The sequence below is a fragment of the Catharus ustulatus genome, chromosome 2, assembly GCF_009819885.2.
Source record: "Catharus ustulatus isolate bCatUst1 chromosome 2, bCatUst1.pri.v2, whole genome shotgun sequence".
Lineage (NCBI taxonomy): Eukaryota > Metazoa > Chordata > Aves > Passeriformes > Turdidae > Catharus > Catharus ustulatus.
In genome coordinates this window covers 78,768,851-78,840,939 of record NC_046222.1, presented here as the reverse complement: position 1 = coordinate 78,840,939, position 72,089 = coordinate 78,768,851, and the positions used below count along the sequence as shown (strand labels likewise).

At 37.0% G+C, this 72,089-nt stretch overlaps 1 protein-coding gene across 3 annotated transcripts; it reads right to left on the bottom strand.

Annotated features, from left to right (window-relative positions):
• Positions 1 to 48,179: 48,179 nt before the first annotated feature.
• Positions 48,180 to 55,884, bottom strand: SLITRK5 (SLIT and NTRK like family member 5). 3 transcript variants are annotated; one of them, XM_033087000.1, is made up of 3 exons: positions 55,797 to 55,884; positions 54,271 to 54,365; positions 48,180 to 53,286 (listed from the first exon to the last, which is right to left on the bottom strand). In XM_033087000.1, the coding sequence occupies exon 3, from the start codon at positions 53,276 to 53,278 to the stop codon at positions 50,411 to 50,413; it is 2,868 nt and encodes a 955-aa protein (XP_032942891.1). In that variant the 5' UTR covers positions 53,279 to 53,286; positions 54,271 to 54,365; positions 55,797 to 55,884; the 3' UTR covers positions 48,180 to 50,410. The 3 variants fall into 3 exon arrangements, with proteins under 3 accessions (XP_032942891.1, XP_032942901.1, XP_032942896.1); XM_033087010.1 differs by lacking the exon at positions 54,271 to 54,365 and having other exon boundaries at positions 55,797 to 55,874; XM_033087005.1 differs by lacking the exon at positions 55,797 to 55,884 and having other exon boundaries at positions 54,271 to 55,211.
• Between the last annotated feature and the right edge of the window lie 16,205 nt (positions 55,885 to 72,089).

Here is a 72,089-nt window from a genome sequence, read left to right as displayed (position 1 = left end):
CTAATTTTACATGCCTGTGTCAGAAGCCTAAACTCTGTTCAGTTGCTTGAAAACACTTTCTGGAGGAGTCCTTATGTAGGCTGTTTCTCATGATTATATATGCTCTAAATTCAGGACTTATATGCAGAATCCTTTTTTGCTATATACAAGAGATAAATGGCACAGACAGGAATAGATCAAAGTTTCAGGCTGACTCTTTCTAGTTCTCTACTTGCTGGGCCCTATTGTAATTTGAGGTTTGTTTCATCTAGCTCAAGACCATTCTTTTTTCCTTGCATTTCTGTAAGAACAACAGGACCCTAGTTGTACAAAACCAGTTCTATAAATGTTGGCACCTATTTACTGAAAAGGAAACACATAATAAATTTTCTTGTATTCCATGTCCTTCTTCTCCCCCATCCTGGCCATGCTCAGCAGTGAACATGGTCTTGCAAGGACAGGGATAGAGACAGGAACAGGAGCAGCGGCAGAGCAGATCTCTCCCAGCCTTTGGAGATTGGAGCAGGTTCCTCCCCACTTCCCAATCCACTCTCAAAGGACTGTCCACCTCCTGACAGGAGCTGTTGCTTGCTTGGGGGCAATGAAAAACTCTAGGGCTGGAAGGACACAATAGCTCTCTGTTGGGGCCACAAGGCCAAGGAAAGACCCACCCACCATGGGTACCCTGCTCCAACCAGCAGCCTTGGGAGTCAGAGTGACACAGGCGAAATGCAAAACCAAGGACAGGGGATGGGTACTAGGAAATTTTCTTTTAAAAGAAGTCAGTTTTATTAATAATGAGGTTCTTCTGCCCTAAATAGGCAATTCTGACTTGCAGAAATTCTCTACTCTGTAAACACATTGCAGTGCATTTAGTAAAAAAAAAGGATTTTGACTGCCACACTTGCTCCTGCTGTGGATGGGATTCCAGTATCCACCATCTGAGCCATGAACTCTGGTCAAGGCAGCTAAATCTATGTGCCTATCTGCAGGCTGGGAGACTAAGCTCCCATTATGAGCAAAGCAGTTAAGGGAAATTAAATTTCCTAAACAAGGAGAAACCAAGGCTTTTGAGACATCGATATGCACTTGGCAGATACAAGATAGGACTACCCGTGTCATTCTAAAATGACAATTAAGTTCATATGCGATGTCACAGGGATGTTAAATGGCATAAGATGCCCTCCTTAAGAAGTTATACTGTGATCTATAGAATCAGTGGAGTTTGGAGAGCGATCTGCTCACATTAAATGATACATCTATATGGTTGATTCCCATTCCCTGTGTACACCAACACAGATTATGCTAACTATACATGTAGATTTCCTAAAATTTTGCTAGGGTTGAAGTAGATTTTTAAATGAAAATGTGGGGATTTTTTATTTATACTGCATGACAGCTGTCAATGGAGAAAAATTTTGTCTAACATTTGCAAGTAAGTGTGGTAAACTTTAAAAGAAAAAAAAACGGAAAATAATTGATGTTGGAAAAAATGGATATTAAAACCCAACACATAACAGCATATGAGGAAACCTAAACCAGATGCAAAAAACCCTGATTTGAGTAGTATATACAAAATTATCTGGGACCTAACTACATATTATAAAACCGAGTGAAAGATCTGTATATACATACCACAAATCTGTCTGGCCAAAGACCGCAAGATTGACAATATAGCTAATAAATGTCTTGCATCTTTATAGATTGAAATTCTTAAAAGACGTTTCTCTTCATTCAAGCTATTTTCCTTAAACAGGATTAGAAATCTGCAACACCTTTCTGAAAATTACCCAATGGTTAGGAGACCTTATGTGTCCTTTCCTTCATGGAATTCTGGTGTTAAGGACAGATTTGCATTGCAGCATCTTGTAGCTGTGGTAGTTAAATCAACAGACTTCCACTGAATTGTGTATTTCCATGAAGCTATAAGAATATGAATGAATTCGAGCCTTTTACCAGTGAATCTGATTTGACTGAAATCAGTTGAAACATTACTAAAGATATTTTGCACAGAGAACAGAAAAAATATTAGACCTTATATTAGTTTCATGTCATCATTTTTCTTCTGTTTGCTGTCAAATATGTGCACACACCTTTTGGGAAGGAAGTTTAAGTAAAAATTGTTTTAAAAAAAGTCAATGTTGTCTTCTATGTGGTCAAGGACTTGGAGACAGAACAAGGCTAAAAAAATTACTTCTTAATAATTTTGGCTTTTTTTTTTGTTTCAAGATTCTTTTCTGCTTAGACCTAAAACTAGAGAGACAAAATTACCCTTGACCTTATCCTTAAAAAACTATTAATAATTACTAATTTCAAAACCAAATTCGCCATAAATATGGCACAAATATTGTACATTGAATTGAAGAGCGTGCTTTAAAGACATTCAGAAATGTGAGATGTCTAATAATAATTTAAAATAAAGAAATAGACCATTTTCTCCACAGGTGTTAATACCTTATTTCTTCCAGAATTTATCTTCTCTAGAACTGGCAGGATTTAATCATTGTGAAAGTAGCTATGTCTGCACCCAACTGCACTGCAAAAGTCTTGCATGCTCACATTGGTAATAGCATCAGTGCAATTCTTATGACATCATGCCAGTTACCAGAAATATGGGGATAAAATTAATTCTATATAAAAAGAATAAAAAGAGAGGCTGTGTTTGGACCATTTGAGGGTTTGTTCATCACGTTCTTTCACACTAATTACAATTACGCTTTTTAGTTCAAAAATATTTTCTATGGAAGTGCTGATTATTGTTATCTCTAAAGATAAATGGATAAGCAGAAATAGAACTACTATAGATAGAGATGAAAATAGCTTTTTTATTGCCTTACATTAAATGATAAGTATATTGATGAAGCTGTATATTAGCAAATTTTGAAAAATGAAATATTCTGCTGAGTTTTGGCACTATAAAGGTAGCTGTATTTAGAAATCAGAAATAGAGTCAGTTGTCTGAATTCAGCCTAATTTATCTAGCTCTTTTAAATCAGCTGTGTTTATTCACACCAGAGGAACATCTAAAACTGTACTGACCATCATGGCCACTCAACAGTCTTGGACTACAAGGGAGTTTTGCAGGGTTGAGACAAAACAATGAAAGAGAGAATGAAACAGGGTGGCTACTCTACCTTCCATTTTCTGTTTGAGTGCAGTATCAGTGAGGCATTGAGGACACTATCTGGTTGTCATGCAAAAGAGATGTGTTAAATTTAAAATCAGGAAATACTCCCTTGCCTACAAGTATCTACACGCCTCAGCACATCCAGCCTGTCTTCCACCTGCCTCCTGGGATGTGATGGGTTTCCTGAGTGTCCTGTAAACAATCTCTTAGTGCCATGAAAATGCTCCAGATATCATAAGGGTCAGAAATAGCAGTAGGTGATTTAGTCAATTTGTGATGGCAAGAAAGATTAAACAACATTAAATTTTTAAGTTTATACTTTTGTTTCTGTCTGGTCCAAAGACCACAATGAAATTCATTTGCCTGAGCAGCAGGACCTAGAGTTTTCCTGGCTACCCCACCTGTCTTCCAACAGTGTCTCCAAAATAACACAAGCTTGCTGTCATTCTGAACCATATCTGCCAGACTGTCCAGATGTTTGGATATCCTAAGACATAGCAGATGGCACTAAATGTCTGCGTGTAGGCAAACAAATTGAATCTCTGTTCTGTTAAATCAGTGGATGGGGCCTCGGTGTCATCTGAGACATTTTCCATTACCTTCATGCGACTGGCAAATCACTCACAGGACTTGGAAGAGACCCACATCCTTTTCAGATCAACATCTGAATATCAGCCAGGAATATCCTAGGGGTTCCTGGAAGGCGTCAAATACCTGTGAATTAGTCATCGAGTGTAGGGAGCTGTTCAGCTGCATGAGATGCACACATTTTATTATCTGCAGGTTCTGTAGACTTCACTGACTGGGTTGAGTAGAAACTCAGTATAGTTGTCCATACACAGTATATTGGCAAGGGTTAGGTAGGGATGGCTTCAGAGATGGTTTGTATAAAGCCAGAGGCTGTCTAAACCCAGTTAATTGCAGCTTACTGCAGCAGAGCAACACACCTGAGCCCATCAGCCAAGCCAATGTTGCCTTGAGGAAGATTTATCATCGGAAAAGGCAAAACACTGTAAGGCACTGAGGAATGAAATTTGGAAAAAAGTAACCAGAAGGAACCCAGTGAACACCAAAGTCAGAGAGGAAGGAGGTGCTCCAGACTCCAGAGCAGAGGTTTCTCTTTATATCATGGAGATGCCCACACCAGAGCAGAAATCCACACTGCAGCTTGTGGAGGAGCAGGTAGACATTTTCTGAAGGAACTGCCACCTTTTGAGAGCTCATGCTAGAGCAGATTGTCCTGACATGAACAGCAGCCTGTGGAGATGAGCAAATATTTCACTGCATCCAGTGGAGACTACCACATTAGAGTAGATATCTAGACTGTGGCCCATGGAGGACACATGCTGAAGAAAATTTATTCTGAAGGAATGTAAGACATGTAGGTGACCCACAATGAAATCAGAAAAATGTGGGGAAGAGGAAGGGGCCACAGAGTGGAACATTCAGGTGCTGACTGTAATCACCTGTTTCCCACCTTGCCAGTCCCACTTGTGGCAAGGATGCAGGGAGTAAAGAACTGAAGTTGAGCCTGGGAAAAACAAATGACTTGTGGAGGGAAGTGTCCTAGTTTGTCTCTGTTTCTCAACTTCCAAATGTGTTTTAACTTGCAACACATTAAATTAGTTTCCCCCAAATTGAGTCTATTTTGCCTGCAACAATAATTTGTAAGTGATCTCCTTGTCTGTGTCTCAAAGTCATTTTTTTCCTCTCGTTTTCTCCTCTTGTCATGTTGAGGACAGGGAATGAGGGAGAGCAGATGGGTGGGTGTGGTGCTTTAATCCCAGCTGGCAGCTAAATACCATTCAACTTCTCACTCACACCCCTACAATCTCCTCCTGCTCCTCCACCTCCCCGGGTAGAGAGAAGAATTGGTGAACCTCTTGGGTTCAGATAAGATCATCATCATCATAATCTCATATTCTTTTTGTAATTCATTGTAATAAACACTACACATACAATGCTATATAATAACATTAATAGGAAGAATAGTTAATATATATAATATAAATATATTGTATCATGGTATATAATGTATAACCATTAATATTTATATCTCGAATGTTTACACTTATAAGTATTATATTTAAATTTTATTAAACTGATTATTAATAACAAATAATATTATCATAAATTAATTGATGATGATGATGATAAGGAGAGAAAGTAACAAAACCCTAGAGAAATGAGTAATGTACAGTCCGGTTCTCACCACCTCCTAACCAGTGTCCAGCCTGTCCCTGAGCAGTGATGAACTCTGCTGGCCAACTCCCTCCAGTTTATATATTGGGCATGATGTTCTGTAGTATGGTACACCCCTTTGGCCAGTTCGGGTCAGCTGTCCTGGCTGTGCTCCCTCCTGTGCATTTGTGCACCTCAGTACAGGCAGAGCATCAGACACGGAAATGTCTTTGACTGAGGGTAACCACTCCTTAGCAACAGAATCAGGGTGTCATCAACATCGTTCTCATACTAAATCCAAAAAGCACAGTGCTGTACCAGTGACTAAGAAGAGAATTAATTATGTCCAAGATGAAAACAGGAAAGTAGGGGGTCTGATGAGACCAACCTTCCAGCCTTGAAAGTTTTTTACCCAACTATCTTGGGTATTAGAATATCTCAGATTCAAAGAGATATTACATTTTGAAGATGTCAAATAATATCTCTAGAAATTAAATACCTGTTTTGCTACACATCATGAAGTGATTAGAATCTCCAAATAAGTCTTGCTGTATAAAATGCTGCTAAAAAAATCTGGTTAGATCAAAAGATAAAATGCAAATGTGAATACTATGATTACACGATCAGAGGAAATTAATTTTTAACTGTGCAAGAAAACAAAAAGGGTAAGTTCTTGTTCTCACTCCACTTACTTAGAAGAGAAAGAAAGTACTGGTAATATTAAAGCTCTTTTTTTCCTGGGATATAGTGCAGAGATAACTGTGCTGTAATATACTGGAGCTCTTGTCTGCCACAAAAAGGAAGTGTTCTTTCAGGACATTGTCTCTGCTTCTGACCTACATAGCAGGTTCAAAAGCAAAATATCTGTCTGCTTATAAAGTCTCAGGAGGACTTTGATTAACTTCCCTCTTATAGTTAAATTTTGGCACATCATTACATAAAACCAGAATACTAATTGGCTGTTTTCTCAGATTGTCTCCCACCTCTCACCAGTACCAGCTGTATAAAAATCCCAGATTAGACAATTACTAAGAAATGTACTCAATTTTCTTTGTAACCCCACAAACTAGAAAGTGATTTATGCTTTTTTATATATCTAGCTATCAATTTCAGTTACACATGTGAAAAGCAGTTGTGATTTCTGCTTCACAAGCTTAATTTTTTAAAGTTACTTGGAGATGTGGATAGTTGAAAAGTATAATTTATATCTGACATTGTCTGAAAAAATAGATATACATTTGTGAAGAGTGGATAGGCATCCTGGAAAATAAATAATCTAGTCAGAGTTTGTCTGACTAGGATGTTGAATTGTTCTTCACCAGATGAATATCAGCCTACAGGGAGCTTCCTGTAGCAAAATTATCAGATACGTCATTTTCCTATTAATAAGAAATACTAAGCAATGAAATGGTATATAGAATTGATTAAGGTATTATTCGAATTCTGTATGATCATATTTTAAGAAAGATGTAGAAAATTAAGCAAGGTTGAAAAGGCTTAAAAATAGGAGCATTATCTACTTATTAAAACGAAGATTGAAAAAATATATAATATGCACTATATATAGAATAGATAGAGGACCTATTTATAGTGGATAGCATAGACCTTTGTACAAGAAGGTTCCTGTTGAAGGTGGAATAAAACAGAAATAAACAGAACTTTTACTAGAAATAAAACATAAGCCTTTAATAGTGAAAGCAATTATTGCATGGGAATTTTCCCACAATTTACAGTCTTTAAAATAATAATGGATATATTTTTAATATGCCTTAGTTTAACAACAAATTACTAGCTGGATTTAGAAAGGTATCAATTAGTATAACCTCTTGCTTGAAAATCCTCCACTTTCCCCCCTCCTGAATATGTTCAATACCTATTGAAATCAACGACAGTGTGTTTAGACTCACCTCACTTGTCTCCAGTACAAGTATTCTTTTTACATTCTACAATGTAATTAGAAAGCATTTGTGCAAGAACAATCCTATGGAAAGATTTTAAAAATATTTTTTTTTAAGAACCAGCAATACTCAGAAATTACTTCTTGTTTATCCTATTTGTTCCTTATCCTCTGGTTTTCCTCTAATAAGATTTCAAATAGTTGTATGTTATCTGAGAATTCTTTCTGGTTCATTCCACTGCTTTTAGGGTTTTTTCTTGTTCTGAAAAAAATTTCATTTCTTACTTCAGAAGTCAGATTGAACTTCTTTCTCAACACACTGTTTGCTGGCTTAACTATGCTGACTTTGAAGTGCAGCCTTTGGATGCGAAGCAGTGAAGTAGAGATGGATGTGGCACACTACAGCATAAATCTGTAGCTGAAAATCTGCTTCAGGTCCAGACCTGCTTGTAGAAACAGGAAAAGCAGTTACTGTGAGAGTAATCGAGAGTCTTATGCTCAGTAGTGACACTAGAAGCCTTAAGCCTAACATTTTTACCCACAGTTAGAAGGCAATATCATCTGTACATCATGCACTAGATTTACTTTTTATGTTCTTCAGTAAATTTTGGAATTCATGAAAAAATAATACCTTGCTAAAAGATATGAAGCAGTTAGTATTTTAAAGACTAGATCTCTGAGAATATAAAGAAGTCTTTTACGTCTCACATTTTAAAACTTTTTATTGCCACCACCAAAGCAAGGAACAGATTTACTTAAAATCTGAGATTATAACAGATACCAGACCTTGGATGCAGTAGTCCCACATATAATGCTACAACTCCTATAAATTAATCTTGCTGTGGGAGATAATTGCAGTATAGGCACTCAAAACAATTATCTGGATTTATTGAAACCATCAGGCACATTTTTAGATCAGTGACCATTCTGCCTCTTCTATTACTTTTCTAAAATGATACAATTTAAATATATCTGAAGTGGTAGACCAAGAACCAGTTCCAAGCTCCCTCATGATGGGATATATCCCAAATTCATGCTAGAGCAAGAGCAATGCACACTAGCTTCTAGTTATGTTAACACACAACATGGTACTCACTGAAGGGAAATCCTGACAGCACAAAAAAGGACTTCTGTAACATAAACCAGGAATGCATTGCAAAAAATTTTGTTCCATTTGGATACAGCTTTCAGCAGCAATATCATGCAATCTCTCGACAGTGGTGACATAGTATCAACAAACTTTTTAGTACTGAATTTAATAGAACAAAATTTGAATTCAGAAGCTGTGAATAAATCTCTCAGTAAAAAAAAAAAAAGCTTCAAGGTCAAGCAGTCCTGGCCTCCATACTGCATAAGATTTATGTTGGAATGGTCAAGTTGGAGAGGTCCAATTAAGCCGAGTGGACGGTCAAGCTCCAGAGCTTCTTATTCATGCAGTAGTATGGATGTAGCAATAGTACCTGTTGTTCAGTTTGAGCTGTCCTGGAAATTCAAAATGCAGATAAGGTGGAACTATGTTCAAAAAGAGATTTTCTATCAGCAAAGAAGGATGGCAGCATAGTGCAGTAAAAACTGGATCAGTGTTACTTCTGCTCCTGAGTGTATATCCTGAGTCAAAGTAATTAAATTCTCTGGGTATTAGTATGCCATTTATTCATAATGAGGGTTACAAGTTACTTTGCAGAGATTTCCAGGAATTTTATTTTTAGATTAACACAAGGACACCGCTGTATGAATGAGAAATGCTGATAACTGCCACTACAACATATGTCATACCTTTTCATTATTCTGTCAGAATAAGTAAATATATTCTTTGTCTTTTTACAACTTAACAGCATCAGAAACTCTATCTTAAATAAATTTTACCTTGAAATTAAACTAAACAGAAACATGAGCCTGATGCATGATCGTTCATGAAGTAGTAAGCTTTTGGGATGGCTTTAACTTGTCTTCTGTGAATATCTGCCATAACATGTCCAGGTTAATTGTCTACTTCAGTTACATTAAACTACAGAGTAGTTGTACTCCTAATCACTGCAGACAATTTTTTTTAGAGACCTCTGCTTGCTATGTCAAGCCAAATTCTCCTATCTGGAAAGAATATCCAAAATTATTGAAAGTTTGTAATAAATTAATAGGAAAAAAATGAATAAACATGTTTTTTAATGTTTAATAGAATTAATCCAACTTTCACTAAAACATACAGGGCAAAGGATGGAGTCCAACTATTTTATTGATGTATTGAACTAAGGCACTGAAATTACTTTGAAATTTTTCTCTTGGCTGCAGAGAGGGGAAGAAGTTTAGTGCAGTGTGGGTGTGACCAGGTTGTCATTCTACACCCCTCAGATCACCACTGGGGGTGTGGTTTTGTGCTCTTAGTAAATTGTCATCTCAACCCATAGTCACTGCTTTTGGTCCCTCCCTTACCATAAGGGGTGGAGGAAGAGGTATGGCTTATTTGTAGTTTAATTTCCTCCTGCTCTTAAAACCAGTACAACTTTAGTTTCCCTTTTCCCCCCACTGGAGAAGTTTCAGATATGATAAAGGGGTAAAGGGCAGTTGTCTTTGAAAATGTTCTGGGGAAGATTCATTATAGCAAAATCTAAGCAAATAGCTGTAGTCCTAGGGTTTTTTTAAGGCACTTATTTCCAATGAAAAAGACAGTGCTGCATTGGGCTACCAACGAAAATGGCAGGGGCTCGCTGCTATCCTATCGCTTACTCAGCAACCTATGACATCAGAAAAGGCTTAAGAAGACTGTTTCATCACAAAAACATGCAAATACCAGGCATTCATAGCTAATCAGCTGCTTTGTCACTAGTTACATCACAAGCTGCTACTGAAGACACACAAAAAAAAAAAAAAAAAAAAAAGAAAATTATATTTATGTTGATATTAAAAAATCAAATAAAAATAGTCAAGTTCTTAGAAAAGTAGAAAAAAATATATGAAAACACAGTGATTTTGAAATCAACCTCATATCTGCCAAGAAAATGAAATTTTGTGGTTTTGCTAGCAACTAAAATCTAGAGTGAGCATAGAGTAAACATGTTTTGAAAAAATAGACATGTTTTTCAGAGAAATAAGAAGCTGAAAACAAAAAATATCAGAACAGTAACTGTACTAGAGAAAACTTTCAAAAATGCATTAAGAAAATTTCCTTTAAATCTTTTTTGTAAAGGGAATCAGAGAGGAGTATCTCCAAAGCACATTCACTCTGGATAGTAGTTTGAAAGGAGCAGAAGCCCTGGAACGGAGTCCAGGTAAACAGAAAACAAAGTTCCTCATTACCAATTACTGGAACCATTTTGGGAAAGTGACTTCAAGTCAAGAATATTTCTGCAAAGAATCCAGAGACTTGACATTTCTTCACTTTTTAAACTATTTTTTTATGGAAAGAGTTGTTTCCACCCTGCTACATTGTTATAATATTAAGTCTGGCTCCCACTATTATCTATATATGTCACTTATGCTGCTGTACTCTAAATAAAAAAACCATTTTGCTGAAGAGGGGAAAAGATTTAGAGAACTGTTGCAGTAAATACAAGTAAACAAGAATGTATTTTATTTTGAGAAGAAGGATAAATTGGGAAAAGTTCAACTCAATGAAACAAATAGGTAGGAAAACTCAAATAGCTGGGACATCGGGCTGCCTGTACCCAGAACTAAAGGTTCTGCTACATCAAAAGAAAGGCTTCCTCAAGCTGCTTCTCCTGAATTTCTGTGGGAGTTTGGAGAACCAGACAGGATGTGAATACATAAAAATGATGCATTTTTTCCTCAGATCTGGTACCTATACATCATGGAGTTAAAAGCAATTTTTTATGTTATGCATCAGCTCATGTTATGTTAGTTTCGTACTCAAGTGCTACATGAAAAAAGATTTGTCAGTCTCTATCCCTGAGTGATCACCTTTCTCTGCTAACCAGTCATCACTTTTTTGAGAACAGTCTTTGTTCACTAAAAGATGTCTGATATCATTTAAATCAGTGAAAGAGACTGTTTGCAGACATTAAATTTATGTTAACATTTCTATTTCCTGAAACATAAATCCAGCACAATGTATTATAGTCAGAAATCTCAACTATCTACAGGAAGAAGCCCTGTCTTCATCCACTCTATATTAATTTTTTATTTGGCTAAAGGTCTTTTGAATGTCAGCTTCTAAATATGGCACTGCTGCTTTAAATCAGCGCATGTCTTTCGCTAATTAAATGTATTGCCAGTGTTATGGTGGAAATGCAGCTTCCAAATCCTGCTAGGCCCATTTTGTGTCACTGATGTTTACAGGTGTGATCATGCAAAGTTAAACCCTTCATTTCTAGTTCTTTGCATATAAAATGAAACACATTATAAACCAACACTCAATAAAGATTGTCTCTGCTTCTTTTAAGAAGGCTATAATGCTTTTAAATAATGCTTTAGTCTAGTGCTCTTCATTCACACACAGACTTTTAAGTTCACATATGTAGCTTGCTCACACTGCTCCTGTTATTAAAACAGGCTCAGACTTGGCAAAACTGGCTTTAATCTGACTCCTTTACAATCTGATTTTTGTATTGTTTTGTTAACTATGCTTAGCCCGAATATTTTTCTATCGCTTATTTTTAGAATTTCACATTTCTGTTTCCCCAGCATAGCATGAAGTTTCTTTCCTACTTCCTGTGTGGAATTAAGGAATTGTACTTTTGTCTTCTGGATGTCATTCAGAATCATATAAATGTATTACAATCAGTTTGTGGAAGCCAATTTGCAACACATAAATGAGAATAAGGTGATTTGAAATAGCCAGCGTGATTTACTATCATGCACAACGTGCCAGATTGCCTTCTGTGATGAAGTAACTAGATATTTGCATTAGGGAAGAGCAGCAGAATATTTCTACCTTAAAATTCTGAAGGCTCCCACAGCATCCTTGCATCCAGTTTTTATCATGCAGGTGAGTAAAAAACTGCCTGTATCATCAAGTTCAAAGGATAGAGGTTACCAGGGCTGGTTACAAATGGAGTTCCTTGGTAATCTGTAGTGACACCTATCCCCTTTAGTTCCTGCTTATGAAGAGCTGGAGGAGAAGACAGGAAGCACCATCATCAGATTTGTGATTGATGACAGTCTGGAAGTGTAGTGATACAGGGCTGGCATCCAGAGGGAAACAGACAAAGAAAAGGGCCCTGGGAACAATGTGAAAATCAACAAGAATAAAGGCACATGGACAACATTTCTGCAATTTTCAGACTGAGAACTTGGTGTGTGGGACTCATCTCTGCATTAAAGTACTTGGGGGCTCCTGAGGACAAGAGTCTCAAAGGAGGTCAGCAGTGTGTCCTGAAGCAATGAAAACTAGCAGCGTTGAATGTTGTATTAATAAGAGCACAGCCAGATGATCAGTCACCGTTTGCTTACATCTATCCAGTTCTAGGGTTTACAGCACATGAAAGACACTGATAAACTGGGCAGTTCCAGAGGAGGCTACTAGGATGGTTAGGACTGGAGCACTTTGTGAAGAGAGTTTGAAATGGGTTTGTTCTGTTGGGGGAAGAGATGGCTTTGGGGGTAGCCAAAATCTACCTTGCGCGCATGGATGTATTTTGCACTAATGGGCCTTCATCATGATGAGCCATAATGGGGAATAGGATAAGCCTGCTGGAGCTGTTTGTGTTTGTGTGTCAGCCTGTGGGCAGTGACGATAGCAAAATGGTTTCAGTCTGCATGTGAGCTGCACTATGCTTATAAGATTATGGCAGTCCAGTCAAAGACATTCTTATTGCCCATTCTTGGAGTAAAACATTAGAAGAGACATTTCAGAAAAGTCACATCTGTAAAACAACTTTCAGAGAAAGCTCACCTGGGCATAGATTAAAGCTGTATCAGGTCAAACTGTCCTTTTACTACCCTTTTCTAAAAAACTTTTTATAATATGTTTGCAAGCACCAATGCCAGACAAATGCCATCGAGGCCTCTCCATCCCTCTGTTCTGCAGCTGTACAGTGAGATTCCAGGTGGGGTCTCACCAGAACTCAGTAAAGGGGCAGAATCACGTCTCTTGCCTTGCTGGCCACACTGGTTTTTTATGCAGCCCAGGACACAATTGGTTTGCTGGCTCATGTCCAGTCTCTCATCCACTATCCCCAAGTACTTTTTGGTAGGGCTGTTTTTGATCTGTTTATTCCCTGTCCTGTTTTGATCTTGGCGATTGCCCTGACCTAGGTGCAGCACCTTGCACTTAGTCCTGTTAAACCCCGTAAGATTCCCAGTTACCCACTTCCTGAACTTGTCCAGGTCCCTCTGGGTGGCATCCTATCCATCAGGTGTTCTTATGTGTTGATAGGAAATTCAGAATATCCAGAATAAAAAAAATCTAGTTCAAAGGACTTATGTGATGTTTATTGCGTTTATCCAGCACTCAGTGACTGAGTAAACATATCGTGAGTAATTCTGGTGATATAACTGATTGAATTAAAACTTAAAATAATGGAAATATTTTGGAGGCGATTGGCAAGGACCCAAATAAAATTTAGAACACAATTCTGCTAAATTTTAATTCAAGCTGATTCTGGTGTTTGGTTAGTTAAGGACATAGTCTCTTTGATAACTTGCTGTGAATATATAAATATATATATATATATTCAGTAATTTCACGATTATAGGCCACACTGAGTATAAGCCGCATCTCCGGGTGCCAGCAACTTTTTGTTCTTTGTCCATACATGGGCCACACCTGATTATAAGCCGCATGTTACAATACAGAGTGTGATAAAAGGTATCTATTCTATCACCATCTGTTGAGGGTGGGGGCAGTGATCCTTATCTCAACGGCAGATATTCTGCTAATGGGCCATCCATTGAAACCAGGCGGGGCATTGTTCTTTATCTTTTCACAACCCATCCTTCCTCCAGTGAGTCATTTTCTGCTAATGGCCCATTGAGTCCCACTGTGGGACTGATAAAATTTCTTCATCCCATTGGAAGTTGCTCCAGCCAGGGGAAAGAGCCCAGCATTTCTTACCAAGATAAAAACAGAGGTTTTGGGACACTAAGGGAGTCCCTTTCTCCACTGGACTCCAGAGGAAAACAGGATTTCTCCACATCACCACTGGACCTCCAGAGGGAAACTGCACCTTCTACAGGAGCACTGCTTCAACTGAATCACATCGGTCACTGCAAGAGGATTGCAACCACCATTTAATGGGACTGCTACCAACACCCTGCCTGACAGGGTGTTAGGTTGTACTCTGTCAGGGTTTGGAGTTTGTTTCTTTGTCGTACTGTATTCCTATTTTAATTTCCCTAGAAAAGAACTGTTATTCTTAATTCCCATATCTTTTCCTGAAAGCCCCTTGATTTCAAAATTATAATACTTTGGAGGGAGGGGGTTTACATTCTCCATTTCAAAGAGAAGTTCCTGCCTTTCTCAGCAGACACCTGTCCTCCAAACTAAAGCAGCAACTTTTTGTTCTTTGTCCATATATAAGCCGCACCTGATTATAAGCTGCACTCCAGGTTCGGACCAAAATTTTAGTCAAAATGGTGCAGCTTATAATCGTGAAATTACTATATATATATGTATATTCTTCTATCCTTATTTTTTTTAGACCTTTCTAGCAAAACAATACTTGATAACACCAAGATATGTACATTTAAAATGTTAAAACTAAGGTGAAATATAGGTATACCTAATCCTGAATTCTTTTAAAAGATTACAGTAATTTGATGATTACAAGCTGCACTGACTATAAGCCGCATCTCCGGCTGTTGGCAAACATTTCATTCTTTGTCCATACACAAGCTGCACCCAATTGTAAGCCACTCTGTCGTTTGCAGTGAGGACCCGCATGCAACAAAGTTGCCAAATAGTAACAGAATTGCGGGATGGTGGGGTTTACTGGCTCAGCTCGGGCCGTGAGGGCTCGGGGCTGCCGACAGGGCTGGGTGGCCCAGCTCAGCACTGCTGCTTGGTGGGGCCGCTCAGGGCCTGCTGCCACTGGGCTCGCTCGCCCCAACCCGGCACTGTGCCGCAGTGGCAGGGGGGCACGGAGCCTGCCAGCACCCGTGGCGGTGGTGGGAGGCAGGGATGGAGCCTGCTGGCACCCCCAGCAGTGGTGGCAGGAGGGGATGGAGCCCACTGGCACCCGCAGCAGCGGTGGTAGGAGGGGAAGGATCCCCCCCACTCCTGCGGTGGCAGCAGGCAGGGACGAGAGCCTCCCTCCTCCCCCCGAGCCACAGGGCCAGCAGGAGGGAGCCCCCAGCCTCTTCCCCCGGGCTGCACTGCCTGAAGGAGGGAGTTCCCTGGCCTCCCCCCGGCCGGTGCTGCCGGCATGGAGCCCGGCTCCAACCACCATGCAACAGAGTAACCAATTTGTAACAATCACGCAGTCCCGGGTTTTACTGTCAGGTGCTCAACTCGGCACCTCGGTTTGCACTTCCGAGGTTGGAAATGTCAGAAAGTTATTCACATATTGGCCGCTCCTGAGTGTAAGCCGCATTTCCGGGGTGGGAGTAAAATTTTAGTCAAAACGGTGCGGCTTGTAATCGTGAAATTACTGTATATGAAATTAAAAATGCTATAATCAGCAGGTTTGCAGAACAAGAATTATGATTTTAAGATGCCCGAACTACTTTTCTTTTTCACTTCTGATTTCACTTAATAATTTCTGTACTCTCTTTATATAACACTAATAATAATCACTTATACATGCAGATATTACATCAATACATGCATTATAATCAGATCCTCATAAGTATTTTTCTGTTTAAATTCAACAGAGTAGTTATAGAAGTCAAAGCATGAATAGAGGTACAATTTCAGTTCTGTCTTTCTGATGAAGCAAAAATGTTCTCTAACATATATTTTTAGAATGTTTTTAATAGTTAGCATTACAGTAAATTTATTTTTTTACAAAGGTATAAATCTTCAAATCTCATTGAAAGACTAATCACTCTTCAATTTGTCATTCTCACCCAGGCTTTTAATCTGAATTCTTGTGAAACTGATTTAATCTTTGATTATGCCTTGTGTAGAGTGGCCCTACAGCTCACACAGGAGTCAAACACAGCTCCTGTGGTGAAGCTGTGTCATGTTCCTGCCAGAGGGATGGTAATGACTTGTGCCCTTGCAGTCTACAGAAAGAAAGCACTTAAACAAAGTGCCAAATGAATTGCACCTTTTCTTTGCTCTTAGCTGAGCAAAAAATAATTTAAATGACTATGCAGATTGTTCATGTTTAAACTCCCAGACTCACCAGTGTACAAGAAAAACACATAAACACACATGCACATGCACACACACCCTATCATCACCCCACCACCTCCAAAAAATCCCGAATAAATAAAGGGGCAGTTGACTCTCATGTCTTACATAGCTCTGAAGTTCACTTACACAACCATTCCATGATGGAGGAATAGCAGCTCTAGGGGTTTGGTTTTCTGTTTGTTTTTTGGAATGTTCTCAGGAGACATTAATCTCTCGATGATTTAAGGAATGTAGCATTTGCCTTCTGACTCCTTATCACATAAAAATGTAGCATGCAAAACATTTATGATGTTTTCTGCTATGATGTCATCCCTTCATTTAAGTCTCTTTTACTTTCTGTCTTTGAAATTGTTTTCACAGGCGAAATTAAGTTGCCTAAATTCAGATGTTTAGTGCTATTTAAGATGTTTTTGAACATATTGTTTGTTTTGCAGTGGATAGTTCATAGGTCCAGAAAACCTGTGATTTATCTACCAGCTTGAGTAGCGAGTCTCAGCTACCCAAGATCATCTTAAAGACACATGCTTATGAAATTTAATCTAATTACTGCAGAAGTTTTAACCAGGATGAATCAGGTAAAAATCTTCTTTTAATTTCGTTTGTGGAAAGAAGAGGCTGTTTTGGAGTGTGGTTAGTCTCATCCTACTGTAGGTAACAGAAATTAAATCAGTTGAGCCCTTTAAAAATCACTTTCCTTCTATTGGTCATAAAAGAGTTTGAATAGCCATCATATTGACATTGTGCTTTTCTTAAATTTGTAGAGGAGATTCTCACATCAAATGTTTTTTTGAATGTGGCTTTTAAGGTTTGCTTACTTCCATCATCTTCCAAAAGTACTTCCAGTATTAATTCATGAGCAGCAATATGCAACCATGTTTGAAAATCTAGGTGAAAATTTAGCTTTAAATTGTAAAATACCTGTTTAGAGGAATAGCACTGTAGTTGATCTGATTCCTGATTTTCTGTGCAGTAGCACATTCTGCAGTTTCTGGAAGCCAAATATATATGTCTTTCTGTGGTTTGTCAGCACTCTACTACAGTAACCTAACAGACTGGTGTAATTAGACCATCTGACAAATACAAAGCAGATGCATGAATTAGAAAATTTGTATTTCATTAAGTGTATCTAAGTTAGACTCCTCAAAAAGGTAATTAAAATTGCATGGCAGGAATCCACTGAAAATTTGTTTCAAAATGCTATTAAGATTTCTATACTTAAGAGGAAACAAGACACTAAAAATATGTGCCTGGGATTTTTTTTTTTGCCTTTTGTGCCAATCCTCAGTTTTATCCCATCCAAGAAATCATTTACTGAACTCTCCTAAACATGGTGCATCACACTCAGCACCAAAACTACAAATACGTAGAGCCTGCTCCAGACACACAGTTTGCTTTTCCCAAACATCAGCAATATACTCAGAAGATTCTTTTACCATATTAATCTGACAACAAAGCTGCAGACTGTTTAGGACAATGAATAAGACATTAAAGTTACTGTTCAGAGTATTCTGCTAAAATTTCATGCATGTCTATAGATTTCAATCTTGAGAATCATCTTCTCCCTTTTTAGCTTAAAATTCCAAATAATTAACCTTTTAGAATACTTTATCTTTAAATACAATTTATTTAATAGTTTATGTGAAGAAATGGCAGAGGTCCAAATATTAATCCTTCTAGCACACTGCCAAAAACCTCTCATGGCTCAGAAAGAAGAAATGAGATTTAGCCTTTCAATCTATTTGGATTCTCTCATAGGTATGCTTAAATATGTGTAAAGGAAAATCATCCTGTTTTCTGATGTAATTAATTCTGCTGAAAAGAAATACGATTTTGTAAGATTGATTGCTATTCTTATAAATACAAAGACTGTTTACCTTTAAAGCTTTAATATTATTTCCTTACTGTTCAAATAAAATTAAGTATATCTTTCAAGTTAAATAAAATTACTCAGCATTATTATTTGAATTTTTACAACAAACTGATAAATAGTTTCAGTGTCTTTGATGACATCCCAAGTGTATCCATGGATGATGTTTTAAGTGTCTTATCCGTCTCTTTTTTCAAGTGAGTCAATCAATGTGTTAAGTTAAAAATTCTACATTTTAAAAATTTTTTTTTAAGAATTTACCTAGAAATGTTGTCTGATTTTGATCAATGTAAGCTCTTTGCTGAAAGCCTCTATCGTGAAAATAATGTACAAGCAACATTTTACTGGTAATGTGGACATTACAGTACTTAAAAGAGTTTTGTACTTTGCAGAACTATCAAATTACAGATGTTCGTATAGCCATACAGCAGAGAACTTAATTAGCCAATTTTCTTCCATGGAAAATACTTCCCCTTTTTCCAATCAACACAGAAAAAGCAGTAGTTTAGACCTTTGCAAAAATATCTTTTAATGCATCTCTTTTTAAAACACAGAAAATACTTATTCCATTATTCCCTTTTCCAGCCTGGAATGACCACTTGGAGGGAGCAAAAAATTAGCTCTGGTTCGTGTAATTGGTGGAAAGCAGTTTAGAGTTGTAGCTGAGGTCATTTAGCTTCCAATCAAACAGTTAGCTACTGGATTGGATAACACACATTTAACTCCACTGCAAATCCTCTTAGTGTGACATTTAATGTTCAGGAAAACACAGGAGTAATTATTCAGAGAGATTAAGTGATTCTGTATGTTAAACAAACAAATAAATTTGCTTCAATATTGGAATAATACAAATTTAAATCATTGAAAGAAAATGATTTTCTCAGAATTTGGATAACTCATGCAGTAAATCAGTTGAAAGCAAACAAACCAAAAAATGGTCTAAATGCACAGTGTATCCTGACCACTGTGAGCTGCTTAGCTGATGAAATATAGCAGTAATTTTAGCTGGTAGCCAGCTTTCTCTGGGTTTTGTAGTGATGTGATGAAGTCATGAAGAATAATGTCTTGAAGTGATGCTTTAAAACCTGATTATGCCATTTTAACTCTTCAATACGTAACTATGTAGCATTTTGGTCAGGGTTCGGTTTTGGAGTTGGTAAATAGAATTTTTTTAAACGGAAATGAAGGGAAAATTTTTCATCTGCATCAAAATAAAAATCTAGCAGTACTGTAAATAGCTTGTTGTTGTTGTTTTAACATATTAAAGGATATGACATTTTTTTCAATGCTAAGCAAAGGAAATCAGGGTGCTGCAGACGTGGCTTCTGTGAGATGACACCAGTAGTTGTTCCCATGTCAGACAGAGACAGAGGCACTTTCAGACGACTCCAAGACGGACCCATCACTGGACAAAGCAGAGCTCATCAGTGGCCTTCATGGCACTTCTGTGATAACATATTTAAGAAAAGGTGAAGCCTGCTGTGCAACAGATGCCAGAAGAGAGGAGTGAGGAAATATAAAAGAAATACTCCTGCAGGCACCCAGGCCAGAGAAAAAAATTGGAGGAGGTGCCCCAAGGGAAGAGCCAAGACTGAGCTGTAATCCTTGGAAATTGCCATGGTGAGACAGATTTTCACCCTGCAGCCCATGGTGACTCTGTGCCAGAAAAGGTGGATGTGCCCTGAAAAAAGCTGCAGCCCATGGAGAGCCCAAGCAAGAGAATAATGTCATTAATTTACAATAAAAAAAATTTCCCTAAGTCAAGTTGGTTTTGCATATAATGATAATTGGTGAATAATCTCCCAGTCATTACCTTCACCCATGAGATTTCCATTGTATTTTCTCATATTCAACTGAGGAGGTGAGTGATAGGGTAGCTTTGTTGGCACCTTGCCTCCAGACAGGCTCAACCCACCCAAGGTTCTTTGTAAAGGCCCCATTTAATATTTGCCTCTCACCACTGACTACCAATAAACAAAAAAATTACTAACTTTTATTTAATGACTTTTTGATGATTGAAATTATGTGAGTTAAAGAACAGCTTTAACGTATTTTCTGAAAATTGCATAAACACTACAATGGTGATTTCTTATTCAGAAACACTTTGGTCTAATAATCTAAAACTTAAAACAACCCACAAACACACAGGAAGTCTTGTTCATAGACAAAAAACCAGTCTGCTGACATTTCAGAGAAGTTACTGCAGACAAAGTACAAACTGCTGGTGTCACAGGCATGTTTAAAGAAGATGGTGGAAATGTGCAAATGTTCCACAGTAATACTGACAAACTGTTGCTAAGGTACGCTTGTTAGCACAGTTTGAGACTTCTGTGCAAGAGAGAAAGGCAGACAATTGTGCTTTATGTAAGCTTTTGCTTAGAAAAAAAAATTTATTTGTATTCCATTTTTTTATTATAATTGTAACCACTATGTATTCTAGATTAATAGTAAATGCTCTATATTGTTCAGGAAAAAAAGACAGTATGAAAAGGAAAGATTTGTAAAACAATATCTTATGGGAAAAGACTGATCAAAATGAGATAAAGAATTAGATCATTATTCTATTGATTTTAGAGTTCAAACGGATGCTTTTAGAACAGTTTGCAAAATGAAAGTTTGCACATGCAAACAATATGTCACTCTCTTTCTTTGCTATTTGGACTCATTACAGTTCATAAGCCTAAAATTAAATTAAACCAAATGTAGTCTACTGCAAACTTAAGATAGCTTAATGTGACTTTACTCTTTTTTTCTGGGAAAGGCCGTAACTCTACATTTTTTCTGTAGAACTTCTTGTGTGATGGAAAATAATGCAGTACTTTGTTGTAGCGTTTTGCTTAATTCTTGACTTCAAAATTGTTTCAACTTTGGTTTTGAACTGTCAATATAACAGATTCCCCAGATTATTTTGTTGATAAAAGTTTAAGGATTGTTTCTGCAGTCAAAAGTGGAGAAAGAGAGATAAACCAATACAAAACTATCATACAATGTAATAGCTACTTCTGGAAGTATGAGATTTTTTTAATGACTTTTGAGGTCATCATATATAATAATGACCCCCCCCAAACAATGTTATGCATTTTTTTTTCCGCATTGTGCTTAAATAACACAGGATGGAAAAATAGCTAACTTTATTTCACAGTGGTCATAAAATAGAAAAGATGTCTCTTTTCTGGTTCTGTGTTACATATTGCATCCTGTGATTCCCAACGGGCTGCCTTGGAGCAAGTAAACAGCAAATAAATAGAGAACAGCTGAGGCAGCAAGAACTTATTTATTACAAAAATGGCTGAGGGCACCTCAAGTTGTGCAGCAGTGTGTTCCCAACATGTTACAAGGCCAGTGTCTGATTCAGCAAGACATATCATAGGCACATTTGTAAGCATGGCTTTGATTGTTTAACCAAGTCAAGGTCATATAAAGGCTAAGACCTTCAGATGGATAAAATCTAATTCAGATACACTGAATTATATAGTCTTCATTGCTTAAAGCAAACTGATAGGCTGAAAAAACAAGATCAAGAGAGAGCAGTGTTTTAGTATAATTATAATTATATATTATTATAGTACATGCCTTGACAAAAACAGAAGGCTCCAGCCATTACTGAATCTCTCACCTGGCAAGAGGGAGCTTTCACTCCACAATGAACATGAAGGTGACCAAGGTACATATCTGTGAGGGTGGCTTCTTCTCTGGGGTGATTGAAGCTTCTAGAGCTTCCTTCTCTCGAGTCACATTGGACCACCCCAAAAATGGATTTATGAGTAATTAATACTAGTCCAAGATGACTCTGAAATAGATTTTTAAAAATGATTAATTACTAAAAGGTGATTAACAGAAAATGGGATTAATATGCCCTCAGATTCCTCAAATTGCCTTTTTTGTAGGGTATCACTTATATTGTACTTTACCCAAACTCCTCTGATGTTTTGCATCCATGTACATACCTCACTTACAGCAGCATGGAAGAAGGCACTAAATAAATCATCAGACAGGCTGAGCAAGAATTTAAAATCAGCTCCTACAGCCCTTGGGAATCCATGGGACAGTGGAAAACATTAATTTTTAACTCTTCCACTGTATATCAACAACAGAAGTTTTTACTGAATTCGTTCCTACCTCTTTTGGGTTCCAGTGATATATAAGATGAAATGTATGCTTTTTCTCAGCAGTTACTGCACTTGGAATTCATTATGTTTACCTTAAAACACCTAACACAACCCATTTTGTCCTTATCATCCTTTTAGCTCCCTCTGTCTGTAACAAAGTTGAAAGAGAGCTGGATCTTCCCATGCTTCCTTATTCCCCACAAACACCCTCTCCCTTGGAATTGTCTCTGAAGTGATTTGTCCTAAGATAAAAACACAAGGTGGAAATTTCAGGAGGAACTGTCTGGATGCTCACATAATTAATGTATTCCAGAGATAGGTGAGCTGTGATGATTTCAATTGACTTTGGTACACATTGGTCTGAAAAAAGGTATAAAATGCTGCTGGCAACTGGGCCAACCAGTCAAATTGGTCTCCAGAGGTGGCAGGCAGCTTCCATCTAAGCAGATTGCCCCCTGCCCTGACAGAGATGCTTGCAGGGTACATCCAGCCCAAAGATGGAGAACATTCACTTTTGGACATTTGAGTAAAAGCACTAAGATTTGGTCCCATACAGATATAAAATCCTAAGGTAGCCAGAAAGGTGCTTTGCTGCTTTGTAACTGTGAATTCTTTAGAGCCAAAGACAACAAACCTGTATTTTTCTAGTGAAACCTGCTTATATTATATACTATATTTACAGTATTTAGATATTTTATTTGAAAAATATCTAATCATAATCATCCATGTAAACAGAGACATATTTCTCGTACCCTGACTGATAGTTTTATCTCCATTACTCTGCTACACTCTTCTGGGTATGAAAAGTACATTTGGTGGAAGTATTTTCTCTCTACACTATCTGTGAAAGAAGACTGTCTTAAGGTAACAACCTTCACTTTTATATGGCTAATGTCAAGCTAAAAAAGCATGCTCCTAGAAATGTATAGGTGCTACACACTTAAATTTTGGTGATTTATTCATTTACAGAGGCATTTACCTCTGTGATCTTGGAACATCAGTAAGAGCTCAGTATGTTAAATTGTATATGAAAGTCCTAATTCCATACCTGGATGTATGACAGTTTTCTCCCCTGTGATAGTATGCAACCTGGCTATATTTATGGCATCATAAAGAAGACAAACTGTAAGGGTTGAAGATTCTGAAAAACCAAATTATCAATTTACAATCCATAACAATCTACTTAGGACATTATTTCAAAGTCTAACATATATCTATATATTAAGAAGAGAAATTGATAAACGTACCTCAAATACATAATTTTTGAAAACTTTAAAATATGCATAAATATTTTATAGACAAAATATTTTATTTTTATATGTAAAAGTTTTTATTTTTATCACCTTTTACAAAAGGTTAGAAATATTTAATAAAAATGAGTGAAGATATTAAGTGCTGTTAGATCATGACCTTGTGTTGGTGTGGCTAAGATAACAAGGTGCTTATAAAATGATCTAAATAAAAGGATATATACACAATTGACAATTTAATAAGCCTTAACATCTGGAGAGAAAATATCTGCATCTTTACTGGAAGGTGGTGTATTGATAAAGTTTATCCTGATCAAAACTGCAGATCTAAATAGAAAACACTCTTACTAAATTTGTCAAGCTGACTCAGAAAGAAGTATTTCATATGAGAATCATCTATTAATCAACTAATTACTTTGTTTTATTTATTTATTTAAGTCTTTCTGCTAAATTACGGTAGTTCTTTCCTAGATTTTTACTTCTGTGGCTGTTAACCAAAGTGTTAATATGTATTCATCATATAAATACATGCAAAAGAAAGTATCAGGTAGATTTTCCAGCCTATCCATCAATGGTCTAATATAATCTTTATTTAAAACTTACAAAAAGCAAGTCTGCAGCAATTAGGCAAAGAAGTACTTCTCAAAGGCCCCTTTTCATTGGGTCAAATTAATTCTACACACAGTACCAGGACTTACCTAACTCCTGAAACAAGACTAAACTGGACAATTGTGTAATTTAGGATGGCATCTGATTAACTAAAGATTACTGAATTATCTCTGTTAGCTTTAAGATATTCTTTCTTTCCCCTTTGGGCTTGTATTTGTTTATGTTAAAACATAAATAATGTTTGTTTTACAGAAACAAAACAAGCAATTTCAATAGTATTAGAATTACATCATCATCTAAATTACATTTAGGTATCACAGCTTCTTAAACCTGTGATTGTTGGTGGTGCTAATACTGTGCACTCATTTAAAGTCCCATATAAATCAATCAATTAAAACAGAAGTTACTGATCCTCTCAGGGTTTTTTATTGTCTTATCTGTCCTCCATCTCATGTTTTATCCTTGAAGGTATCTAGGGCAGGAATTGCTTTATACAGCTGCTAACAAATGGTGGTGTGATCTATGCTTTGAGATGCAAGTGAGATGAAGATGCAGCTCTGCTGTGTTGATAGTTGGGAGACAGTGAGGAAAGAATTTCCTGCATTTTTGCTCATGTTTCTGAATTTATGATAATCTCCAGGTATGATTGACCTATAAAGAGACACATTACCACTCTATATATCTTACGAATTTAAGGCATCAAAGAACCTCTTTTTCCAGAAGCAGCGGATGAAATGGGTCTTTAAATCAAATTTTTTTCTTATATATTTTTTATATTTTTCTTACATATTTTTTTTTATTTTTACTGTTTTGTATTTTTCCCCGAGAAAGGTTGATACAGATTACTCTTTTTCTCCCTAGTCGAACTATTTAAATGACTTCTCAGATGTGTCATATATTATCTTCTAGAGCTATAAATTAAATATTTCTACAGGCCATTCACTCGCATTCAAATTGCCTTTGTCTTACTTGCCTAAAATACATAAGATAGACATATTTACATCTTGATGTTTTTATTTTACTAGTATATTCTCTAGGAGATTTCTGGACAAAATATTTGAATCTACAAACATGATTTAAAAGTAAGTTCAATTTTGAGTTTGCAAGTGTTGTTTACTTTTCAACATATAGCCTGTGGAAAATCCATTCCTAAAGACAAAATAGATTGATGCTGAAACAGAAAACCACATTTTTCTTTCAGTCTCTTTAATTTTTCTGTATCACAAACTCCAATTTCTTGTTTAAAGCATCGATTCTTTACTTTCTGTTTGAGAGGTAAATATTATTATCTAATAAGGAAAATCTCATGGATTTTTTTTTCTAGAAACAGGAAAATATATAAGAAACTATTTTACTATATTAACTGAATAGCATTTGAGTATTATATACTGAAGACCTTCAAAAGCCTTTGCACACCTAATTTTTCTTTCTCACAATTGATATGTCACATATTTTCTGTGAGCATCTAGTTTTTCTTCCATAAGAGCTTCATTTTCTTTGGAAGCTTGGCTTAGTTTTCCCTGCTTTGGCTTACTTCACAGTTTTAGCTAGTTTGGCAATCCAACATGTCACCCGTCTCCTGTAAGGAAAGCCTGTAAGGAAAGCATAATATTGGGGTTTTTCAGACTGGGCAAGTCTTATTGTTACATCTCACCATTAACTATAGCACATAAGCCTAATGTAGATTTTACATAAGCATATTGTGGAGAGCCAGTTGTTTTAGGATGAAAATATACTTCAGGTTCATGTAAATGATACAAATGTGGATAGGTCAATATACCTATGCATAGTGCTCCCTATTTTTGTTTTGGTTTGATAAGGTCTTACCACTGTAAGATAAAAACAATTATTTGTACTCTACCAAATGTATTCATGAACATTCTTATTTTCTACCTAATTCACTTCTATTAAATTCCAGGGTTTAGTTCTTAGTTCTTAGAATCTTACTTTTAGTCAAATGATACTAAAAATAAAATTAAATTAAAAGATGTGTATTCCACCTTTATCTTGGTCATTAGATACTTACCCATTTCTTCCTCTTCCTATGGGAAAATAAAATCATGATTACAGGAATATTATACTAAGTTAATTTAAGAACAATAAAGACTTAAAACAGTGGAAGAAGGAAAATAAAGAGCCTGCTTGTCAGCATGATGACTTAGGATTTGAGTAAACTGAAACAGGATGTTAGGAAATGAAGATCAGTTAGTCATATTATGGCATCATATACTGAGATTGTTAATATGTGCTTGAAACACATAGCAATGACAGAACGTCATGAAACAGAAAAGATGTTTTTGAATTTAAGTTGCATTTAATGAAATTTTGGAAATTAAGGGAAAAACTAAAATAATGGAAAAAAAAAAAAAAACTAAGACAAATTATTTTAAGAGCTATGTGGCCATTAGAGCTGTTTCTTGATATTAGATTCTGGACATTAAGAAGAATTTCATGAAACATTGGAACAGACTTCCTAAGAAATGTGGTCAATGTCTTAAGCTTGCCAGTGTATAAAAGGCATTTGGACAATGTCCCTGATAACATAATTTAAATTGATCAGCCTAGAATTGGTCAGGCAGTTGGATTGGAGAGTCAGTTTTGGTTCCTTTCAACCAAAATAATTCTATTCTATTCTATTCTATTCTGAATTGTGGTTGGGGGGATATTCCTAACAACCACAAGACTTCCTTTCAGAGCATATAAACTGACTATTTTAAAATAATTTCAATGTAAATCAACAACTTTCTGCAGATATCTCACCACTACAGGTATTTGTTTCTGAGTTAGGGACATTGTGACCCTTTTTTGAGAAAATATTTAAAGCTGAACTGAGTTGAGTGAGTTTTTCAGATTGTTGAAGCAAGGTTTTATCAGAAAATAAGTATTTTACGGAACAATGTGAGAAACGTGGGGTTTAGAAATGTTTTAGTAATAGAAGTTACTAGAAGTAAGTGTTAGAAATCTATTAGAACAATAGAAGTGATTCTAATAATAGAAATTCCTGTTGGTTGATCATTTACCTGTGACATGATGAACCAAGAGATACAGTCTAATTCTTGTCTCCTGGAGAACTGGCTCAGTGCTTCACAGCAGCTATTCTTGATTTATACAGATATCAATAAATTATGAATCAAGTAATGACACAAAGTAATGTATGAAATAGTTGGGAAAAAATACTTTGAAACACTCTATTCCTACAAATAAAAGGCAGCATTCCCTAAAGAAATACATGTAGCAAATGTGAAAGTTTGGTCAGCAGAGAAGGATTTTCCCCCTGCTTTAGCAGGCTTATGGCAGCAGGGCTATTGTTTCTGATGATTGATATCACACACATCAGACAGAAGTACCATGATAGTTACGGATCTATTCTCTTGTTCACATGATGATATTAGAAACTGTAGGAAAGAAAAAAGAAAAATATAATGTGTCATTGTCCTCCTTGACCAGATTTTAAAATCTATGAAAGTGCCTAAATGCTGACACATGGTGTTCAGAAACTCTTCTTTTTCTTTTTCTAAGTATTCAATTATTATCCAAATACTGTTTCCAAAACTTACGCAGTGTCATAGCTTCTAACTTCCATGGAAAGCATCAGTCAAGCCCTTTCTAATCTTGTATCAAGGAAGAATATCAAATTTATAATGGAAACTGATGACATTTGATATAGGCATTCAACATAAGTGAAACTTCAATTATTTTAATAGACCTTGAAGAATATTCACATACTTTTCTAGTATCTGTCCTTCGTGTGTGAAAAATCCCTTTTCTTGAAAAGTGTACAGTAATTTCACGATTATAAGTCGCACCATTTTGACTAAAATTTTGGTCCAAACCCAAAGTGCAGCTTATAATCAGGTGTGGTTTATATATGGAACAAAGAACAAAAAGTTGCTGTTTTAGTTTGGAGGACAGGTGTCTGCTGAGAAAGGCAGGAACTTCTCTTTGAAATGGAGAATGTAAACCCACTCCCTCCAAAGTATTATAATTTGGAAATCAAGGGGCTTTCAGGCAAATATATGGGAATTAGGAATAACAGTTCTTTACTAGGGAAATTAAAATAGAAATACAGTACTACAAAGAAACAGACTCCAAACCCTGACACAGTCAGAGTACAACCTGACACCCCATCAGGCAGGGTGTTGGTAGCAGTCCCATTAAATGGTGGTTGCATCCTCTTGAAGTGACAGATGTGGTTCCGTTGGAGCAGTGGTCCTGTAGAAGTTGCAGTTTCCCTCTGGAGGTCCAGTGGTGATGTGGAGAAATCCGGTTTTCCTCTGGAGTCCAGTGGAGAAAGGGGCTCTGTTTTTATCTTGGTAAGAAATGTTGGGCTCTTTCCCCTGGTTGGAGCAACTTTCAATGGGATGCAGTAATTTTATCAGTCCCACAGTGGGACTCAATGGGCCATTAGCAGACAATGACTCGCTGGAGGAAGGATGGGTTGTGAAAAGATAAAGAACAATGCCCTGTCTGGTTTGAATGGATGGGCCATTAGCAGAATATATGCCATTGAGATAAGGATCACTGCCCCCACCCTCAACAGATGGTGATAGAATAGATACCTTTTATTGTATCTGTATTGTACCTGTATTGTAACATTTGGCTTATAATCAGGTGCGGCTTATATATGGACAAAGAACGAAAAGTTGCTGGCACCTGGAAGTGCGGCTTATACCCAGTGCGTCTTATAATCGTGAAATTACTGTAATTTCAAAAAGACCTTTTCTGCCATATCCATACTTCTCAAGAGAAAGGTTCTTTCTTGACATGTTTTGCACTAAAAAGCCCTTTACCTGGTAACTACACTTGTAAGTAAAGAGAAGGCTTAAAATTCCCTGAAACAGTAGTACCAGCAGAGCACCTGACAGAAGTTACATTCATCTCCCACTTTTAGATGGATAATTCCATATTTTAAAAATTTCACGCATTACTGAGGCAAATATTAATTGATTCAACCAGGATCTCTACTGTGCATTCATCCTCAAAGACTTAGATTGGAAATTGATTGAGATTAATTCCCTGGAAGATTACAGAATTCAGCAACTCTCTACTTTCTAGCTCCCATGGAATAAGCTTTACATTTAGACAGTTATACATGTTGCTTGAAGTCAGTCTGTGTGACCAAACTATGTGTGAGAAATAAAAATGTTTAAAAAAAACTAACTAAAAGCCCAAAACAAAACAGAAATAAAAGACAAACTAAAAAAAAAAACCAAAGCAAACAACAACAAAAAAACCCCCAAAAAACTACCAAAGCAAAACAAGAAAAACAGATGACCCCACCCGCCCCCATTTTTGACTACTTTTCAGATGGAAATAATACATAAGAATTATATGGATGGGAGAACTCTGAGATAACTGGAGGAAACAATTTGGAGGAAAGAATTCGGCCTAAAATGCAATGTTTTAATAACAGTAAATATTATATATTAATTACTGATTTGAGTCTAAAATAATGAATTCTACAGTCTTCAGCAGGCCTATTTCCATTTCACTCAAAAAGATTACATACAAACTGATCATAAAATCATAAGAATTAGAGTTTAATAAGATATAACTAAATTAATCTTTCCAGTACTGCAAAATAATTCTATATTCTTCTCTAGAAAAATCTTTCCAATGTTTCCTAATCTGCCTAGAAAATAATTACATGTTCCTGATTCTGATAATCACTTCCACTGTCAAATTTACTAGAATACATGCAATTTCTAACAACATCAAGTTGTTAGAATTATGTACATTTTTCTTAATGTACACACACTTATAAAAATGTGTCCTATTACTACTGATTATACTAGAATCTCAGAGTGGTTGTAATTTGAGTATTTTTTCTTAATGGGAAGTTTTGTTTCCTCTTTTCTGCTAAAAATTGGTGCAGTAACTTCAGAGATATTTCTACTGTCATAGTAATTTAACATTTCAAGACTTCCTGACATTGTCTTGCTACTTTCACAACTTTGAGTCTCTCATATTTACCTTTTCTTTCTTCTTGTAAATCAAGACTTCCAGTGCAGCCAGTCATTTTGCTATTCCATTTACCGATGCTTTTAGCATAATTAAATTCTTAAATTACTGTTTGATTTATATGTGTTTTGAACATTAGACAATTAAGTGCTCTGGAAAGTAAACTGATACCACTGATGAAAGGGTGGGATTTTGTTTCGATAAAACTATCAGTAGTACTGGAAATGGCTCAGCAACTTGCACAGGGGAACATCTTAAATGTCAGTATTCTGAAATTAGATCTAAGAAACTATCTGAAATAGTAATGCCATACCAAAGTTAAATATTTCACAGTGTTCCCTTACTGCTCAGAAGTTTCTCAAGAAAGACCATAAATATTTTAAGACAACATTTTGGATGAGGTAGCCTTAATATATGTCAGGTGATTGTATTGTGATAGCAGCACCAAGACACACTGTTACAGAGTTTATCAACAGAATGATCAACAGAAAAATCAAAAGTTCATTCAAAATATTTCTGATTATTATACACACTTCAATATAGCTCCTTATTTAGTTGAGATAAACATGCTCCCATTCATGAAAGATGTACTTCAAATACAGTTAAAAATATTCAGATTTTTTCCTCCAATAATTTCATAGTTTCAGCAGTCTTTATGACATTGTCAGGAGTTGTAGAAATAAATAATAATGGGAAAGAAAAAGAAAAAAGCAGATGATTGTAGCATTTTTGGACAGCTGGTGTGGTTCTTTGAGGGTTTTTGCTGTTGTTCTTGTGTTTGGTTTTGGGGTTTTTTTGGTCTTTTGTGGTTTTTTGTTTTGCATTGTTTTGTTCTTTTCTTTTTTAAACAGTACTAAATTGTATGGAACAGCAGAAATAGCACACCATTTGATTTTTTTTTCTTTTGGGAATGTGGGTATGTTTGTGCATACATGTGTATGCAAGTGTGGGAGAAAGGTGGGAGAAAGATGTGACAAGTTGTATCACCAGGGGGCTTTTTCTTCTCCAATCTCCATAGTGACTGACAGCTAGTTATTTCAACAGCTTCAAAGGAGCACTGGTCTTCACAAGTTTAATATATCTCACACATCAGGGAAGGCATTTTACTGTGTATGGCAGTTCTGACAATTCCTTTAGATACTATTCTGTTGGGAACAGACCACTTGTAATGCATGCAATGCCAGGCAAGAATAGCTCTGTAGCCCAGTTTTTAATACACTTGATTGTTAGACAGCAAAAATAATCCCAAATATATTGGCTATTATGTGAAAAACAGATTGTGATTTCCACAAGTGTTTTCTTGGTTTAAAGTTGAAAACTTAGGAAGAAAAATCACTTCCTATTTATTGACTGAAGCTGCTTTGTTACTGAAAAAAACCACCTTGAACTTTTTGTGTGGTACTTAAGAGTTATTCAGAGTTGTTACAGTCCTGAAGTCTCTAAGAATGGTGTCTTTATTAATATTCACATCTATGTGCTATTCTGTGATTTGAATAAAAGCAATAGAGTTTTAAAAGGAAACTAACCATTCTTCTCCTGAAAGAAATTTAAGACTCCTTCATGCCTTTAGTTTAAAGTTAAATGTCCAAGTTCAATTACAAAAATAATTTTATTTGTAGAATGAATCTATTGAGAATGTTCTATTCTAATTAATATGATTTTATGTACTGAACAACTCTAGTTTTAAAGTAAGAAGGAAATTAACTCATGCATTAAGTTTAGGCCATCTCTACATGAAGAGAATTACCTCATAAAGGCTTAAATAAAGTCATTCTGGATCTATGAGACTGAGCAGATCACACAGGTGTGAACAAGGAATTTACATTGTGATTCGTACAAAGCACACTTCTCATTCACAATGAAATATAGTGAACAAAAATCTGTAATCACAAAACCCCATACAGCTCATGGTACGCAGATGTGAAAATTTCGGAATATAGTAAGAATTCACGAACCACTTTAGAGCAGTTTAATTTCTAACTATACATTGCCTATAGAACCCCTTCTTAGAACACTGGGAAAGCCTGAACTCACCATAGGTCTGCAATTTTAATAAGATCAGATTTTCTTTTCATTTTGCAATGGCTGACTTTCAAAGGGACGGTGAATAAGAATGTTTTAGGACAGCCAGACAAAAAAGCTAACTGCTATATTCATCTAAGAGGGAAAGAACACATTTTCTTGTACATTTTAGAACCTCTATTCAAAATAATCCAGCATTCATTAATCCATGCAACAGGCCCAACTGAAACAGAATAACAGAAAGCTCAAACTATATATGATAAATCAATCAACCATAACAGTGCAGAGTTCAGAGGAAAATGACTTTCTTAATTAGAACTAATTAGGTAGTCAAATCCATAAATGAAGCAGCTTTTATAAAGGAAATAACTTGATAATTGTAAAGAAATATTTTCCAGTGCTGATAATGAAAAGTTTGGAGGGGTGGTACAATTCGAAATACTTTTAACACACATGCAATTCCTGTACAGATGGGAGGCTTTATAATCATCAAAAGTGTCATAGAAAAATGCAATATGCAGTGAAGACTTGATACTCTATTAATCTCAGAAAAGATGTAGAGAAGTATTTTTCAGCATATTGTTAACATTTTCTAAGAATGATCAGAATTGCAATACCACATTTTCCAAATGCCCTGAAATTTCCAGCTGGTTGGGTCAATTTCCCACATAAACAGCTGTATGTGTAACATTAAAAGGTGGATACAAATCTCTGGGTGTAAGTCCACATACTTTTGTTTGTTGATGTAAACTTTGACATCTGAAACTGTACATTATGTGTATATATAAAAGTTGGCATATAGGTTTTGTAACCAAAAATATGAGCATAAATTTGTTGACACTTTTTTTTCCCATCCAAATTATCATCCATATGCCTAATATATTTTCCTTTTATCTTCCTCCAGGCTTCAGGCTAAATTTGGTTCTGCTTGGCAGATACCAACAAATGTGTGAAAGCAACAGAAACACTGTGTAATAACGACAAGAGAACAAAGTTATTGAAATAGTTATCTAGAGCATTTTTCCACAGAATAAAAGATCCTTAATTAGCAACTATCAGGATGTTGATTTGCTAGAGATCATATATTTTGTCTTTAAATGCAGGTCATCTTGGAATAATTTTGACATTCAGTGCTAAAATATCTTAATAGATGCATTTACATTAAAAAAAAACAAACCAAAACAAAAAGCTCTTAAAAGACAGACCTGACCCTGACAGAATGAAAACCTCAGAAACCCCTTTACATTTGACTACAAGTAAAAAACTGAAAATACTTGCATTCCCTCAGCATGATAAAGCAGGTATTGTTTTCTAAAGAAACTGTAATAGTCAAAACATTATGATGAAGAAGCATCTCTTGTATTTAATTACTAATATCTGCTTCGATTAGTCAAACCCATGAGAAAATCTTATTCCTGATAGTATTATTATTATATGGCTGTTTGGGTTTTGGGGTCATTCTACATTGTATGTAGGTATCCTGAGAAAGAGCACATCAGAATATGAACTTCATTATGCCTTGAAATTTTATGTCTGCTGTATGAGACCTCTGTGTCAGTTGCTTTTGAACCATGTTGTATGCTAAATGAGTGACAATAGCCCCAGTTAGGTTTCTCAGATGCAGAATATAAACTTAATTTAAAGGTATTTTTTTCACTATTCTGAAGTGCCTAACCTCAAGAAGCAGACTAATGCACTCTGGGCACATCCTTTGCACACCCTTTTACTTAGTCTGATCTAAATCAGGAGCAGACACAAACATAATGGAGTTCAGCAGTGTAAGATGTGTGGGGAAATCAAGGCCGCAGCTTGCATACAAATGTTCACAGGAAATCATTATGCAAATAATTTGTAGATCACAACCTGGACATAAAGGGGTTTTTAGCATAAAAAAAGTTTAGGTCACTATTTTGTTACAATCCAATCAGAAAAAAACAGTGTGGAAACCTATACATGGGGTTTTTTTTGAGTGTGTGTGTGTATATATATATATATTGTATATATCTGTACGGACAGAAGTTAAAACATACTCATGGACATTCACATTTTGATTTAAGTAAAACAAGTTACTAAAGTTACAGGAGTTAAATATACATAACTAAGGACTAACACTTTGATACGAATAGTCAATGTTACTGCTAATTCAGTTTTCTCTTGGTTATGTCCATCCTCTAATCCACCCGTGAAAACCAGTGATCACTCCGTCTAAACTTTATAATCATATGGTTTATAATTGCACCAAGTTGAAGATATCCCTTATGCCACTAGGCATACAATTATAAATGCACTTCTCTCCAAACAATACCAACTTTCAGCCATTTCAGCAGGTTTTCAGTATGTTTGCTTGCCATCTCTCTAAAACCTGAAGTGTTTTTTTAAGCATGAGAGCTTCTCTTTGGTGCTATGATGCCCAGTCCCAGCTAATCTTTAACTGAGGGCAAAAGAGTGAGCAACAAGCAGCAGAACCCTTGTGATTCAGTTCATGCCACGATGAAAGGTACTTGATGTACACACCTTCTTTGAGAGGGAGGAGGACAGCCAGCAGGGAGAGGAAGATAGAAGAAAATACCATCTCAGGTTTCTGAAAACTTGAAAGAAATGAACACCCTGCTGATGTCTTTAATAGTTCATAACAACAGCTGTCTTCCACTAGTGAATGTTTCCTATGATGTGGCTGTTCCTCATATGACATTCTTCAGTTCCATCTACCTCTTGTATTGCTTCACGCCTCACTGCACCCCAGGAGGCGTCACATTGCAAAGAATTCTTCTCTTGTGAAGTGCCTAAGCACCACAGGAATAGTGTTTTTCTGGCAGAATGAAGAGAGTCTTCCTTGCATATTGCACGTTTGGGATTTTTTGGTTGTTTGATTTTGTTGGTTTTTTTCCCTTAGTTTCATTTGTTTGTTTTCCCTCAAAATATGCCAGTAACCAGGAAAACTAGCTGACATTGTAAACATAAACTAACATTGTAACAGAGCTCAGTTAAACTGCTACATAAATTATGGTGGCATTTCGCTGCATAATTTAGATCTAATGTGCTTTTAAGTACAAAGACTTTTATATACATATGAGCATACATAGATATCCCATACACCTATGATGCTGTTCATATGAAAATGAAAAGTATACACAGAAATATATGTATCTATAATTACAAAGTTATGTATATATGATGTCATCTAATGCTTCTAATGCTCAGTGTTTAATTCTGCAAATACAAATATTATCAATCTAAAGACAGTCTTTGGATTATTCTGTTACGTATTTCACTGCATTTCAGAGGAATTTTTGGATGTTTGCTTTCTTTACTGTTCATTGAAGGATAACATACAAAGTGCTAGACAGAAATTCATGAACCAATTTTATGATCTCAAAAGCTCCAGTGGCTACTGAGTAGATATTTTTCCCATTTAATCAAACAATCAAAAATTGAAGGCTCAATCCTGCAAATGCTTAGCTACATGAAGACTTGTACACCCATAAGTAGCTCCTGGTGATATTACATTTCTGGAAGTTAAATTATTCAGAGCATGCAAATATAAATATGAGCAATATATTAACAATTAAAAGCATCATTTTTGCCATAGATATGCTCTTTAATTATACATTCTATTTGACGATAACCCATTTGAAAACATTCTATTAAAAAACATTGCTTGTTCTTTTTTTCTTTCTTTTGAGCATGGTGTTTAAAAGATCTATAAAATAAATCTTAAAGGATTATTTAATTATTAACTATATAAATTATTTTGAAACCTAAACAACATGGTGCATTGGTAAAAAATCCATTCCTGTAGTTTGCAATTATGACATGACCGTAAATGAAAATGTGTATTTTGTAACCTTAATTACTCTGGTATGTTAATTAAACTTTAGAGTATAAAGCAGGGCATTCTGTAAAATAGCATTCAGCTGTTTCTAAAAATCTAGCTCAACAATTTGCTTATGACAGATTTTGTCAGGAAGATTTTGGGGGTTTTTTTTCAAAAAACACATGTATTATTGGTACATGTTTAAACTTTGAAGCTTTTTGACAAAGGCTTTAGCTCAATTTAAAACTAGATCAGTTGAATGGCTTTTTTTTTTTTATTTTAGTCAAAGTCATGTTTTGTTTGTCAGGAAGATTTTTATTTAACAAATTTGAAAAATAGTACTTTTCCAGAAAAGTGATGTGGGTTTATTTTTATATTAAGCATGTCTGAAAAAAAAAAAAAAAAGATATAAGGAGATATATTCATCTCACTTTCTAATACAAAGTTGTTATTTCCTATAATGGTTACAGATACGCCAATAAAAACACATTTAATGGAAATTAATGGAAAGTATTTTAGCACCCAGTAAAGTCTTACAAAATATTTATTAGTGAAGAAATACAATACAAAAAATTTTAAAGATCAGATCCTACAATGCTTTGCTGAGCAAGGTGGAAGTCAGAAAAGAATGCAGAATCTGACACTAGCTAATTTATTTCTCTTATCAGATGGATGTATCTCTGTATTGCATTAGTCATTTAGGCCCAGATACTTAATGGCATAAAACTTAATCACGAATTTTCTTTTTAGTAACTCTCATTTAGCCCTTTATTATATATATATATACACACACATATATGTAATAAATAATTTGAAGTTTTCAGAAGACATTGAAAACTTTTTGCTCAGCAAAAGTGCACAGCTTTCTTTGGGTGTTTGGTCCGCCTAAGGACTGCAAGAACAGGCCTTAGGGAAGATCTAACAGAAAACCTATTAAGTGACCATGAGATCACACACTAATCCTACCCCTCAGGATAAAATCTAATCCTATCTTTTCACTGAAGTGCTAAATTCCTCCTGGCCTATCATCAGCACTTGCATAATGACTTTTTTCTTAGTTTTGTGTGTCTTTGTCTAAAAGAGACTGTGCAATATCAAGCTTAATATATCAATAGCTCCAAGTCCAGGCACCATCCTTAACATCCTTAACTATTTCATTGGGTTTTTTCTTACACGTATCAATGACTCATTCTTTGTGAAGATAGTTTAACCCCTAATTTAACTCATTATGTCAAAATATTATACTTTAACATCTGTTAATGACATAATAATGACTTAATTAGAAATATTAGGAATGCAATGCTTTTATTGAAAACACATACAAAAGAAAACAAAACTAATTGGCTGTTAACTTCAGTGGTTGTTTTCCGTATCTGTGTGTAGCTTTCTGAAACTGTTCTGACAAATTATTTTTACTCATGTCAAATTCTCATTGGAGAAAATGTGAGATTTCTAGCCAGAATGGTAAGAAAGAAAGCATGGTACTTGTTAATTCCACATAGATTTAGTAATTTGCGTATTTCAAGGTTCTAATTGCTAGAAAAGTTTATGAAATACTGTGTTTCTAGTAGAGGATGACATTTGTATCTACTGATGAATTACATTCTAAAAGAGTGCCTTCTTCCATGTATTAAAAACTACTTGAAAGCCACATCTATGTAACATACAATGCGCTGTTATTTTTTTGGAAACACCTTTTATGAACTACCTTATAAACTTTTTGTTCAGGGATGACACAGGGTACACTCTAAATATTTTATCTAGGTAAAGTATGAAACGGAGAATATTTTTTTAAAAGTGGTATTACATATGTTTTGAGTCTTGTTTTGTGGGTTTTATTTTGGGGTCTTTTTGGTGTTTGCTGTTTGGGTTTTTTGTTTTGTTGAGTTGGAGTTTTTTTGTGGTTTTATTTTTGTGTGTTGTTTGTTTGTTTTGGGTTTTTTGGTTTTTGTTTGTTTGTTTTTTAGTTTTTTTTTCTGTTTTAATAAGGTAAATATACTACTCAAATGAACGATACAGAGAATTTCTATCTGGCCAATAAGGCAAAGCTTCATCTTCTGTGATTTTGCTGGCAGATTTAGTAAATATTTATTGAGTAAGTCTAGAAGAATTCAGTGAGACTAGGATTGAATTGATTTAGCCCTGTAGTCTCAAACATTTTTTATGAATATTCAGCATGTGTATTCACCTGATTCAAAGACTTCAGTAGTTACATATTCTACTAGACAATTTCTGATGGTTATTCTTTGAGCTGCTTATTTTTCAGTCCCATCTGAAAGTCTCTTACTCGAGACAAACAAAAAGTCCAATAGCTAATTTTTCCTCTTTGTTAAATAGCAATAATTTTTAAAATGTTAACTAATATAATTATTGTCATTCATCAATACAAATGATTGAAAAAAAAATACTATGTGAAAAACAATTCAGACCTTTTCACAGTAATACAAATACCTGCATTAATTCTCACATTTAACTTTTTTGGATCTATGTATGCTGTTTAATGTTTTTGTAGCTGAAAAATTTTATATGAAACATTCCTATATTAAAAATAAAGAAAAATATGAGAATATGTGATATAATGCTTAATTTCAACTAGAATTTCAGGTATACAAACATCAAATCCTGTCCTCCACATATCACAGCAACCAGCTTAATATGTAAATTGAACAAATATGATACTATAATATTTTACAAATAAAATACTGATAGTAATATCAGGCTTTCTCAGGTAGAAATTAAAAACTAATCAGCAAAAGGATAAAATAACTATAGAAGATTAGATGTATGTCCATGTAATATTTTTCTGAATATTTTTAAATTATTGCATCACAACCATGCAAATCTGAGCTCCAAAATATGTGTATACAACATATTAATAATGAAAGAGGTATCAGTCATTAGACCTGTTGGAACTAATGTTCAGATCTTCAGAAAAAATAAATACAAAAAATCTTCTTGGATGAAGACTCAAACAGAAATCCAAACCAAAATCAATGTTATTAACACTAATATTAATTTGGACCATGTACTCCTTTAAAGTCATACTTTCTTTTTAAAATTTGCAATCTGTATGATAATATTCACTTCCTGTCTTAAACCACTGGGGGTATTGCTGTGTAAGTTGAACAGTTACACATTTCAGTGGCAGAAGTGATGTTTGAATGCAGCTTTTATTAGCTTCCTAAGTGCCCAGTGCTGTTCCCATTGGCAGTGCTCCCATTGATTTCAACCAGGGCAGGAACGGGCCCTAATTCTGTAAGGCACTTTAGGATCCTTTGGGAAGAAGGGTGTTAGAAGAATATAAGCCATAATTACCAGCTAGTTGTCAACAAAGCACTCTCACAAATATCTCCCATGGTCACAGAACATCATATCTTAATTTCATATTTTAGTTTGCTGTAGCAATTTTAATGCTGCTACTGGATTATTATTTGTCTAGGCTCTGGGACGCTGTGACATCATAACTTCCAAATTTGACATGAAGAATTTTGATGCCTTTGTAACGGAGGGAAAAAAAAAAAAAAGGTTAACCAAAGTGATTTTTCCAAGATTAGATAAAATAAGACAGACCAAAGTACCTGTCCCCCTTCTGACTGCACTGCCCTAACTACAGCTAAAACATCCTTTCTATGTAAAAATCTGACATCAAGGGCTAAAAGGTTGTACATATCTAAAAAGATGCTTGCAAGTTTAAGTTATAGAGTTATTCTATGTATTAAATACTGTTTATGTTTAAACATTATGTTCTGTGTGTTTTTACTTTTGCATCTCTTCATTTAGACAGTTAAACTGAAATCTATGATTTAATTTCTGGTAACAAAAATACTTGCTTTAAGAGTCTCTGCCCTGAGAATAATTGCTTCCTTCTCAGTATTAATAAGGAACTTTGAAAATTTTAATCTTTTCAATATTTAAAATGAAGAGATAGATATAAATTGACCGTATTTTCAAATAAAAAACCCACTAAAATGGGCTCCTTTTTAATCGCTGTGGTCATTTAACTTGTTTTAGCATGGAGAGGTTCAAGGCCTCTTAGCAATTGTTCACTCACCTCCTAAAAACCCTGTGAGTCCCAAAAATAGATATGACCTGATTTTTTCTGAGCTTAATGAAAACAACGACAACAATAAAAACCAGCTATTCTTATTGAAGTGTTTGAATCACAGCTATTTAACATCTTTATAATTCATTCCAATCCTGCAATCTCTGTTCAAATAAATAAAAAACCACCAAAACAACCCTGTTTTAGAAGACAAGACAAAATGAAGACCTATTCAGAACCTACAGTAACTTATATAATATATATAGCTTAACAGTTCCAATACAATAAATAAAAATATTCATTAACCCTCCTACTACCTTTCTCTCATTAGGCTCAAACATTATTATCAGTAAGCTTTTCAATCCAACAACATTAAACTGAAAACAAAAAGCAAGCATTTCAGAAACTGAACTAGTTTTAGGTTTGAAAGTCCTAAGGCCTTTTCAAACATATCAAAATGCTCTCTGATACACACACCTAATTGCATATTTTCTACAAGAGTAAATTCAGAAAAGACCTTTCCATAGGAAGAAAATACTTTTGTAACAGTAATCATGATCCTAACACATTCAGAAACACATTCCTTCTCCATGACACAAACCAGAACTCAGATTAAGTATTGGCATAAGTCTGTATGTGTCAGACACATATTTAAATTCCGAATTCCAAACATAAAAGTATATAGCACAAAAAATTCTGATGGAACCCAACGGGAAAACTTGCATAAATAAAATTTTCACATGTGGAAGTAGTCAGAGAATCAAAATCTACTTTGCAAATTTGGTCTTCATTGCTGTTTTAAATGATCTTCTGTTTGGTTTGTGAGACATTACAGACCTGGAGACAAGGGTACCTAAGTCTATGACAAACATAAAAGAAAACAATTTCACTATGTAACTGTAACATGACATTACATAGTACTGATCAGGCCAAAGATGGGAATTTGTTGGCATTTCACCATGATGATAATACAGAGAAGTAAGTAATTCTCAACTTTTAAACAACATATGAGGCAAAAATAACACATACTTTAACATTAAAGAAAAAGAAATCTGAGTTATTTGGATAATTGCTCATAAAATAAATAGTACAAAGATAGATTGATGAGATGGAGGTTTTCTTCCTCCACAATTAAAGCTCTGATCCTAACTAAATCTAACAAAAATTTCTTAGTAATCCAGGAAATCTTAAGAAATATTTAATTACAGATAACACTCATAATATAAAATATACTGAAAATTATAGAACAAATTCATTTTATAAAATTATGTGTGGATGAAAAAACATTACCCATCATAAATACATTCAATTATATCTCTAAAACCCAGTGAATTCAGAACTATCTTAACTACTTCTCATATTTTTAGAAAAAACTTTTTCAAGAAGAGTAACATTTTATTCTTTAAAGAAAAAGTATTCTCTAGGAAGCATTAATGTACATGTTAGTGCAATATGCATTAGTAGACTCTTACCATTAAAAAATTATTAAGTAAAATATTGCACAATAAAACTAATGGATTCTACTGTTGAGCATGATATTATGACACTTACTTGTTGAAAGTTATTACTTGTCAGGCCAAAAAGTTAAAAATAATGCATTTCAAACTAATCAGAAATTGTCAATAAGGAGATGACTTAAATTACTCTGCTGGAAAGCTTGATTATATAAGCACTGTCTAATTGTATGACAAATCCTCTCTATGAGATAAGGTGCATTTAAAAAAATTAACTGGAAAAAAAAATCTGAACTGTGTGGTGCCCCAGACACATGGACATATAAATGCAAGTTTATGCAGGTATGTATTTGTATTACAATTTTGCATGAATGATATTATAGGTAGAATTTTTAAAAATCCTACCTAAAACATAGTTTCCTTTGACAATGATGAGGATTTTGCTTAAGCTGTTACATCTGCTGCAAAAAAGCTATAAAACCAAACATACCACTCCCTCACAATATGTGAATGGAGAGAGGAGAGGAGAAATGTAAACCATGTGATTCTCCTTAGAAAATCAATAGCTATTTAGAAGAGTACGCTATTTTTCTTTAAAAGAAATAAACACACCAAAGAACAATAGTTTAGATCCCTTTGCACACAACCATGCTCTGTACTCAAAATAAAAAACAGCCTTCAGAGAAAAGGCAGGCAGTTTGATTCAGTAATGTGTAGGGAAAAAAGAATGACAAAGAAACATAAAATTAAAATAAAAAATGTGTAACTGTTAACTCTCTTTCAAACAGTTAGAATGTTTTTAAAATATTAATGTTATAAACTTGAAGAACTCATCAATATACAGTATTAAAAAAATTTCCACCACCAGTATTGAGTACATTGCATGATACATTTGGATGGAAGTAAGACAAAAAAATCCACCCTTAAAAGACCAAACATAATTTAATCACTGAAAAAAATAAAACCCCCTTAAGAAACAGCCAAAGCTGTAACTGATAGAGATGTTATAACCAGCTGAGATTTGAAATACCTTAGTAGTAGGGATTTTTCTTATGCATGATAGGCTAATAAACAGTCTCTAACAGGAAGAGAATAAAATCCAGAGAGTATAAAACATGACATGCTTCCAAAAAAGTAAAATCAATGGAAAAATTTTCATTCACTTCAAAACCATCAAATATACTGATCAGGCAATTTTTCCTTTGATGAACTTTTCATCATCACTAAAAGAAGATATTTATAGTTGGGAAGAAATGATACAGCAGAATATTCATTCTTTGAAAGTGGTTCAAGTTCTTTGATGTTAGTGTAGGCATTTCTTACAAATTTGGAAACAGAAAAATGTCTTGACTTTTGAGCTTAATATGAAGTATATTGTAAACTAGATATTTTGGTTTGTTATAAGATACTAGATACCACCGAATGTGCAGCACTGAATGTAACTACACATAAACTCATGTAACCACATCATTACATCTCTTACAAAGAGTTGTATGTATGGCTGAAAAAAAAAGTGAAAACTACTCAACATTGGATAATTAATAAATATTAGATAAACTTAATGACATATTCAATTCAACTTAGGAAACTGCCAACCTGAATATGCTTTTAAAATGTTTAATTTTCCATCTTTTAAAAACGAATTTACAATGATAAAATTGTATCATGGCTGAAGAGTACCAATGCTGAGAACAGCCCTGCTTTAATTTTCGGCAGAAAGCAACTGCCACTGGGACTAACAGCTTTATTATAGTTGTAACTAAAAAGCTGATTAGCTCACCTAAGTTCATCATTTAGAAAGAGAAAAAAATCTTTGCCATTACTTATAATAATTAATTGCATATTAAACACCATTATGAATTCAGTATTTTAAAACTAAACTCAGATATCTAAAAGAGACCTTTCTAAGAACTCTTGCCTTTGTAAAAAATAGATTTGTTATGTGTCCATTTATCCATTTGACTGGAGAAATTAATTGCTATAGTAGTAAATTTACAGCCCAGTTTTGCCATGCGGTATTATCTCAAATGTAAAAAGGTAGAAGGCTTAAAATACTGGAATATTAATGCCCCTCAATCCATATTCAGATACTTGAAAACTGGATTTGAGCCCAGTCATTTGTTCCTAGCAACCCCAACACAAAATTTATATTACTATATTAGAAAAGTTAAAGCATTGCAGGACTGGACAGACTTTTTGGTGATTACACAGATACAGCATTTATCTCCTATATATGCTCTATGAAGAACTTTTGTTTCATTCCAAGCCTAAAGCTCTCACAACTCACATGGAAAGATTCTTACATGACAGTAAAGACCATTTTAATTAAAGAAATAAAGGTAGATATAAGTGTAGGTGTACATACATATATATGCATATTTATATATGTGCACACATACACTTTCATATAGACATACACACACATATATGTTATTTTTTAAACTACAGATGGTAAAAAACCACAGATGGTTAAAATAATAATCTGTTGGTAATAAAAGACTGTTTTCAGAAATTAAAAAATTGGACCAGACTTCTACCTTCCAAGTTAGAAGAATTTAACTCAGTGCTTTTCCTCTAAGCATTTTTGAATAAAGTTGATATGATGTCTGACAAAAGCAATCTCATACTTTGTCCCCTTCCTCAAATATAAACTTTTTGCCACAGAATGTGTATAAAATTACCAAATGTGTTAATGATCTAGTGTTTACAAAATCAGATATACTGTTGAAATCATGAGAAAAAAATTACTTTATTACATGAAATATTGAACTTCACAATTATTATTTCAACCTTTTATCTTATCCCAATCTGGACATTTTTGGAAAAACACCCAGAACCATGTCATGATATACAAATAGTAATTGTGTGTCCAGCCAGAACAAAAAAATAATTTATGTTTGACATGGTCTACAGTTTTCTGCAAAATTTTAAAAACCTGTAAATATAAGCCTGCAAAATTGCAGCAAAAGTAGTTGCATCTTCCATGGCAAAAGCACCACAAAGGAAACAATTTTTATCAATAGTATTTAACCTAATTCCAGGTTTTGGGACCAAGTCCACAGAATTAAATAGATTGTGTGTTCATATGGTTCATCATTCTGAAGAGCCACATGTATATCTGTGGATGCAAACTGTACTTCCCATATAATCAGGACAATATGGGTACAAGATAAACTTTACAGTGCCATATTACATCAATATTCAGTTAATTGGTCAGCAGATTGGAAATAGATGTGACTCATTTTGGAGATACATAGCAGAACTTCTAATGTTTATAATTACTGTATCCAAATTTGTCACTGTACAAAACAGAAATACAAAGAGAATGGCTTATTTCAATGACAAAAAGCCAAACTCACAAGAGTAAGGTAAATGTTTTGCAAGTTCCTCAAATCAATAGAATCCAGTTGTGTATTTACACAACTGGAAGCAAAATTTGGCCCATTAGCTGTAAGTTAAAAAGCTAATTTGATAACCATTTAATTACAAACTTCATTACACTTTATTTCTTTGTATATTCAATTAAGTAGATGCCTCTTGCTCCTAGGACTTAATATGCCTTTTTTTTTTCCTGTCCCATCTCTGTTCTGTTCAGTTTTAAGAATAAACTATTATTTTAAAGCATAACTGTGCTTTGCATTTCTGGAGTATCGTCATACTGCTAGAGATTCTGGAATATATTTGAATAATGCACAGAAAAAGAAACAAATTGCAAAGACTTGTAATATTAGGATACTTTTTATACATAAATGGAAAACCACAAGTACATAAGACAGTACTGCTGAGCTGTAAGGAGATCTACGTGCTCTCTTTTCAGCAAAACACACTGCAAACCTTAGAAGAGTTGGGAAAAACAAATAGTGTGGTTGCCCCATTCAGAGTGCTGCTGTCCCGCCCACTTCTCTCACAGAAATGCTTCACTCCTCTACTCCTCGATCCTCTTGTCATTCCTTAGCTTGAGGTCCTACATTTTCCAGGGTAAGTGGATGCTGCAGAATAGATGTTCAAGTTCCCTACAATCAAATAATCAATAGAAATGTGATGACTGTTTGAAGGCTGACAGCTATGGAATTGTGTCTGCCATTCACTCTCTCTTCTCCCTCCATTTTTCTTGTTCAATGCCAGCAGTGCCAATAGCATTCTCAGTTCTGCATAAGACAGCAAAAGATTTCAGCCTCGTTCTCTGGTTTGGAGACACTGTAATTCAGTATGCCAGTCTTTAACCTAATGAAAGGCTATTCAGGTTCCCTGGAGACACTGAGCAATATAAAGAACCTGCCCTCTAAAAATGAAGGAGCTCTTGTTTACCCTGTCCTTCAGGATGTAGTGTCTTAATGGACTCTGCCCCCTGAGAGGGAACCATATGCATTAAACAGACTCTTTAAGTTTCTGTAAGAAACAACATGCTGGTCAGACATTTTAGCTCCAGCTAAACAGAGACCTTAACAACCTACAAAACCAGGATCTTGCCTTCATATTTTCTAACAAACACAATTAGCTATGCCTGCCTTTCAAGATATATCTTCTACACTGTGTTTACTGTGGGTCATAGGCTCATTTTTATGCTCTTTTACCATTAAAAAAAAAACTTTAATAATTAAATTCATATGTGATACAAGAAAAGGCACCACTATCTCTGTTTTCCTGAAAGGAATACCCTTAAGAAATACCTACAAGATTTATAAAAAAGTTAAAACATAGGAAAACATTTAGAAATTAAATACTGCAGTACATAGGAATCAACTGAACATGTTTTCACAACCTTAAGTGACCATTAAAATAGTGGATGGTAAAGATATACATATTAAAAAAAGAAGGTGTAAGAATGTGGGTTCTAGAACTACCAAAGTGGAAGTTGCATTTTTGTCAGACTTTTAACTGATGAGAGGATTGACATAACATCTGGTGTCTCAAAGAGTGTGTAGGGATGTCTAGAAATTACAGGTGATGTCTTCTGGGATTAACCACTAGAAATTTAGCTCATTTTGTTAAACATGAGAGTAAAATGTGAAATAGGAGGGGAGGGGAGGGGAAGGGAAGGGAAGGGAAGGGAAGGGAAGGGAAGGGAAGGGAAGGGAAGGGAAGGGAAGGGAAGGGAAGGGAAGGGAAGGGAAGGGAAGGGAAGGGAAGGGAAGGGAAGGGAAGGGAAGGGAAGGGAAGGGAAGGGAAGGGAAGGGAAGGGAAGGGAAGGGAAGGGAAGGGAAGGGAGGGGAAGGGAAAGTCTTACTCATGTTTTGTTTCTCAATTACATTGAGATTCTCTTCCACTTTTGTTTTTGTTTTTTTTTTTTGGTCATCATAGAATTTCATGCTCTTATGCAGTTTTGAAATAAAATGTGAGGCCACATAAATGATTCAGTAAGCTTAACATTACTTGTCAAAACAGAAAAAAAAAGGAGAGAAAAGAGGGGAATATCATTTTAATAACCGACCAAAACCATTCTGATAACCAACCCAAAATAATATTCAGAATTCTCAAAATAGGGTGGGTTTTTGTTTCAAACAAATTATTTGATCTCTTAAACTCTTTTTGAATCAGAAACACATCTCCCTTTGCCAATTTCTATTCCCATCTACTTTTTCTTACAATAATTATCCACAGTTGATATACCATTTTAGCCACTGAGAGGGAACTCCTACTTCCATTGAAGTGCTCATTCACAAATAGCCCTTTCAGGTATGTTTCAGGATGATTATTGATTAAAGAATATTATTTTTCATTCTGTATTTTTTTCTCAAGGATTTATCTTCAAGAATGCACTTTCTGCAGGTAATTGATGCAATTTAATCTTTTTTGCAGTAACGCAAACGATAACATGGTTTTTTTCTACTGAAGGTGAGTTGTCAAAAAGATCTAAATTAATTGTTCTGGTAGTAGTGTAGACTGTAAGAAAAATCCTTCATTAGTAGTTATTAAATGCATGTAGAACATATAGAAGCAGCAGTACTATCGACCTCAGAGATGGCAGTGTCAGAATGCAAACATAAACAGAATGTCAAGGGATTTCTTTCAGCTATTTCTTGCAAATCCAAGCAATTCCTGCTCATTTACTCATTTGCGGATGCTGCCTCTTTGTGGCAGAATGCCATGCAAAATGTACCTTTCACACTAAGGACCTCATCCTATGTTTGTACTGACACCTATGCAAACTCATAAACATGAGTTTAGAATCACACAGGGAAGATATATATACACATGAGCAGACACAAAGTTTGCAAGAGCTTCTCCTTCAATCCTTTCTGAGCTAGCCTTTCTCTGGCAAAGCCAGTGAGGCTGAAAATTTTCTTACTTATACCCATTTAACAACAGCATGCCTCTACCGAGCTTAAGTGGAAGAAGAACCAGGCCACTGGTTTCAGTAATAGTTATAAAGGCAGGATTTCAAAGTTAGGGCTCCAAAACTGCACCTCAGGCAGCCACACACACATCTCTCTCTGGTGTCAATGGGAAGTCTGCAGGAGATGGAGAGCAGTGAACAGAATAGCCATTTGTTATGTCTCTTGTGACAAAAGAACACTCCTTAACTCTGCATTTCAAACTGAAATAACACTCCACTTACTAAACTGTCCAAGCTAAATACAGTCATGCTTGTTTTTTGGGTTTTTTTCCTTTGCTTTTGCTCAGTGTGGGTGGCATAGAGGGAAGAACACACGCCAAGAAAACATTTTTCTTGAATTTGAACAGACCGGTTATACAGCTTTGTTTTTGTAGAAAGTGACAGATTGTACATGGGTAGGAAAAGCAGAATAGAACAGAGCCCTTTTGCAATAAAAGATGTACTAGTGAGCAACTCTGGAAACAATATTAAATATATAAACCTAATGAAGAAAGAAAACACATGTGAAATATCACTTGCCCTGTTCCATATATTAAAGAACACCTCAGTAAGGAAACAAAATGTAAATATAAAACGACCCTATTCAATATGCTGTTGAAACATAAATGCCTGTGTTGCTTTCTGACCCCTGTTATATATGCTGGTAATTGCCACGTCATGTTTTGAAAACAGAGACCGCATTATGTTTTGCCTAGAAACATTAGATCTTTTTGATGAGCCTTAAGTGCTAGTAAAGAGAATCCAACGCACAAACAGATTATTTTGGCCAGAAATTTTAAAGTTCAGATACTCATTACTTCAGGATCTTACATTTGAAATATTTACCAAGTGTTTATTCAGAAACTGTTAAAAAATCACATGTGCTGGGATACATATGAGACATCAGTTGTCCCATCTTACAGTGATGCTGTGTTTATGAATATCCTTGCCATTGCCTGCTGCCCAAAGGGGTAAAGACATTTTATAGAGATGTGTACAGTCCATCTTTTGGTCTTTCAGGATGCCAGTAAACATGTGGATCTGTACAAGTGCAATTGTACTCGACTAAACAATCATAAACTGGCTACAACAGTTGCAAAATCATTATATTTTGGTTAACTAATACAAAGTTAAAAAAAAAAGAAATGAAACTGATAAATCAAAAATGAAACTTTGTTTACTGATACAATGAATGTCTTCTGCATGTCCCTCACTAGTTTGCCCAACCAGACTCTTGAGCAGGAGGTTGCTAAAAGATACATTTTTTCAATAGAGAAACATGATTTTTTTTTTCTATTGTGATCAGCTTTTATATCTCAGATTGTCTGTTAAGATTTGGTCATAACCGACATTATCTATAGAGATTTAAAAGGTCCTTCTAATACTATATCAGATTTGGGAAAAAAAAGCTTTCACTGTAGTGCAACACTTTAAAGCAATCCACAGACTTTGGACCCCATCCTGGGAAGGAGAATAAAAAAAAAAAAAAAGAAACAAAAAAAGGAAACACTTAAACATTCCAGTATTTTTACTTGTAAGAAGAATTCTGCATCCTCTATCCTAATTTTTTGGGCTTTTGACTAACTTTGCTCAATGAGTGAGTCTCCAGAACTACACGCATTGGTAAAGTTGTTCATGTGCTTAAGTGCCTGCAGGATGAAGGCCTAAGCTGGGACTTCTTTCACAAATACAGATACTCAAGTGAGTTAAAAATTTGCAAGATTAGGCCCTAAAATAGTGAAGGAAAGAGAAATGCTAATGTGCATATAAAAATAGGTGCTACAATAAAATATTTTTTTTTAATATTTCATCAATAAGTTATCTTCACTAACCAGTTATGGATCATATATCTCTGCACTCTTTAATGATTTGTCCACATCTACAGTGATCCCTTTAAAGATCATAATATATATTTTTTTAATTCAAAAGTCCAGAAAGTATACAAACACATCCTTAAAAAAAGGAAACCTTGTATTAAAGTCGGGGTGTGCTAATCTCTCCATAAAAGCCATTTAGACTCACCCATGGCTAAAAGGGGAAAATGTGCGCCGTACTCTTCAACCAGAGAGAAAACTAAAATAAAGAATGTCCGTAAAAAAAGGAAACAAACAAACAAACAAACAAACAAAAAATAAAAACAAGCACGACCTGAATGTGATCTGATAAGAAACCATGAAACCTCCTGCCACCTTCCCCAAACACACATGGACACCCGCACAATGCCAGCCTTGTGCCCATTTTACACAATAGGTGGTTTCCGACTTCCAAATGCAGTAACAGAGAAAAAAAACCAAACCAAACTGAACAGCACACCCTTTCAGAATCATTCCCCGAAGCTGAAAAGTCCTGTGCCAAGGCACTTCACCCTACAATAAAATGAATTAAAGGGGAGGAAAAGAGGAGGGGGGCGAGGTGTGTGTGTGTAGGGAGGTCAGCATTTACGTTTCTTTGTTTTGCGTGTGGTTATTAAATACAAATACTCTAGAGAAGGAGCTGCTGAGACTGGCGGGGGGCGGGGGGGGCTGTTTCTCAGAACTGGCTGAATGTGGTCTGTTTTTCCAGCACTTCGAGGTAGTCCGGCTCTGCGTTTAGTTTTGCTTTTAGCTCCAGATACTCGTTCCTGTTGGGCTCTACATAGACAGTACTCGGGGGGCTGTAGAGCACCGTCTCCCGGAGCCTGGCGTCCCCCGGGCCCGGGTGCAAGTACTGGTGGGCACGCCTAAGGTCATAGTTGGGGGAGTAGGTGTAGGCGGCGGGGAGCTTGGGGTAGTCGGGGAGGGTGGAGCCGGGTGTACCCAGCGTGGAGGGGGAGTGTTTGTCGGGCTCCAAAATGCCCCTGTAAAAGCGATCGGCGTCTTGCACCGGCGAGAGCAGCTCCTCCCGCGGCTCGATGGTGCTCACGCTGTACGCGGGGCTGCGCGCCGGCGCGTCCTCCCCGCCGGGCGCTGGCGGCGGGGGCGGCGGCGGCGCGCCTCCCCCGGGTGGCAGGGGGTGGCTGCTGTAGGTGACCTTGAGCTCGTGAAGGTCTTTGTAATCCTCGCCCGAGTTGCCTTCCCGGGAGCGGTAGATCGGGTTCTTGCACATGTGGCCCAGGGGGTGCGGGATGTATTCGTAGACGTGGCCGGCGGGCGTCTTCACCTTGGGCAGCGCCGCGCCCCCACTGCCGCCGCTGCCGCCGCCGCGGTGGGGCGGGTGCTGCTGCAGGTGGGGGTGGTGGTGGTGGCCGCCTCCGCTGTAGACGCTGTACTGCATGTTGAAGGAGCTCACGTCGGAGTTGTTGGCGCTGGCGTGGTCGCCCTGGCCCTTCTTGCGCCGCTTCATCACCAGGACGAAGAGCCCCGCTGCCACGAAGACGGACATGATGAAGACGAGCAGCAGGCTGAGGATCAGCACCGAGAGCGGCACCGAGGAGCTGCCGCCGCCGGCGCCGCCCGCGGGCGCGGAGCCGCCCGCCGCCGCCGTGCCATTGAGGCGCACGGTGGAGGACGAGGGGGTGGTCCTGGCTGGCAGCTGGCCCGGGGACGGCGTGGGCGTGGAGACGACGATGTCCGAGTAGTCGGGGCACAGCAGCTCCGCCCGGACGGCCCGCATGTCGCTCTGGGCAAACTTCTTAGGGGACTCACAGATAACCTGGTCCACCAGGACACCTGTGTTGAGCTGTTCCAGCCACAGCTTCATGCCCACCACATCGCAGGTGCAGTCCCAGGGGTTCTCGTGCAGGTCGATCTGCAGCAGGGATTTCAGCTGGTCCAGCACCCCGCTCACTGGCAGGTAGGAGAAGTGGTTGCTCCGCAGGCTCAGCCTGTAGAGAGACAGACCAGAAAAAATGTTCCCTGGCAAAGACCTCAGCAGATTGTTGTTCAAAAACAAGAGCTGAAGGTTGGGGACAGATTCAAAGGTGCCTGCCTCTATTTCCCGGATGACGTTGTACTGCAGGAAGAGGTACTGCAGGCTTTGCAGCCCATAGAACAGCTCTGGGCTCAGCCGCTCAATCCGGTTCCCATTCAGGTACAGCCTTCGCAAATTAGTTAAATCCCCAAAAGCCCGGTCCTGAATGACCGAGATCCGATTATTGCCCAGATGCAGCAAATCCAGCCCAGTGGCATCCACAAAATCTGCCCTGCGTACCAGCGCAATGTAGTTTTCTGTCAAATACATCTTCTTAGGATTATAGGGTTTGGGCTGCAGTTCAGAAATGCTCTCAATCTTCCTCTCTTGACAATTGACATTGAGGCCCAGGTCAGAAATCTGCAAGTTGCAAGTGCAGGCAGTGGGGCACTCCAAAGGCACCGGGGATTTGGTCTGGTAGGCAATGCTGGGGCCATAGTTGCTGTATCCCAGGTCTTTTGAGGGCAGGCGGGAGGTGGGGCGCACCCTTGTCTTGTTGGGTTGGCGGGTCCCCTTGGGAGGCTTCAAGGGAGATTTGTAAACAGCTGAAGAAGAAGTGGCCACAGAATTGACTGAGGCCGGGGTAGTGTGGAAATACCCTGTAGTGCTCAATGGTGTCTGAGGTCTCATTTCATAATCAGAGATGAGCCTCCTGGGGCAAAGCTCTTGCTTAGAGACTTCATCCAAGTCTCGACCATGTAAGCGGAAAGGGGTCTCACAAACCACATCTCCCACCAGAGCAGAGTATGAAATACTGTCCAGCCAATCCTTTAGAGCAATCAACTCACAAGAACAATTCCAGGGGTTTTCCTCCAGCTGCAGCTCCACCACCTTATCCATGTGCTGCAGAAGGCCCACATAGGGCAACAGCTTCAGCCGGTTACCCCTCAGGTCCAGGTGAGTTAAGGGCACAAAACGGAAAATGTTGTTGGGCAAGCTGGAGAGGAGGTTATCATTGAGAATCAGCACCTGCAACAAATGCAGTTTGCTGAAGGCATTGGGTTCAATGACGCTAATATAATTATAATCGACCTGTAGGTATTCCAAACTCTCTAGCCCAAGGAAAGTGTCATCCCGTAAAAGTTCCAACTTGTTATTGTTCAAGTGCAGCCTCCTTAAACCTCTCAGACCATGAAAGGCCCCAGTTTCAATGTCTTGTATGTCATTGCTCCCCAGATGCAAAATCGAAGCCCCTGTGTAATTGACAAACTGGTTTGGGTACAGCCTGTTCAAAAGGTTCCCAGACAACAAGAGGTGGTAAACAGGGAACCTTGGAGGACTGATCTCAAAAAGGCTGATGATCCCTCTGTTTTCACAGCTCACTGTTAAGATGCTGTCCTTCTCCTCACAAGGACACGCATTATCACAGATTTCCCCATAATACTCGATGCTTTCTGCCCAGGAAAGGACTAGTGATGTTAAAGCAAATGCGATCGTCTGCAGCATCCAGATATGCATTTTTTTGTTGAGGTCCTGTTCCAAAGTTACTGTAGAGCAGCAAGCATACATTTTATTTCCTGTAAGGATAAGGAGAAAAAAAAAGAAAGTAGCATAGTAGGGTAGCCCCATAACATTTGAAATGGAAACAAAGTTTATCTGTGTCTTCAGTAGGGTAGAGAATGGACTGTTCACCAACCAAAAAATAGCCCCTCCTGTCACTTCTAATTCCCACTCTTTTGGAAACTGGATGACATGCCTTGATTAAAGGGTTGATAGGCAACTCCTTGTGAGTCAAATGCCTGCGGTGTCTAAAAAGGTGAGGTCACAGTAGGAATTGTTCTGGTTCTGTTTGTGTGGGGTGAATTTCAATGCTCCTTTGGATTTCCTTTTCACAACCAGCCCCATAAATATACATAAAATGGCTGTCAGTTCAGTTTCACGTTTCTAATTTAAGAGAAGAGAAACACCATTTTATGAGGTTTCCCACCTCCCCTATTACCCAGCTCTCTCTTCCCTTCAGAACCTTCCTGCTAAACCAGTGCACCAAGGTCTTCCCCTCCTTTTACCTTGATTTTTAACTGGTGGTGGAAATACCATGGTAGGAATCCAAAGAAAAATGCTCAGTGCTGAAAATGGCATCTTAATTCAACAGAGGGAATACTGACACATTCTCCACATCACACATTTCTTAAAACTCTTTTATGTTGGTGGATTTTTTCCTAGCTATACATTTACAAAGCACACACCCACCCACACAGACATGCACACACGCGCGCACACACACACATGCACACATGCGCGCACCCCCAGATGACTTTTGTGCAGGAATTCTTCTGTAATGAGATGAAATACATTAACCTCCTACTTCAGTGCACTTAACAGCTCTCTTCAATTATGGAAATCTTTCATCTTTACAAAAGCAAATAATATTAATTGATATTTGATTCCCTCCCAAGTTATACACAATGTAACAGAGCTCATTTCAAGCAGAAGTCTCCCGTTCTCTCTCTCTCTCACACACACACATATATACTCTCAAAAGAAATGTTTTAACCACTCACCCAAAATTTGTGAAAAATGTAAAACATGCAGGTCATCTTCGGAGTCTCATCCATATCTGACATAGCGCTTATTCCCAATGTTCTGCAAAACTAGCCTGGTAGAAGTGGAAAGATCTAAATAGGTCTCATGAAAATATCTCATTGCCAACACTCCAAACATCAGTTACTGATTATAAGCAGCGATGGCTGTCAGTGCTCTTCATCCTTTAGGGGAGAAGACACTCAGGCTGATTAAAAGCCGAGGAGGGTAGAAGGGAAACCCTACCATTGACCTACGTCAGTAATTTAATGTCCGAATTCCACCTAGCTGGAAACAAATCCATTCCTTTTATTTGCCATCTTTCTGACTCCTCGTGGCTTTCTTCTACTAGTCTAAAAGCAATATGAATAGAGAAAATAAATGCATTTTGTGTGTCGGTAGGGGAAGTCTAATAAATCATCAGGCTTAAATGCTGGGATCTTGGAGCAGGCTTGCATTTTCTATCGTCCACCTCAGAGCTCTAATCCTAATGACACAACTCTGGTTTGGAGGAACGCATCCTAAAAAATGAGAAGTCTCAGTACTGCAAGACATCTCCTGTGGCATGAGGTTCAAGGCTGCAAAACTAGCACTTGCAGCAAAGGCAATCATGCAGCAAGAAATCGGAAGTCTCCGTGAATCTCTCTCTAATTCTGACCAGATGTCAACTGGATCGGAATTACTCAAAGCAGAAAGGCTTCACTGCATAAAGGCAGCAGAAATCTTACTCAAAGGCATGTATCTAGCATATTTTTTCTCAGCTCGATCAGATCCATTCATCCATTAACCAACAGTTCTTCGGAGAAGAAAAAAAAAGCCCACAATGACAACCTACTGAAAACCTGCCCGGTCAGTGTTAAACTCCCAGGCATTTTACAACTTTAATTCAATTATGGATAGCAAAGGAGGCAAATACAATTTTCCCTCCCTCTCCCTTTCCCCTTTCTCTGACAAAAAAAAAAAACAAAAAAAAAAAAAAAGGCGGGGGATGGGAGGTAAAGAAAATAAAGTTGTAGTGGCTATATGCAAGGTTGCAATCTCGCCCTGGAAACCCCTCTGTGATGACTGTGTGCTGCTGTTCGCCAGCTCCCTACAGAGGTTCAGATTGAGGGGGGGGCGGGGGGTGGGGGCGACGGGGGGGAGGGGAGAAGAGGAAAGGGGTTGCATCGGGATTTTTCTTGCGTGTGTGTTTTTTTTTTTTTTTTTTCCCCCGAAGAGTTCAACCCTTAGATTACCGCACTGCATATCCGGCTGGAAGCAGCTTTCAGTACCGCCGACAGCAGCAGCGAGCGAGCAGCCCCAGCCGGACACTGCCACCCAACTGAGCAGCACCCCGAGTTGGGAGAAATGGCTCTCGGGGGAGGGGGGCAAACGGCGGGGAACCGGGGGTGGAAAGCAACAGCGAGGAAAGACCCGGCGGGGAAGGGGCGGGGAGGGGGGGGGAAACGAGGAAGGGAGGAAGAAAGGAGGGAAAGAGAGCGAGAGAAAAGTCAACCCCGGTACTTACTTCGTCCGAAATCTCCAGGGCCCAAGCATGGTGGCAGCCCATGAAGACGCCGACCCGCTGCGCGGGCGCTGCGCGGAGGCGCCGGGGCGGCGGAGGCGAGGATGGCAGCGGCGGGGAGCTCGGTGCGGAGCGCGCACGGGCACCCCCCGCACGCAGGCGGCGCCGAGGCACAGCGCGCGCTCAGGGGCGCGCACACGCGGGCACACGCGCCGCACACACTCACACTCACACAGGAGCGCGCGCGTGCCCGGGGAGCCGCGGGGGCGCGCCCACCACGCACGCGCACTGTGGCGCGCGCCCGCACGGCGGGGGCGCGGGGGGGGGCCGGCGGAGCGCCGCGCTGTGCCCGCGCCGCCGAGCGCAGCGGGGAGGCGGAGGGAGGGGAGCGAGGGCGGGGCGGCGGCGCCGAGCGGGTGCGGGGGGGGGGCGCGGAGGGGGGCGGCAGTGCCGGGGCTGCGCTGCGGGGCGGGTGCCTCGGGTGCCGGCGCGGTGGCGGCGGCAGCAGCCGGTCCGGCGGGGCGTCGCGCAGCCCGCCCGCCCGCACGGGCACCCCGCGCACGGGCACACACATGCCGATAGGAGCGCGGCGCGCCCGCCCCGCCACTCCTCCGCCCCACGCACCCCGAGGCTGCGCTCGCACTTTGGCCAGCCCGGGCCAACTTTCCCGGCTCTGGACGCCTCTCCCGCTCCCCGCACGCCGCGGGCGGAGGTCCGCAGCCGCCCCATCCTCTCCCGCAGCGCTCGCTGGCCGCGGCCGGGGGCGCGGAGCGGAAACGCGGCGGGAGCCGGCGGTCGCCGCTGCCGCTGCTCGCTGTGCGGGTCCCTCCGCTGCGTTCGCGGAGACCGCGGGGAATTGGGTGGTCGCGGTGAAACAAAGTGTCGGATTTCGCTACGCGCATTCTCCGACATCGGGGACGCGGACGTGTGTGTCGGAGCCGTTCGGCTTCACTTTTCTCCTTTGCCCACCCCAGCTGCGGATCGCGGAGAGAGCCGGGGCACGGATGCAACAGCAGCGTCTAAGAGACTCTGTGGCCGCTCCCCGGGCAGCGCCGGGGCCCGCGGAGCCGGCCGCTCTCCCGGGCGCTCCAGGCGGGCGCGAGCTCCCGCTCTGCGCGGTGCGGCACCTCCCGCCGCCGCCAGGTGGCAGCGCAGGGCGGCGGATGGGCCGCGCGGGGCGCCCCGGGCGCTGCCCCGCCCCGGCTCGGGCGGTGCGGCCGGAGCGGCCGCGGAGGAGGCGGCACCGCCTTCCTTGTGGCGCGTTCCCTTTGAAGCGTTCCCTTTGCTCCTGGGGGGAATAGCCGCGGTTATTAGGTGTGCATGCGACCACAGAGGGGCTTTCGGTGTCAAGGATGGCTGTGGCTCTGGGGATGTTGCTTTCCGATTAAATTTCGGTTTTTATTTTCGGCGAAATTGCGTGTTTGGCTGATCTTAAAAAAAAAAGTTAGAAAGAAGGCGGTGTAATTGCATCCGTGCAATGATGTGCACGTGTTCGCATTTGTGTATTAATTACTGTTGTGTGCTGTCTAGATTGCAGTACATAAATCTGATAGATGTTGTGCTCCCCATGGAGTACATGCCATGTGCACTGCACAGAGGTTGGAATCCAGCTTTAACTCAAAGGTAATACTAGGTGTATTTGTCCCTCAGTTTTTCTTGTACAAGTCTAAGTGTTGTACAATAGTCCCTCTGTGGTATGTGATTTCTGCACATCTGTATTTTCACCAGACCTCTGTTAACTCATGTTTTAACACCCCATTATGTTAAACCCAAAAATTATTGTTAAGAAATTATCTTTTTTTGTAATGCTTAGCCTTCCCTAAAAGGCATATTCATCTTCTCTGCAAACATAAAAGGAATGTGACTCAAATCTTGTTTCCCTAGGCCTGAAATAAGCAAGATCTGCTATTTGGATGGAAGACAAATTTCTTACATGGACCAGGTAATTTCCCTGACCTTGCAGAAGCTCTTGGAAATCTTCTCAGTGGGACAAAGTATTTACTTACAGTAATTTCACGAATGCAAGCCGCACTGAGTATAAGCTGCATCGCCGGGTGTTGGCAAACATTTCGTTCTTTGTCCATAAATAAGCCGCACTTGAGTATAAGCTGCTCTGTTGTTCGCAGGGAGGACCCGTGTGCAATCAAGTTGCCAAATAGTAACAGAATCACGGCAGGGTGGGGTTTACTGTCTCAGCTTGGCCATGCGGGCTCGGGGCTGCCAACAGGGCTGGGTGGCCCAGCTCGGCGCTGCCGCTTGGTGGCAGGGGGGGCACAGAGCCCGCTGGCACCCGTGGTGGCGGTGGGAGGCGGGGATGGAGCCACCCTGCTCCTGTGGCGGCGGCACGCGGGGACGGGAGCCCCCCGAGCCGCGGGGCCAGCAGCACAGAGCCCCCTGCCTCCCCCCGGGCCGCGGGGCCAGCAGCACGGAGCCCCCCACCTTCCCCCCGGGCTGCAGGGCCAGCAGGAGAGAGCCCCTGCCTCCCCCCGAGCTGCGGGGCCAGCAGGAGGGAGCTGCCTCGCCTTCCCCACCCCCTGTGCTGCCTGCACGGAACAGCTCCACCTGCCGCGCAACAGAGTAACCAATTTGTAACAACCGCGTAAATGCCGGGTTTTACTGGCAGGTGCTCGACTTTGCAGTTTGAACTGACTTGATTTGCACTCCCAGGGTTGAAAATGTCAGAAAATTATTCACATATTGGCTGTTCCTGAGTATTCGCCGCATTTCTGGTGTGGGAGCAAAATTTTTGTCAAAACGGTGCGGCTTGTATTCGTGAAATTACTGTATATTCTTAAAGATTCTATGACTTCCCTGTTTTGATGCAAACCCAGTTAATTCAGTGGATGGTTTTGAATGTCTTTAAATTGTGTTCCAAGGTACTACTTTCAATCAGAAAAAAATACCAAACCACACCTCATACACTTCCCCCCCACATACACTCTCTTATGCTTTTCTAATATGCAGCATGGAATTTATGATAGTGGAACAAAAAAAATCAGATATACTAAACAGAGATGTCTTACATGAGTTTCTTATGGCCTCACTATTTTTGAAAAATATCCTTCTTTTGAATTAATAATTCTACATTTTGAATAGATGAGATTCTATGCATATGTGCTTGCATTTTTTAGGCCTGTCATATTTATAGCATCTGCCTGTGCTTCAATGCTATTTTTCACTCTGGCACATATAAATTAGACACATATAAATACTTTTTTATTGGAGAAGTTGACATTTCATAAGTCTGAAATCATGTTAAAGGCTATCATGTTTAAATCAACATTGTAGGTATATTTCAGTTTATTTTTTCTGATCCTGTACTAGTGAGATATTAAAAAACATATTAAGTAGAAAATTTGGTTTAATAAAATCTTAATTCCAAGTTGTTAGACTGCTAGATGGTTTTAGTAGCATATGGGAGATTTAAATAATTATTAGTGTAGAACTATCATGCTGTTGTTCCATCCATTCTTATTCTTAGTCCAATAGTATTTCTGGCAGTGAAAAGTTATATCTAAATATTTGAACTAGAACTATAATTTTAAACCAAAGCAAAACGATCAAACAATAAATTATACTAAATTTGTGATTTTTTATATTTTTTTATTATAGTGTTGCCTCTTGCTAATTTATTTTTTCATCTGCCTTTCATTAAACTGGGAAATCCTAAACTCCTTTAAACTGAAATACTTGGGAGGAAAGTTGAAAATAATTCATATGATCCTCATATGGAATACAAACACAGGGACCTGGTTGAGGTTGGAGCAGGAGCAAAGATAGTTCAACAAAAGCATGCATGCATTATATGTACAACTTGTAGGTGTTCAGGTCTACCCTCTTTCTATAGTACTTCAATTTATAACATTGACAGGAACAGTTGATCTAGCATGTGGAATCAGACATGGGAAAACTGGAATTTGGAGGTTCCAAAGTTGTTGAATGAAACATACTGGAACAGAAGGATAGAGACTCTTCATGAAAGACAAAGAAAGTGTTGAAATAATTTCATTTGAATGCACTAAAACGTTTTAAGGAGTGAAGACTATTAACAATAGTGCAATAAAAATGTTAAATTTCAGGATGAGGATGAGATAGTGTCCCCTTGAATGAAAATCATTGAGCAAAGGGTAGGGAAAAACGCTTAATAGGGATGCAATCTATTGAGAATCTGCTGGTATAGATTGGAGTGGAAAATAATGCCTACAAATATGGAGGGAAAATGAAGCTAAGGCTGAGATTGTGTGATCATGCAGATTTGTGTAATTTCTTGTGGGCAAGCATCAGCAAAAAGTTCAACCAATGTTGCTGGGGATGACATGAATTTGAGAGTCATAGAGGATAGCTTCTTTTATGAAATAGATACTGAACAAACAAGTGACAAGGATAATTTATATGAAATTTTTAGTAAATTATAGGATCTGCAGGATAAACTGATAGAAAATAATCTTTAAAATAGTAGTTTTGAACTTTTTATTTTCATGTGAAGTTTCAAGACAGAAGAATGTGAAGAACCTGTAACTGCAGTCCAGTGTTTCAGAAAGGCAAACTCAGAAATAAAAAACTTCAGTGAGTACTGGAAGAAGAATTCAGATAAGACAGATGCTACTTTATGTAAAAAAAAGCAAATATTATTGAATTTTTACAGTGGAGGAGAAGGGGAGAAACATAATAGTCCATCTAAACTTGAATTAAAAAGAATTCCCAGAAAGTAAAAGCCTTAAGTTATTAAGAGTAAGCACAAAACCTAAAGGGAATGAAAAAGAGATATTGATTAGCAAGAAGAAATCTGCATCAATAATTAGAAGGTATAAAACCAAACTGAAAATGGTCAGAAGCCTTGTTAAACCAAAACTTGCACAGAAGCCTGAAATACAGTAAAAACTTCTTGAGCAGTGTAAATAAAATGAGAACTTAAGAACTGGGATGGTTGTTAAAGGATAGGGTGGACATTAAGATTAAAGTAGGCCCAGACTAAATAGGTACCAGAAAAGTTGCCTCTGTTTCTGGTAAGCATATATGTAAATTTTGATATCTAGGGGAAGTAGAAATAGGGTAAAAGAAATCACATTCTCAGTGCATCATGGCACAAGCATTTGGTCCAGCAGTTTTATGTCCTAAAATTTTGAAAGGATCAGCTGCTTTGTAATACACATAGCACTGATTTAAGAGTATAAGGTAAGTGGGTCTGGACAGAATTTTTAGACAAAATTAGAGGTATTTCTAAAAAACAGATGTGTTGAGATACATATATGTGAAAATATATACACACACACATATACTATGTAAATATTTTACAATTTTAGTTTTGTTGTCTATATTTTAACATGTCAGTATTTCTAAATGCATGTGTATCTATATGCTGCTTTCTTTTGGTCTAGGCTGATAGAAATAGTGTGAAATTGAATAATGCATTCTACAAACTAATGAATTAAAACTTTTGCTATAAACAGAGATGTTCCAAGTCTATACAAAAATTCCAGTAGTCAATCAGGAAGGAGTTACAGGTTGCTATTATAAATTAAGTACTTGTACAAAGGCCAAAGAAAAATGTGATTCTATGATGTATTAGGCAGAATATTGTAATAGGTAACACGGTATTATTAGTATTGTAAAGGATGTACTTTTCCATGACTTCCTGGTATATTATGCATGGTTCTAGTCATACATTCAAAGAAGATACTAAAATGCAGTCTAAAGATCAGGAAGAAACTATGGTAATTAGGGCATGGAAAATGTGTCTACAGAAGAGAGATTAAAAAAAAAAGAAAAAGGAATGCAGAGCCAAATAGATATTGAAAGGACATATGAGTCCTTACAAATGCATTTTTAGTTACATGCTAAAAAAAAACCCAAACCAGAATGTACGTATTTGGACTGAAGAGGGATGTTGGCATGCCATCAAATGCTTATATATTGATTATAAAACCTAGGAAAGGGAAGACATTTACTGACTGTCTGAGACTGGAAAGATCTTCCAAATAGGTAATCAGGCCAACAAAGTTTTTTTTTAAATAGAACTTGAAAATAAAAAAAACTGTGTAATTGAATGGGACAGTTCCTGTTAGAAAATGGACATTTTTGGCAAGTTGGAAAGGAATGGGCTTTTTGAAGAAGTTAGAATATGTTTTTCTACACTTATACTGTATTTCTTCCCTGCCTGAGGGCTTCCTGCAGGCTTTTAGGTCAGGTAGGATGTTGTCTCGCTTTTTTTGTATAATTTAGATTCTGAATTATGTTAATTTCTTTCTTTCTTTTGTTCTGTTTTATATAGTGGGACATGTCGTAACTCCTAGAACATTCTGCAAAGAATTTCTAACGTATTTCCTCCTGTTGAGAGGGTCTCCACAGACCATTGGCAGTGCCCTTTTTTCTCCTTCCCTTTTTACTTTTTCCCCAAGGAAGATTTGAAGTTTGACTTTTGTTCTCTACTGCAAATTAAAGGTTTTGAGTCAGTGGGTAGTACCATCTAGACTACAAGTTCTGTAGAGCTCTCTTTCTCTTCTTTTTTTTTTCTTTAAACTAAATATTTAGTATGTTGTAACTCTCAACTGTAAGGATGTAGAAATGTAGATAATCCCTTTCAGCAATATGCTTCTATTACTGCTTATGAAAATCAAATTCAACTCAGTTCCATTATCTCAAAAATACTAGCTAAATTTTCAGCATTTCGTAGGACATGGCATGGATTAAGTGGCACAGTGCAAAAAAATCTCTCTGAAATTTCCTAAACTGTTCTGTCATTATGCATTAGTTCTGACTTTTCATTTCTCTTATCGCCTTGCTATACTCAGGATTATCAAATAATTAAAATGATTTTGTGTCAAATACATCTAATGTAAAGTACCTAATCTATCCATAATAACTGAAATAAAAGGATCTGATTTTTCTTCTGGATCTGAACACTTCCTCTGGGATAGCTTCTTAGTTTTTCTGGTGGAAGTTGTAGAGTAGGAAGAGAGGTTTATTACTATCCTTGCATACAGGGGTAACCTTAAGGTACAAATCTCTAAGGCTATTCTTTTCTTTCTGCTTTAATTTTCTTAGAGTAAGGAATAAAGATTTAACAGGACATATTCAGAGAATAAGCAGGTGTTTTCTGCCTTAATGGTTGAAACATCCAATAGATGGAATAGGCTTAAAATTTGTACACCACATTAGTTGGCAGAGATTTGAATATGATCAGTATACTATACCTCAAACAGAGAGACTGACCTGTCTCTTTCCTATTCACTTTGGGGAAGTTAAGCATCCCATGAGAATGTCTAATGAACTGTTCCTCATAAGTGACAAAAGCAGGGGAAGTCAGAAATTGAAAATTGGAGGTTATGTATAAATTAGACTTCCAAGTGATTCAGTAGTAACAGCACTAATGTAATTCCTAATGTCTTTGAAAAAGATTGCTGCAAGAAATACAGCAAGAAATGTTGATCCTTGAGGCACATGAATGTACCCAGCAAGAACTTTGGCGGTCTTAATGGTTTCTGAACACTGGATCTAGGCTCTGTAGATGATAGGTAAGACTATATTTATTTAAATATTTATTTGTAAGTTTCATCCTGCATAACTTTAAGTGGATACAGGTGCTTAGCTTTATGTTTTGTCATTTAAATAATTTTTTTGGAACCTATTTGAAAACACAGTAATTAATACAAAAAAAGGATAAATTCTTAATTTGATTTTTTTGAGAAAACAAAACTACTCCTATGTATTTCTACATCATATGTTTTAACACATATTTATGAAATATAACCATGAGACATGTATCAGTTTCACATATTTATGTACATACGTTCACAGGCTGATTCTTGCCAGTTTTGTCCTTACTTAAATAAATACGAAAATTTATTTACAAAGTGATAATTAAAACTCAATCTATTATTTTAAGATTCTGCCCAAGAGGAACCACAACTGTGTTATGATGTATTAAAGGAAAGTGAGGAATGTTTTGTTTTGTATTTTTATGTTTTGTTTTGTATTTTTAAGTAAGTAGACTCGCTCCAGTAAAAGTGCAAAAGCCTCAGAATGAACTGAATTTGCATGTTTGGCTACTTGGCATGACCTGAATTTCATACCACTGATGGCTTCTCCAGGTCTTCCTAGAGGGGAGTTTTCATCAGTTTCTGCCACTAGGTGTCCCTATATGTGTGTGGGAAAATCCTGATGGAAACATTAACTGAAGGAGGAGAAATTCAGCAGGAGGACTAGAAATGATAGTAAACCTCCTTCATGGTTTTGAGTTCTATTTGACAACTGTCTTGCATATTACTGAAGAGAATATATTAATGGATTCATGATTGTGCAGTTATATTTCAGAAAAAACTTTTTTAAAAAGAAAAATGGATAATAATGTGCAGTTAGCGATTTCATAGTCTTTTTGATGTTATGTAGTCTTTTTGATATTCTGTATTTATTTATATATAAAAATCAGAAAAAGTCTTCTGAAAACACTTCAGTCTATTTTATGTTGGGTAAATTTATTATAATCTTAAAATTATTCATACCATTTGGATATAAAAAATGGATTTTCACATAGAAAACAATTAATTATGTCTGTCAGAGAGTGATGAAGAAATGTGTACTGTGTTTAGCTTCTCTAGAACATCTTGATAAATGGGATGTTTCAAGAATTAAGAGCCTTCGATGGTTTGTACAGCCCTTTAACCCTTACAATTAATGTTTAAATAGATTGCTGGTAATGGAAAATAATGTGGTTTAGACCCCAATTCTTTTGATAATCAAGTGGCTATTAAATGTTATGCAAATATTCTTCTAGTGGGACAGTTGTTTAATCAACGTCAGCAGCTATTATGACATGAAAGCTTTTAAAATTATTATCATTGCCTAATAATAATTACAACAAAAAACCCCAATAAAAGTAAAAATTAGAAGAGATTTATTCTTTCAGTTAGAATGAATAGGATACTTGAACAGACACCTCAGAGTATTAAATAATCATTTTCTCTGACATCAAAAGGCTGCATGTACAATGAGAGCAGGATTATAGTGATATTGTCCAGAAAAGAGGGTTGTTGAGTAGTGTGTTCTCTTTTTCAAAATACAGACATTTACTTAAAAGACAAGCAAGCAAACAAACAAGCCTTCATCCTTCTCAATACCATTCAAACCATGACTTGGGAAAAGCTACTTTTCTGAACCCATAATTCCGAGCTTACTTCTTTTGAACTCATGAAGAACATTAGCTCTTTTTTGGAGATGTCAGCATTGTTAAACATTTTACTTCTGGACTTCTGTATCACACGTAGTCTAAGAATTTGGAATTATGGAAAGAGATTTTATTTTAAAGGTATTTTCTCTCAGCATAATTTTGTTGGAATGTCTCTACTGGTTTTAAGGGAATCATGGTCTTGGTTTAAAATTTGATCCCATAGTCTTCCAACGCAAGAATGAGAGAGTTGCAAGTCCACTGCACTGAAAACCTACATTAATGAAATACAACTTGTTATTCCTCATTAACCTTGTGTATTTCAACACCAGTATGATAATCTGGAATTTGATTTGGCTTATTTGTCTATTTTAAATTAAGTTAAATTTAAGTATATCTCCTCAGTTGACATGACTTAGTTTTGACAGACCAAAAAAGCTATGGGACAAATTTATTAAAGAGAAGGGAAAACGTGTCTTTAAAGATACAGTGGTGGATTCCCATAGTCTTCATACCACAGGCTACGATTAGGCTACTTTGAGTATCTATCACTAACAACTTTTTAGGCAATGAAAGGAGAAGAACCGGTGCTTTATCATTCAATATGAAGAAATAGAACATGATATTTGTGAGCAAGGAATATTAAACATTATTGTAGACAAGTGGAAAAAACAAATGAGAATCTGTGTTTTATAATCACTAAAATAACTGAGTAATACAGTGAAGCTATGAATTTCAGTGAAAAATGGTAGTGAGATATGTCATAAAACTTCTATATTGTGTATGTTCCCTGTATAAAGCATAAAGATACCTCACAAGACACTAAAGATACATTATATTAAATAAAAATAAAACCAAGTCATCATAACTAAGTCATCATAACTATATGATACGCTTTAGCTAAGAATATCAAAATGCCCTGAAAGCATTGTTTATATAAGGCAAGCTAAACAAGTTATAATACACCAAGAATCTTCCCACACCCTTTGGTAAAGATGAGTATAGAGTTAGAATCTTCAGAGGAAAAAAATCTGAAGAGCTGTTTATCTCTGCATAGAGGTGGTGTGAAAGCTATGTCTTAATGTAATTTCAGCTCTAGATTTCCATACATATCCCTGACAAACATAAACATCCTACAAACCTTAAGTAGAAAGCCACTTGGGGTTTTACTATGTTTTATGTTTATTGCTGTTATGGTGGTGCACAGTAGCTGCAAATGGCATTTTCCGCTAGACATATCTGATCAGGTAGCATCAATCCATAGTGGTGTTCTATAACCTGTGACTTAGAGAAGATAATTTGGAGCGAGAATGTCAGTCTTATTGACATCCAGTGGTAACAGAATAGCAGGAAATTCCTTAACTGTACTTGGCTACCTGTAAATTTGAAGCCATGGTAGAAAAAGCAGATGAAAGAGAGGTGAAAGGGAATATTATCCCCAGTCTTTATTTCAGGAATGAAAGGAAAATGAGATCAGTTAACTGAAATGTGGCATATGGAATGTCAAATACCTTATTAAGTTAATTAATTTCTCAGAGCTCCCTTTCCAGTATCTCATCCAGAATACGAATCAGACCCCTAATATAGTAAAATGTTGGAAATATTTAATGTCCCTTTATGTCTTGCTTCAGTCCATTTTTAAAGTGCAAATTTATTGTTGTAAATTGTTGCAACAGAGAATTTTAGTAAATAAGAGTATCAGTGCCTAAATCATGAAGTCTACCTTGCCTAGGATGAGCTTTAGCATTTGACGTCTATATAGGTTCTGCAAGCTTCAAGATTTATTAAGAGGCTGTCTGCATTTACAAAATGTTACCTACTTCTGAAATGCATCCATGCACTGCTAAATTAAATTTAATTTAAATAAAAAATTCCTTCCCCTTGAACAATCTCCCAACTATTGTAGGAAAAGCAAGAAATATATTTATAGCTTTATAAAATGAAACTTACTTTCTAAAGGCAGATTAGTAGCATGTTTTGAAATAATCTTACTAGGCAACCATGCATGGTATCTAAATCAGGGCAAATTCATCTTAAATACTGTCCTATAGACAGTGATGTGAGATGGGCGTCTCTCAAGCATTATTCTAATTATCTGAAGTCTTCTCTAAATACATGTACCTCTCTACCGATTGAGGGGATGTAATTCATTTAGCTTACTGCCTGTTACCTAAAATAAAATGGGCTTCATACTTGGTGAATGGTCAGTCAATGTAGAAAACCAGAGATACCTGAATATAACTGTAAAGAGATAAAAACTTACTTAAGCTTTATGTCATCTGTAGTCATACTGACATAGATGGGGCTCACTGGGATATATAATGCTGCTAATCTTGTGCTGCTAATGCTGCTAATAATTGTGCCAAAATTCAGACTTGTATTAGCAAATTTCTTTTAAAAACTTAATATTACAGGAAAAAAAACTAAATTTTCTTTCAAAAATTATTTCATATTGTTACTAACAAGTGCTCATGAAAATTTCTGTACAACTAAGTTAATTTTATCTAGTTATATCTGTAATAATATGTATTTCCTGTTCGTTTTTCTGTTAGATTGACATGCATGAATATATGGATTATGGAACACCTGTCAGGATTGATGTGATGGCAGATCTTTGTATCAGAAAGGGGTTTTTGTCTATTTCCTTTTTTTGCTGTTATGTATTGATTAAAATCTCATGTAGATACCGTAATAGGAAATCAATTTCCTTGCTTTGTGCTTGCATTTTCTTATAATAGAAATTCCTGTTTATTCGACAAATTATATTTAATTAACTGAGCAAATTAAATTTGTATTTTATTTCCTTTCGTTACATATTCCTTTGTTCTTAATGCCATTTTTAACCAAGATTTTTTTGGTTTGCATATACTTAATAGAGCTCAGTGGTTAATCTTCATACCCAAGATGAAATGGAATAACTGTCTTTGTTATGCTGAAGGCAAAGTATTAAAAAAAATACAGAAAAATGTTGTCATCCCTTGCCTAGGATATTTGTAGATGTGACAGGATATTCAGAACAGTAACTGCATGTGATTTATCAGTACTGACTGCTGACTGCCACAGTTTAATTTGCTACACTAACACCCAAAATGCTACTGTAAAACATAGACCTTTTGTCTTGCATTCCTCCTTTTGTTTTGCATTCCTCCTTTTGATAAAAACTGATTTAATTGTCTTGTGTGTCCCATGTGTTATCTTCATTCCAAATTCCTAGCTGGAGGAATGCAGTACAATAATGAAAAATCTTCTAGATATGACAAATATATAATCTCTAGCCATTCGACATATACTGCTGCTTACATATACTTTCTCAAATACAGACTGTATTTCTGAATATCAAATATATTATTATGTAGAATAAAAAGTAATGAGTCTTTTTGCTTTGCAAAAAACCCCAGCTATTGTCCAAATAATTTTGTCATTATTTAATATATAACTTTTCTTTTCTTTTATTTTTTTGCAAGTAGGAATAAGATATGCATGCCAGAAATATACCCTTGTATATTATCCTATATAAGAAGTGGCTCTGATAATTCCATACAATTTTTCTTCATCCTTTGCACACCTGAAAATCTTATTTATTGCCTTGAATACTCTTCTATTAAGGATAGGATTCTTTCAATTGTTTTCATGATTGAATCTGTTAATTCAAGCTGCTAGCTTACATACTGCCAAAGCTTTAAAGAGATTGCTTGAAGATCCAACATGTACATTAGATGAATTAGCACCAAAGAAACTATATCACATGGTGTTTATTGTTGTTCATTGTCATTTATTCCCTTTATTACATAACTTCCAGTAGAAGTTTGTTGATAACAACAGATTCAAAAGTTAGAGCTTCAGTGAACTTGTATATTAAGTAATATCTTGAGATAAGCTTGTGGATAAGTTCAGAGACTTGCATGCTTAAAGGGGTCTGAGGTGTACTTCAGATATCTCAGAATATAAATGAAGACAGTTCTGCTCAGAAGAGCCTTCTGTGACACCTAATCCTAAAGAGGCAAGAAGCTGTTCCTGTGGGAGATGAGCTGTTCTTACTGGAAAAATTCAAGCACAGCAAGTAGGTACTGGAGCATAATTTAAAGGAGGCTTATCTGCTCTAGGCTGTCCCTGTACTTAATGGTAAACAGGTGTTAAAAGCCTCCTTAAGATCTGAATCATCCTCTCAAGAAAGTTATTTCTTTCAGTTGACTATGTCTCTTTATCCCTCAGGGAATATAAGTATCTAAAATAATTTAAAGGCTCATTTAGGGGCTGAAAGCTAAATGGGAAAAAGTCAGGTTCAGGAATCTATTTTTGACTATGCCAGAACTCACTAAAATGAGTAAGCATCCATGCTCTTAACCTCAGTTCTGGAAATTAAGAGAAGCAGCTTACATGAAATTTCTGCACTATTATGTTATGCTCTTTAAAGGTTAGTCATAAAAAAATTGAGTTTGAGATTGTGTCTGTGGGAAGTCTTTAATCACAAACCAGATGAATTAACAACTCTGAGGGACAAAATAATCTGACACAGACACAAATTATGTTTGACTGAGTCAGAGTGCTAGAAGAAATTTTTTCTTAACCCATATCAAAATATTCTATGATATATTATAATTCAGAACAAGCCTGTGTAAGAGTAAATTAGCCTTACATTGCTCCTTCACATATCCCAAAGGAAGTACAATGCACATGAGATATTCACATTTGATTGCTGAGAAATCGTATGTCTTAAAAGCAACTGTTGACTTCCAATCTCTTCATTTCTCTGCTGAGATTTTTTTCCCAGTGCTGTTTTTGACCTACTAACTTTTCTGCAGTCAATTTCTTTTTGGAGCATGGAGAATCAGAAACTTTCTTGTGTCAAATATTTAACTCTTTAGCGTGAGTGATGTGCTCTACGTTCATGGGTTATCTACAGCCCAATATATACCACAGGAAGATCTTGTAAGAGGTCTTTTCTTGTCATGTCCTTCAACATATGCGGTCCAATCAGAAGGTAATAGACATTATGTTGCTTATACCAATTCAGAGATTGAGGAATATCTCTTCTTCACAGCCTTAATATTATGACCTAATGTAAGGTTAGCGCTATGCTTTTATCAGTTATAAAACTGACTACTGAAAAGTGATTAAAAACAACTGCTATAAAAAGACATTGACTTTAATAATGGTCCATAGCATATTCAGTCTAAATGCTTTAAATTAATATCAAGGAAATTTGGCCTGGAGCATTGTAGCTTTTTTTTTTTTTTTTTTTAATATACTTACAGTATTCTGAAAACTACTGACAGGAATTTTATTTTGTTTCTCTTGTTATTCTGTTTTTGGTAGTCTGTTTATTGTGGCATTATTCTGGTTTCTTCATAAAACATCCAATAAGACTTGGTTCTGTCATAAATCATATATTTATTTTATTAAATAAAACATACTTTGTATGCTTAATATCTTGAGGTTTATGGTTTTTGGTTTTATTTTTGTTTTTCTTTAACTCTCTGCTTCTGAGTTCCTCTGTAATGTGACATTAAATTACTGGGTCTATAGGTCATTAAAAACAGTATTTGGCTCATCTGTCACATGTCTTATTCAAGGAATATTCCAGAAAGAGTATATTCTAGTTTGCTGTAAAATGTGGTGAGACTACTCCTTTCATACAGAAGTTCAGTGATAAGAAATTATGACCTATGAACTTGATAACATGATTTTAACTGTCCCTTCGAATTGACAGGTTTCAAAGCCACAATTCTTCTTACTCACAGAAAACCATGTGCGTAGCAGGCTAGGCTTTCATATTCTGGAAAGTCAGTTATGGATCTAAACATTTAACAGTTTTTCTCTCTTTTGTTTGGCATTTTTCCATTTAGAGTAGTCAGTTAACAATCTTTCAAATCATCTGAGCAGTCTTAACCTGGAATTCCACTCCAGGAATGCCTATTTACTCTGAGTGTTTGCAGCATTCAGTTTGGTTCTATAGTAGTTCCACAGGACCTTTTCAAACTCTAAACAAGAGCAGGGTCACTTTTTCAGTGATATAAATTAACAAGATAATAAGAGCTGTATGAAGATGCTTGGCATAGTGGTAGAAATGTTGGACAGATTTTTCAAAGACTGACAACACCAATCAAGTTTCCTTTGGTGACCTTGTAACCAAGAATGTGAAATTACTCAATAACTGAAGCTAAATGCTTCAGTTGTATCTTCATGTAAAAAAAAAAAAATGAAATTAAAGAACACAGAGTTTGCAAAGATCTTGAAAAGATAGTTTTGCAATCAAGAGGAAAATCCTCTTTGGTTCTATCAGAACAGAGAGTGCAGATATTATTTCCTTTCCTTCCACTCCACATGCCTAACTTGAGAATAAGTGATCATAATTATCAGACTCTTGAATATTCTCATGTAAAAAGGAACCAGTTCCAGAGACTCTGAAGATTAATGTGAGATGAACTTTGAGATCCAGATGAATTCTACTGTGTGGCATTATATGTTTCCAGCTGATCACTTGTTATGCAAGCTGCTCACCATTAAAATGTCAGGATTTGTAAATACACCAGACTATAATTGCCAAAACTTTTAACTGAATAAGACTTTAAGATTCTGTTTCACAGCATGGAATTCGCTACATCTCTGGAATTAACTTTGTGATGAGGATAATTTAGATTTTTTAAGTCAGACAGTTAATACAGTTAATACAGTTTACTGAAAAAAATCTGAATACACTCTAAAATTACATTCACTGCATAGTGAAAAATACTAAAAAATAGTATTTCCTTAATAAATTGTACTAAAGCAGGACATTTTGAATTTTAAGTGCATTTTTTTCTGGGATATACCCTTCTTTTATATTTTATTTTTGTCTTGATTGTAGATATGAGATATTACCAATACAAGGGCAAATGCACACCCTTGCCTTTGCTTTATATAGCCTGTGGTCAAAACATATTTCAAAAGCAGTATTGTGTCTGCTTCTCTCAAAGATTTTTGGGGTCAGCCTGACCCTTGAATAAGGTTCTTCTCCACAGAAAATTGATAGCTTTGTGATAAGAGAAGATGCTTGCAGCATCAGTTCGAGACAAACATCAAGAGGGTGTCTCTGCAGATGGCAGAGTGTGAATGAAAGTCCTAGAGGTATAACTCTTCTGTGTGGATATATA

Coding starts and splice junctions, on each gene's coding strand:
- SLITRK5 (XM_033087000.1), bottom strand. CDS start 53,278: ATGTATGCTTGCTGCTCTACAGTAACTTTGGAACAGGACCTCAACAAA.